Below are 72,089 nucleotides of genomic sequence, written 5' to 3' on the forward strand. Positions count from 1 at the left end.
ATGGATAAGTAGGAAGTTTTGGGCTCTTGCCCCTAGTATTCTACTAGATTCTCATTCTTCTGCTCACAACTAGTGAGCTTTCTTACAGAGGGGTTGTGATGCGACTGGATGTGCAGCAGATCTGCAACTGACATCGGTTGATGATGCCCTTGGCTAGTTTGGATATGATCAGACTTGTCCAGATAAGGGAGTGGAATACCCTGCTCCATTTCCAGTTCATGCTTCGTACTTGGCTTGATACCTCATTGCTTAGAAAATGAGAGGTTTTTGGCCTCCTTGCTGCTAACTTCAGTTATGCCTTTTCTGACGAGCACAGTGCCATTTCTAGTGAGTATGGTGCCCTTTCTGGCAAGTACATTGATAATAGGAAAAAGACAGAAACCCTGACTCAACTGTGCCCCTAGTTTAATATTTTGACCATTTTTTGTTTTTTGGCTTCTGCTAAAACAATTTTGACCAACATGAGAGTTAGATTAACATACTTGATCAATTTTCTGATTTGAAATCATGTAAGTTAGGTTGTAAGCACTGAAAATTTTCCTTGTTTGGGCTAAGAAATGGTCCAGTTTTGGGAAAAAATGAATAATTTCTGAGAAAATTAGTCAACCTCATTAAAAATCCTCAAAACTGTTTTTGTATATGGCCACTGCTCGACCAACGTGGAATTAACTCCTGAGACGCGCAACCTCAGATCTGAACTTGATTTGTCTTGCAGCTGAATCTTCTTAACGAAATAGAACAACCAAATTTGAATGAAGATAAGCCAATTTGGACATGGATAGGATAGCCGAGTTGAACAAAGATGAGCCAATCAACATGGATGAGACAAGCGGTTTGAGAATGGTTGGGGCCGAACTTCAAGATGAAGTTGCCTACGTATCCCAAAGATGGGTATCAGGCCTGACGTAGTTTCGGGTTGAGGTTCACTCGAATGTTGATACTCTCCTTTTGTGCTCTAACTTTCGCCAAGGCCGCTCTTCCGGGTTTTCAACCTTGTGAGCTATTTTTCTTTTCTCTTCATTTTTCTCTATTTTTCTCTTTTCTTTTTTCCATTTCTTTTTTCTTTGTTTCCATTTTTTCCATTTTTTCCATTTTTGTTCTTTTTCTCTTTTTCTTTCTCTAAGTTTTGCCTGGGTTGTCCTTTTGGGTTTTCGACCCAGCGAGCGTCTTAAGGATAGAAAAGTTTAACTTGTCCATATTGATTGATTTTGAGATCTCGAAACCATCTGAATCCAGTAGAATGGCTGCTGTTCGCTAATGATGTAGGAGCCCATCCAATCGGGTCTGAATTTACCCCTAGTGTTATAGATAGGAACTCGATTGTCCTTCAGTAATAATTTCTCTTTTCTCCATTCTGGGATTTGGCTTTCTTTCCAATCTTGGTTTATGGAATGACCCATCTTTTGAATCTTTGAGCACATCTTACATTTTTGCCCCTAGTTCAAAGGCTACTTCTGATCTAACTTTGGAAGCTTCCTTTGATGATATCTGACCTTCTTGCCCCTAGTTCAAGGGTTGCTTCCGATCCGGCCATACAAGCCTTATATTGTGATTGATCGTTTGAAAATTCTGAGTCAAGGTTCAAGGTTTGAAAACAAAAGGGTCGAGTCTTGAGGCTGATAATGATCCTATGCTGCACAATCTCAAGATCAATTCCACACATGTCTTCGCAGGACCACGCAAAACATTTTTTTGAAATCTTTTAAGAAAGCGACTAGTCGCTCGTGCTCTCCTGAAGACAATGTAGAACCAATCTGGACTAAGCCAAGATCCTTCTCAGTACTTACATTAACAAACATGATCTCATTCATTAAGGGCTTAGCATGCCTTTCTTTCTCTCAGTTGATCAAATTTTTACAAATCCCGAGGAATTCCTCCCTCTTTGTTTTCATCATAGTGTTAGAAAAGTTTTGAAAAACTTAGGTCAATGCAATGATTTAAAGGCACAGAAAAAGTAGGTGAAAATGTACTATCGTTTCATTCAGATCTTTTGACACAACTGGCTTAATGGCAAAAATAGACGCAAAAAAAAGAATGTAAAAGACAAACACAAAACAAGATAGTGATATCCAAGGTAACACCCCTGAAATCACCTGACTCTAACACAACAGAACTGACTCGATACAATAAGATAGACTCAATACAACACAAGAAAACTGACTCAATACCCAAGTCAGAAAGTACAATAACCAACATTTGTTCAGAACAGTGCGTGCCACCCGCCATATCTGGGATAAAATGAGCGCTATCAGTAGGTGGTTCATCTCCTGATCACATAGTCACATTATCCCCCCAGTTCATTGATCCGGTGTTGATAGACTTTGTAGGACCTAGTGCGGCGATGAACTCGTTGTCAATCAGATCTTGAACTTCATAGCGAAGACGATAACAACCGTCAGTGTCATGACCGGTTTATTGATGGAAGGCATAGTACTTGGCAGCATTATGCCTGGCTGAAAGGGGATCTGGGAGAGGCCGAAGGTCAAGGGGTTTGAGATGGCCTTGTCCTATAAGGATTTGGAGAGCTTTGGACAAAGTCATGTAGAGGGGATTGAAGGTGCGATTACTAGTTCTGACAGGCTTGACAGAGGGCTTGGCGGGTGTTGATTGGGTTTGATGATCTCTTATGGGTGTAGGATTGGAGCTGAAAGGAGCGTTTTTGGTACGACATCCCTTTTCCCGGCTTGCCCCTTGATTCAGAATGCTCTCATCCTGAATGGCAAAAGTGTCATCCATAGTCTTTGTAACAACTGCGAGCACATGCTGTTTGTTAAGTCCTTCAGCTTTCAAAGCCTCAACAACCCACTGAAGATGTTCATAGGGACGAATGCCTGCCCCTACCTTGTTCTTGTAATTTGCCCCCATTTTTCCAAGGGATTAGTCTTTTTCCAATACAGCTCGTCCCAAGATTGGAGAGCCCTTTGACATGAAATTCCTGGTATGTGATGTGGTCGATGACGGAGCCAATATCCCAAAGGCTAGATCTGCCACAGTTCTCTGAAAATCTTCAATCATGCTCATTAGCTCAGAAGTAGTAGGTTCATGGGTTTGAGATGATTGGGATTCAAGTGCATCCATCATACACAAGTCCATGCTTTCTCGAATGAACACCTCAAGCTTGGGTAAATGGGCCAAGGTGATGTATATGCTGGGGTTGTAAGTAGATGGTAGTATATGGATTAGATTGAGATGTGGAGGTAATAGGTTAGGGGTGGCCTGAGGTCCTTTTGGTGGAGCCATGATCTCTTCGTCAATAAGATCCTGAATCTTATAATGGAGGTAGATGCAATGGTTTGTATCATGACCGTGCTGCTGATGATAGGCACAGTATTTAGCTGGATCATATATTGGTAGAAGAGGATTCGAAAGGGGTCGGGGTTCTAGGAGTTCTAGGTACCCTTTTTCTCACAGCACTTTCAAAGCTTAAGACCAAGTTGAAGTGGTTGGTTTTTGGCCATTGAGGGGAGCGGTGACAGTGTTTACTTCTAAGCATTTCGTAATTATGCTACCATTAGTAGTAGCATTGGAACTGCAAACAACATTCTTCTTCGAACGCTCATTATCTTCCACAAAGACCCCTTGTCTGATGGCATCCTCGATTTGAACCCCTATTTCATGAAGCTCTGGGAAGGCAAACAGATGTAGAACGATCATCTTCTACAGCAACTTGCCATGTAGATTCCGAACAATCATCCTGATTTGATCTTTTTTGGAAGGCCTTGTAGTCATCATCGAGGCCTTCGCTTTCCATCTCATCACGAACTCTGAGAAACCCTCCTTTAGCTCTTGGCGGGTGGCTTCGAGATCACGAATTGTGACCTCGATCTGTGTGTTGTAGGAGTATTGAGCAATAAAGGCCTTAGCCATCTCTTCCCAATTCTGTTTCACAGAGTCCTCAAATTTCGCATACCAGATTGCGGCTATCCCAGACATGGATTGGCCGAAGAGAGATAACTTCTGGGTTGGGGTCAAACCCATTGGCCTCAAGATATCGAAAAATAGGCGGAGGTGCACCATTGGGTCTCCAGAGCCGTTGAAGCAATCGATATGCGGCATTTTAAACCACTCTGGTAAGGTAACTGCAGATTCAGTATACCCGTCCTCTAAATCCGGGATGGAGTTCACTCCTTGTGCTCATTTGAATAACTTCTCCAGTTTATTGACCTTAAGTGCAGTTGGGTCAACCTCAAATTCAAACGGAGCTTCGGTTTGATAGAGGCCTGTGTTGGGATTGGCTCTGTCGGATTGCCCTGAGTCTCTTGGACATTAGCAGTATGGGCAGTGGCTCCGGGTGTCGGGTTACCAGTGGAAGGTGCATGAGATGCAGAAGCCAAGGCCGGCTGTGGCTGTTGTTGTTGTAGCCAGGTTATCACTTCAGCCTGACGAGCCATGACTTCAGCCTGACGTACTACGTACTGCGTCCTGTTGCAGTGCCTCGACTGTTTGTTGCAGGTGTTGTATCAATTCTTCCACACCAGCTAGGGGATACTAAGCCATGGGAATGGATGATTAATCTCGTGCTGAGCTTAATGTAGACAACTGTTCCCAGACCAGACCAGACTAGACCCGGGTGAACTGATGGGTGACTACTGTAGAAACTGCACTAATGAATTCAGCCTAAACCTTCTTCGTCTTGTAACCGATGGAGTGAGGTAAACACAGGTTGCTTCTGAACAATTTCCGACCTGACAAAGTCTATCGACACAAGTCCAGAGTACCTGGGGGATATTTGAGTCTTTTGAAGCTATAGTTCCAGGACTACCTTGCAAAAGAGAAAACAGACAGCATCTCAGCCCAATTTCACTAGAACGGATATGATCACAACTGAGTGACTATGCTCTCTACAGAATTCTACCCCAAAACAGATGCCAACTTGGCAACTGATATGCACATCCTTGTATAGTTTCACTGTAAAGCACATACCAGTTAAGTGAGAGTCAAAACACCCCTATGATGGGGTAGGATTACCCTGTCCTAGTTTTGTCAGGAGCTAGGGTTTTCACTATGCACAATAAGTGGCTTCACACGATCCTGCATTCAGGTAAGCAACATGTCCTAATTTGAAACAGTCTCTTTGGTTTCCGATATGCAACTAGGTCAATTGGTCAAAAATTGTGCCTCAGCAAGACTACCTAATATACCTCTCACACCTAACACCGAGAAGTAAAAGGAGGATCAAATAGTACTGCGGTAGTCCAGATCCAAGGGTTGTGTTCCCATCGTGGTAGAGCCTGCAACCGGTCAGCCTTTTGGCAAGCTTTTCCAAGCTAGCCTCCAGCGAATTGTTCAGGAATAGAAGATGGCAAACACTGTAACTTAAGCGCACCGATGCAAATGCAAATACAAAGAAACATATAAGTGTAAATAAAAAGTCATATCATGAGTTCGAGTCAAGTTCTCTAAATCCCCAGCAGAGTCGCCAGAAACTATGGCTCGGCTTTTTCACACCCCCTTTCGGAAGGTTTGAAAGAAAGACCTCATAGTTCGGACTCCCGCGGTTCTGAATCTAATTTCATAAGTGCAATGTGAAACTGATAAACACCAAAGAGTCCAAATCCGGCAAATCTTTTTGAAAATCAATTTTAAATCAAATAATGCCAAAATTAGACTGCTTTGCCAGATACAGAATTGCCACCTAAATATTTTTTATTTTGGGGAAATTTAGGAAACCCTAACTCGTGCTGAAGGCCACATGTCCTTCATCACCAAAGTTGCTTTGTCTCGGAAACTTAGGTACGAGAGGGGAAGGTCATGAATTGAGCACCCCCGCTCGCCCAATCAAAGATCGGCCTCTACTAATCATGATATGATATTTTATAAACATTATGCGTTCTTATTCCGGTTATTGGACTAGCTTTACTATGTGATGTGCACAAGCAGATATAGACTAGTTTGCTCAATTTGAAACAGCTCAACTCATGTTTGTTGGCGAAAATTATTTGAATTTGCCACCTCAAGTGGGCTTAAAGTTTGCGGATTTGCCACCAAACATAGTGGGCTTAAAACATGATTTGCCACTGTAGGAGAGTGTTTCGAGAAATACTCTTTTGATCCAATGGGGCACTTGAGATCCTCAGCTGGTAACCTGAAAAAGAATGAACACTCCGGTCAGGGGTGCCAGAATTAGCACTCCGATGGACAAGTCAGTTTATACTCTCTCAATTGCTTATATCTTAAGATAAACGTACTAGTTCTCACATACCTCTCTCTGGATGATGTTCTTCTATTTATATCTTTTCTTTCTTGGGCTTCAGGGCTGGGCCCACCTTCAATTCATCATATAACTATTTACTCAGTTCCTTTTGTTGCTAACCGCTCTTCACTCGGTCCCTTACTCAACTGGTTATTTGGCCGAATAGGGTACCTCTGGATTTGTATGTATAAGACGGGGCCGAATGTGATATATGAATTTTGACTCTCTAGGTCCAACTATTCGGCCTCTTTACGTCTCCCGATATTCGGCTCTCATAATTGCCCCCCACACATTCCATTAACGACAATTAGCTGGTGTGTTTGGTTTCGAACTCGAAAAGTCAGAGCCGAAATTTGGTGGCTAGCCTCATTCCAACGCGGATGTTAGAGCACACGCCTTTCAGTCATCATTTCAACTTCCCACCCTTTCGTATGCTTCCATTTATTGTGATTTAAAATTTTGTCGTCTTTTCAAATACATACACATTTTTGGATACTTAACGTTTCTGGACTGCCTTCCGACTCACCTCTGCAACTTCCTTTTATCCTTCATTGTGCTCTTCGTCTCTTGTAAATTCTCTTCCTCTCTGCTTTGAATCCCTTTTCCTGGTTTGTTTTTAGTTTAACATACTCCTATAGGCTGACAAAAATGGCAAAGCATTTGAAAGACCTCCTCTCTACGGATCGAGTCTCTGGCTTTCGACGCTATTTTTCTATCCCTGATGACGTACGTCTATCACTTGTGACAGACGACACCCTTGATATGGAGAGGGCTGATGTAAGCACAATCGTCTTCCCTCTCTTATCAATTGCAGGGGCCGGAGTCCGTTTCCCGCTTCACCCACTCCTTGGGGCTGTCCTTCGCCATTGGGGTCTAATCCCTTCCTAACCCAATGTCAACTTTTTTAGAATCGTAATGGGGATTATAGAGTTATACCGTCGCCTTAGGATTAACCTCGGCATGCCTGCTATTCGGCATTGTTATGCCTTGGCCAAGTCTTCTGGTCGGCATGAACGCCACTTCCTTAGGGCCAAGGACACTGACCATCAATTAGTGACTATGCTTTCCAGCTCTGGCAAGCGAGTTGATGATGTCATGGTCGTTGCCCAAGGTAACTGGGAATTCGGCGAAGGCGAGGACCGCCTAGATCCTATTCCTAGACGGAGGGGCGAACCAGGTGGCCATATAGCTCCTTGCGTTTATTTTTCTTATATTTATAAGGCTTTACTTTTGCGGTCTCATGGTTTTGCTTGCGCAGGAAACGATTTGAAGAAAGTTTTGATTTCAACCGACGACGCCGTTCTTACGGAAATTAAAGTCGCGCTCAAATACTTTATCCGTTTCAGCCTTTAGAAACAAGGGAGGGCGGCCCACATTCTCCTTCGATACGAGCCGACGTATATGACGTTTTCGGCGGCAGAAAACATCCCAATTCTGACGGGTGAAGAGTTTCTTACGGCTCTTGTTTTAACCAACTTCAAAAACTTGCGGCAAGTTGGTTTCGACAGATCTGACTCGGAGAGGGCGGAAGTAGCTGAGGAGGTCGCTGAAAAGTCAGACCAGTCCGAAGTCGAAGTAGACGAGGCTTTGAAGTTGGCCTTTGAGGAAGCCGATGTCAATTCAGCCAACCCTCCGTCCACTTCGGGCTGAGGGGACTTTCCCTTCGATGACATTTTTACTGGTTTAGAAGACCTTCCCGGCACGTACCCCGAAGACATGGCCGGGTTGTCACTCACACAACTCGCCAAAAAGAAAAACGTGGAAAGAATGGTCGCGCAGCGGAGAGCAGAGGCCATTCGATCTGAAGTGCCACCTACTGTCGAAGCTGAGCCCTCCCTACCTGTTATCGAGGAGGAGACAGCTCAAACCCGAAATGCCGAGTACAAGACGGTTGTGCAGGCGAATCAGGAGGCTGAGCAAAGGGTGGAGAAACGTCCTACCGTGGTCGAGGACGGGTCTGAAGAAAACCCTGCTGACAAACGGCCGCGCTTAAAGGAGTCGGATGTGGTTGTGCCTTTTGTCGTTTAACCAAAGATAAAAAACATGCTGATCTCCTCTGATGCGTCAGCTATGAAAGACCCAGCCGTGGCGTTGAGCATGGCTTCATCAGTCTCATTATTGGCTGATAAGGCGACTTTCAGGACGGAACCAGATATGTTGGCAATAGCACTAGTCGCTCAATTAGCTCTTTCGGTATATACCTTGATCTTGTTTTTCCCTTTTATGCATATATTTTTTTGGTTTTAATTTCCTGTTTTGCAGACGGTCGGAAGGATAGCCGAGATAGGCCGTCGCCAGCATGACGCCATCGAACGAATTGGCCGTTTACAATCGGAAGTTGAGGGCCAGAGGAGCAGGACCGAGTTCGAAGCAGCGAGAGCGAAGATGGAAGATGCAAGGGCCGAGGCCGAGATGGAAAGGGCGAGAAATTCAGACCAGCTCAGATTGGCCGCCGAGGAGAGGGCAAACGCGAGCGAAGATGCGCTCAAGTTAGCCCAAGAGGCGATTGCCAAACTGGAGGCTGACTTGGAAGAATCAAAGAAGGCCAAGGAAGTAGCCGACTCCGAGGCTTCCAAGGCATACGAGGCTGGGCAAAATGCTGCCCTTGCAAATTATGTGGAAGAAGTCCCCAAATTTGAAAATCGGGGATTCAAACACGGCTGGCTCAAAGCCCTTGCTGCTGCTAATGTGACATTGGCTATGCCGATTCCATACGAGCAAGTGGACGTTGAGTCGCTGGAGTCTGACTCCGAGGATTGATTAGGGCGACACTTTAGTTGTTTTTGCTTAAGGATTTTGAATGTATTGTTGCACTTTTTCGCTTAGTAGTTTTTATGTGTAAAATGACTACAGTTTTTAAGTTTTTGCTAGGCATTTCCATGCAAACTTGTAGCTTTTTGTTTAGTAGTTTTCATATGTAAAATGGCTACAGTCTGTGCCCAATTTACTAATGAAAATTTCCTTTGTACTTTGCTATTATTTGTACTTAATTTTGCTATTGATGAATGGTATTGCTTTTTGCTACTTTGGATAAAACATTCGTGTACACTTGCCGATTAGATAACTAGGCAATTTAGTAATTTATCCTCGTCGAATAGCCGATCAGATTAATAAATCTGCCCTTGCCCCAGCCAATATATGAACTCCGAAAGCCGAATATCATTAGTTCATGGAGTGGTTGCGGCACAAATCGATCAGCATCGAGCTTAGATATTTGGCCGATCAGATTAATAAATCTGCCATTGCCATAGCCAATGTATGAACTCCTAAAGCTGAATATCATTAGTTCATGGAGTGACTGCGACACAGATCGATCGACATCAGGCTTAGATATTTGGCCAATCAGATTAATAAATATGCCCTTGCCCCAGCCAATGTATGAACTCCGAAAGCCGAATATCATTAGTTCATGGAGTGGCTGTGGCACAGATCGATCAGCATCGGGCTTAGATATTTGGCCGATCAAATTAATAAATCTGCCCTTGCCATAGCCGATGTATGAACTCCGAAAGCCGAATATCATTAGTTCGTAGCATGGCTGCGGCGCACGTCGATCGGCATCGGGCTTTTGGAGTTTAGCATTAATGAAATCGCTTCGGGGGCACTGCATGCATTAGGAATAAATGGGATGGGTTATTCGCGCCCGTAATTCCACTTATTGTGTTCAGACTCAATTTAAACCAGTTTGTTGCGGAAGGTTAGATAAGTGTGAATGTCAAATAGACTGTTCTTCAACAGTAGAGGAGAAGGGCGGACATTGGCTAAGCTTGACACTGAAATGAATCGCAACAGCGAGCCCACACGCACAGGAAGTAGGATGTCCAGGGAACGAGAAAAACGTCAGTCCCCAAGTCGTCGGAGTAGATCACCCCGAAGGGAAAAACAGCAACAGGGTAGCTCCCCTCGACCGCGATCGAGAAATGAGTCTGATACGACGCTGCGACCGTTGAGTTTTGCGGTTTTTGTGGGGAATAAATCGATGACGGAGGCGGATTCTATTGTTAACAACCCAGGTGTAGCAGTCGAGTTCGCTCGACAGATTTTTTCACCGGAAGTCCAACAGTCGATGGTTGGTTGACAGGATTTCGAAGTGTTTCGAGAGGGCATCCATGGAGCAGTGAGAGGGCTGTATACCGCTTATGAAGTCGGCATGCGTCTGCGTGCCGCACGGTGGGAGATAGCGAAGAAGAACGAACGAATTCGAAACTTGGAGGCTCGTGCGGAGAAGGTCGAGCGTAAGCTAAGGAAAGCCCAAACTGCCGAGCCGCGTGCGGCTGGACAATCTAACCCGGTCGTGGAGGAAAGAGTGACCCAACGGCTGATAAGTCATGCTATTGTCGATCGAGATACGGCAAGCATGTTTGCAGTAGAGATTGCAAGGTCCATGGGTTATGAAAAAGGCTTCCACGACGGCCGAAAAGTCGGGATAGACAAGACCAAGGAGAAACTCGCAGAGGAGGTATACCGATGCGAGAATCGGGGCTTTAGGCACGGGTGGATTAAGGCTCTCCAAGCCGCAGAGGCTCTCCAAGAAGCAGGAGTTGAATCGGCGTCGCCATTATACCAACTTCATCACTTTCCTTTTGGTGCTTTCGAAATTGAGAAGAGCGATGATGAGGGTGACGCCGAATAGAATTAAACATATTGTAAACGCTCCAACGCAGATTGGGTGTCAGCTATGTATTTATTGGTTAATTTAATAAAATACTCTGTTTTAAATGTTTACGTGCTTCAACTTGTTTATACGGTTTGTGCCGGCTCAACTTAATTAAGCATTTCATTTTGAATGTTTGCATGCTTTAATTTTCATTGTGAAGGGCGCTTTGAATCCGGAGTCTTATTCGGCCTAAACATGACCTGCACGGATGGGGCTCCGAATTCGGAGGCTTTTTGTCTTGGCCAATCGTGATATCCACGAAGGGGCTCCGAATCTGGAGTCTTAGTCGGCCTAAACGTGACCTGCACAGATGGGGCTCCGAATTCGGTGGCTTTTTGTCTTGGCCAATCATGATATCCACGAAGGGCACTCCGAATCCGGAGTCTTATTCGGCCCAAACGTGACTTGCACGTATGGGGCTCTGAATTCGGAGGCTTTTTTTTTTTTTTGGCCAATCGTGATACACGAACGGCGCTCCGAATCTGGAGGCTTAATCGGCCCAAGAGTATCATGCACTAATGGGGCTTTAAATCTGGAGACTTGGCCAATCGTGATGTACGAAGAGCGCTCCGAATTCGGAGGCTTAATCGGCCCAAAAGTGTCATGCACTAATGGGGCTCCGAATTCAGAGGTTTTTGTCTTGGCCAATCGTGATATCCACGAAGGGCGCTCCGAATCCGGAGTCTTATTCGGCCCAAACGTGACCTGTACGTATGGGGCTCCGAATTGATGCCTAACTTCAACTAGCCATATATCCCTCATCTGGACTCGGCTTTAGGAGATTCTTGAGTGTAAAATGAAGCCCCGGAAGTCTAATTTCCAATGGTGGTGGCCTCACAACTTAAGTCCAAGTGTACAAAAGATTAGACCTGATTTAGTGAGGCTGCCAAGTTTTCCCTTAACGGTTGACGCCCAACTTCACTCCCAACTAATTTTCTTCCCTCTCCTCCAATTTTCTTCAGCTCCAAACCTCTAAATAAGACATTTTAAAGGATTTTTTAAAAGAGTTCACCTCTCTTCCATTTATTTTCACTTTGTCCTTGCTCGATTTATCGAAAAGTGCAATTTTAACGAAATGCGAGCCTCGGAACATCGTAGAAATATTTTGGAAAAAATATGTTGAAAAAGAGGGTTTTAAGGTCTAAAAAAGTTTTGGTCAAAATAGTTTTGGTCCAAAATGGGGTGTAAGGTTGGGATTTAGAGCTCTTCTTGCTGAAGAAATCGAACATTTGTACAGCACAACTTTCATCATTGAGTGATCAATCAGTGGCGCCCAAGTCTTAAGGGCGGTCAAAAATGGGGTGTCTACACCATGACTGGCCTGTACTTAGGCCTCAAAACAAATATGTCAAAAGCATTTTATTCAATAATGGGGCCTAAAGCGGAAGCAATAAAAAAATCAGAACATCCATTGAGCAATGCTTATATGCCAGGATTTTTAAAATATCATGTCGTATTTAGAATGTCCACATACATAATCCATATATACATAAGTCCAATTCATGTAATTATGTACAAAGAGTTAACCATCCAAAATTACTATATTAACAATGTATTTACCCCAAAGCCACCAAAAGCTTAACAAAAAAAATGGCATTAAAGGAATTTCTCAAAAAGACAAAACAGCTCCAACATTGGAGGCTTAAAAAAGCAGGTCCATCAAATGGTTCCTAAAGCTGACCTAGGGCTGGCCTCCAGTCTGACCACCCACAAAACACATATGAATACAGAGTGAGCATGGCTCAGTGACTAATAATAATGTAAGGAGGCATGTAAATGAGCATGTGTCTTAAAGAATATTTATATAACATTCACATTCCAGAATGGCCTTGGGCCTAATATAATAACAGAATGGCATCAGGCCCAACATAATAGCAGAATGGCCTCAGGCCTATCATAATGACAGAACGGCCTCAGGCCCAACATAATAACAAAATGGCCTCGGGCCCATCATAATGACAGAATGGAACGACCTCGGGTCCATTTCATATTCAATAAAACATAACTTGCATAGAACATGTCAAAGTACATAAACATAACATATAAGCATAACATATTGTTACACTACTATTACTCACGGTGATCCGGTCGTACGATGGTCCCTTCCGGCGAGTGACCTACACATCACACATATAAAGTGATAAGCAATGTATTCTTTTCTTAACTTCCGGACTTTCATCATTTTTTCGTTTCGTTCACTTTCTATTTATCTTTAAGCATTTCAGAGGGATTAAATAAACATATTAACAGATTCAGAGAGTCGAAAAGATATACAAAAAGATGTAGTTTTTTTCCCTATTTTCCGTACGTGCGAAAAACCCCCACCACACGTGCGGAAAGGTGTGTCGCACGTACAGAAAAGTATGCCGCACGAGCTTTTATTTTAGAATGTCCGAGTTTTCTCCTCTATTTTCCACACGTGTGGCTATGAGCCCTGCACGTGCAGCTATGTATCTTGCACCTGCGGCCATAAGCCCCGCACGTGCAGTCCTGGCCCCTATTTGTTCAGTCCGAAAATCCATCAAAACAAGCTTTCCAAACTCATTTCTAAGGCTCCAATCAAGAAAATTTACTTCAAAAATATGATATAAGAACACATTAAACATGAAACACAAGCTCAATGGGATCAAACTTCTTTTAATTTGACATAACAAACTCTAATTTCCATGATTCTTTCATTTAGCATGCAAAGAGGTAAGATCAAGAACATTCCTCACAATCCAACCCAAATCAAACTAAAAATAAAGGAATCAACTCTTTAATCAAACAAATGTGAGGGATCCATGTTAATTTCATGAGAAATATTCACTCAAACTCATAAGCCATAAACCCTAACTTATATACATGTAAGCAACTTCATCTTAAGGCTTGATTTCAACCAATTGAAGAAGGATTTAGAGTATTCTAAGTGATTTACACATACCTTGAGCTGTTGTCATGATTTTCCCCAAATTCCAAGCTCCTTGTTGAACTCTCTTCTTCTTCTCCCTTTTCTCTTATTTCTTCTCTCTTTTCTCTTCCCACGAGATATTTTGGGTTTTGTCTAAGTCTCCTACCTAAGGCTTAAGTTTATATATCGTATATCTAAGACTTAAGCTTCTTGAGTCTAATAATTAAGAGTTGAGCCAAATAAATCCAATTAATTCATTACGAATCAAATTTTTACAAAATTTCATATTATGTCCTAAAAATCATGATAATCATAACTGTAAAGTCAAATTCAGGTTATCGTGCCTCTAAAGCTTTCAATTTTTAGTTCAAAGGTTGTAATTTCAATAGATTTTCTCATAACTGACAGATACAAGTATAGAAATATGGAATTCACACAATTAAACATGGAATTTCACATCACGCATATTATCACACGTATATTGAAGGAAGTAAAGCATATAAGAGGGTTGGGTTATTACAGTTGTAACGCCCCCAAAATAATACCATAGATATAACCAGGGGTAGAGCCACGTTGGGCGCAGGGGGGTCACGTGCCCCCCTGAGTTTTGGGATTTTTTTTTTTTAACATAAAGAAAATATATTAAATAAAAAAAATTATAAAAATATTATTTAAAGTGAAATGTCAATGACATTTTTAAAATTATGAGAACAAAAATGGTTATTTTGATTGAAAATAAAGAGGCTATAATAAGTCATATTATTATCTATAAAAATTTCAATATAATGGTGATGTCTATCATTATTGACATGCAAACATAATTAATTTCAATGAAGATATAGAATTTATTGGATTGTTAGTTACATTTGGCATGTGGAGTTTATCCATCATGTGTTTCTTTCCATTTATAACTAAAATGACCATTAAATTATAATCAAGCAACACATCTTCAATTATAAAAAAAATATAAAAAAAAATTACAATAGGTCATAACTAATATCAAAATGAGTCATAACTAACTATTACTTGATATATAGTCGTAACCAAAATAACAACCACAAGAAATTATAACAAAATTATATCTAACATTATAATGTGTTATAACTAAAGGCCACGAAGATCATAATTGCGACATATGATAGACATTTTTTTTTGCGGTATGTTTTATAGAATTTCTCTACTAAAATATATCATTTCTATCTTAACGTATCTTCTTTTTTTAATTTTCCAATCCATCTATAGAATAGTTACTCCCCAAAATTTGTATACAATTTAATCTCAAATCCTTTAATTTAAAATTCACATTTATCCAAATGAACTCTTAACATTTAAGTGTAGTAATATCTCATTGTTGTTTATTATGAAAAAAGAAAAAATTAATTAGTTTGTTTGGTTTGAGTTTTTTAGATTAAGTTTTTTGAAAATTGAGTTTTTTGATTTTGTATTTTTTGTTTTTAATGAATATTTTTAAAATTTTAAACATTTTTTTTTACTTTTTTAGATGCACCTTACTTAGATGTATCTAAAAAGTAAAAATTTTGTGAAAAAATATTTTAAAAAATTAATAAATACATAAAAATACAAAAAATGTAATTCTCTTCTTTTTTTTTGTATTTTTGGTATTTAGTGAATTTTTAAAAAGTTTTTTTCACAATTTTTTTACTTTTTAGGTATATTTATGTAGGTATGTCTAAAAAGTAAAAAAAAAAATTGCTTAAAATATTAAAAAAAATCAGTAAAAACAAAAAAAACGGAAAACAAGGAAGTAGAATTTTCTGAAAAGTGTTTTTAGAAAAATGGAACCAAATTATCATTAATTTGTGCCCTTTTTGCACTGAATTCCTGGATACGCCACTGGATATAACCCAAGCATAAACAACAATTACATAAATCAGCTTGTAAGTAATCCTTTCATTGCATGAAGTTAATAATACAAGAGGGTTTAACATAAACAAATGCCCTTCGGGCTTATCTTTCCAATATATTATTTGGTTACAACAAAAGAGAGTCATAAGCTCAATACATATAAAGCCCTTGGCTCGAATAATCATTTAAACATCTATACAACAAACAACAAAATAGAGCTTTCAGCTCCTAAATCATCCCAAGCTACATCCTTGGAAGGGGCACGTCACCGGTACCTGAAAATAGTTTCCCAAGTAGGGTGAGCCAAAGCCCAGTAGAGATATACTAACACAATATATGAAGTTTAACTAAGATATAAGTGTCAGACAAAGGTTCCACACTCATAACCAACTTGCATTCCTTCCATGATCATGTAATACTGATACCCATATCTCAATCCATTTCCATCTATTCAATTCATATTAATTCCGAGTCAATTCATGAGACAAGTTCATTGTTATCTAAACAATCCGAAAGAGACTACAACTCAGTGATTCACAATTCAATACAACTATTATTCAAATACTTCAATCTAGCCATTTTACGGAATTCTCATATGAGGGAATCGGCATCCATTTATACACAAGCACTTCAATTTTGCCATTTTACGAAAATTTCGTCTGCGGAATCGGCACCCATGTATAAACAAGATTTCGGGACTTTCACCCTGGACACTCCGGCCAACTTAATTTTAAATGGAGTCCATCCCCTATCTCCTTCCAAACAAAGATACATATACAATGTATTAAAAACATCGTCATACACAATGACTATCTACGGCACATATTTAATATCTCAATCATACCATCACATTCAATGAAGTAAATTAAACGATAGGTTTCAATTCACCTAATCCATATGCTGTTTCTACAACAATTATAGCTATCCTCCACCGATAGCCCAAAACAGATATTTCTAAACAGATATACGATCTTTTAAACAAATAATTTATCAAATTTCTATAAGTGAGTGATTTAACAAATCTAACTACACCATTCATTCATGTGCCCTCCCAATTTCATATTTTCCATATCAATTTCATCATTTATACAAAATAATTTATTTAACTCAAATTAGGGCAATTCTTCCAATTTTCTCAAATTCTATCAAATAGCTAGATTCCACCATTTTAACACCAAACAACCTCATAACCCAAACCCATGATCAAATATGCAACAACACATGAAAACCCCTCTTCATAAATTTGAATCTAAACCCTAGATTTCCTTCAAACATCCCAGATCTCACCATATATTCATAACAACAAATAACTAGGTTAAAATTCATAACAAAATGAAGAATATCCCTGCCTCAACGTTAAGAGACCAAAGGAGAAGATGGAGACACTTCAAACAAGCCGAAACCACGATCTATTCGGATCAACATGGAGCCCTCAAGGTGCTCTATTTTTTTAATAAAGGGACTATGGTTGAGAGACCCTCAAGTCAAGGTGTATTTATAGAGTGAAGGAGAGAGTTTTAGAGAGAGAGAGAGACGGGTTAGGGTTCTTAGAGAAAAAGAAGATGTGATACAAAATATCTCTACTGCGAACTGATATACGAGGTCTTCGCTCGAGCGAAGGAGTTGTCGCTCGAGCGACCAGACATAGCAAGTGAACTCACTTGAGCGCACAATGCAAAGCTTCAGGTTTGCCACAGACATACACGCTCACTCGAGTACAAGAAGCCTCGCTCGAGCGTAGAAACAATTAACACAAGGCTCGCTCAAGCGAAAGAACGCTTGCTCGAGCGAAAAACTTCATATTTTCCAGAAAAGTTGCGTTTGGAAGAAAACCTAAGAACTCCTAATTCTCGCTCGAGCACAAGAAACCTCGCTCGAGCAAATGAGAAAATTACAAAAAGCTCGCTTAAGCGCAAGAAATCTCGCTCGAGTGAAGGAGCAAATTACAAAAAGCTGGCTTGAGCGCAAAAAGGCTCGCTCAAGCGAAGAGGCCAAAATCTGAGCAACAACAATCTAACCCAACTGACAACCAACCTGCTCAAAACTCGCCCAACAAGTTCTAAAACTCAAATACAAAGGGTCAAAGGGGAAAAACAAGACATGGATACAATATTCAATCACGGAACCCAAGTCCGGAACACAATGAAGGTCAGGGCAAAACTGGGATCGCTAGTGTTAATATGATGTAATGGAATAATGAAACTAAATTTAAGAGTAGTATCATCCAAAAAAAAGTTAGTGTTCTTCAACTAACAAGCATATTTTAGTATCCTTAAACTAATACAAAATAATTTTTAAGAAGCTGAATAAAAAACCCTCATCATGAAAATTGTATTCCAATATAATAAAGTTTTTAATCTTACTAACAAATGCCCATAACCTAACGGAAAAAAATACAAATATATGTACATTTTATAACACTTACTAAATTCAATACACTTTTATGAAATTTAAAATACATTTTGATCATTTTACACTTTTTTTAAGACAATTTTTTTTATATCAAATTCGATCAAATAGTTATTGATATCCAATCAATTTGACTTTTTGTATACATATTTAAGTGGTGTTTGAGATGATATATTTTAGCTAAAATAACCAATAAAAATAAAGAAAGAAGAAACTAAAATTACCAATAAAACAAAATATCACACCCTACAGATAAACCAATCATTTTTTTTTCTCTCACAACTATCTATTATTCAACTAAAAAAAAAAATCACAAATTATTCCAAACATAATTTTTTTTCATCCCATAAAATAATCAAAAAGTCAACTGAAATAGGCAAGTTCCCAAACGAGGGCTTAGGGTTGCTTGCGAATCAGGTTGGGTCGGATAGCCTCCCATCCGTCATCCGTCCGCACTTAGGTGATTGGAAAAAATCAATTCACATCTGTCTACTTAGTTAGCGGATGCGGATTGGGTGGGCTATGCAGGTTGGCGGGTGAATGCGAATCTATTTGGTAATTTGGTCTTTACTTTTTAAACTTTTTTTTTGAACTATTTTAGAGTAATTTTTTTTATTATTTTTGGTCGATCTTGAGTTCAAAATTTTTATTGTTCATTTTTTATAATTAATATAAAGGCTAAACTTTATATTTCATAAGCATCTAATAACATTACTAAATAAAATTTCATATATTTTAACATACAAAACATAAAAACATAAAACATTATTTTACTAAGGGGGTTAGCGGATCAGGTTAGATTAGATGATCTTTTATTCTCCATTCGTCGGAACATATGCGGATTTGAAAATTTTTCATCCACATCCGTCTGCCCAAATTATCGAAACCGCTTAAAAGCAGGTGGATTGGATCGGGTCGATTGATTTTGGTAGATTGGTCAAGTCCATGAACACTTCATGATTTATTTGAAAGATCTTTTAAAATGAATAATTCAAATTGTTAAGATGTACAGCTGATAAGTCCAATTAAGCAAATTGAACGATTTATGTGGAGTTTAATAAAGTTGAAAACTGAATATTGAAAATTAAGTATTAAAAATTTAATGTTGAATTTTTTAAGCTGAAAAGTTATTTGATAAAAATTTAAGTGATGAACTAAAAATAAATTATTTGATATGTATAGATCAAATTTGAAATTTATTATTTTTAAATTATATATTTTAATTTTTATATTGTGTTGGTGGTGATGATATAATGGTGGTGGCATTGGTAGCTACAGCGATGGTAGTAGCAAAAAAATGATGCTAATACTTATGACAACAATAAAAATTGTGACAAAGATGGTGGTAGTAATGGTGGCGGTGGTGGCGGCGGCAGTGGTGATAACAGTACTGATAAATATTTATATTTAATATTTATAAATTCAATTATAATTAAATAAATTTTATATAATTTAATTTTTTTTTTCAAATTTTAATCAAGAAATATTTAAAATTTTAAATAATATTAATTATAATTATTAAACCAACCTAATTAATTACAATTTAATATATTCAATTTTAAGGGGGCTTTTCCCATATTAAGCCTCTTTTGCATCTTATTTCCCAAACTAGGCCTAGTTTGGACGGATTTCCTAAACTAGGCTAAAGCACTATTACAAATCGCGCTTTCACTGTTTGGAGCCCAAAATTTGATGAATATTGAAAGCGCTATTGTAAAACGCGCTTTTAATTAATAAATCACTGTTTCAAATCGCACTTTTAACATAAAATTTTTTTTCTAAAGAAAACGCTATTTGAAATAGCGCTTTCACTGTGCATATAAATTTTTTTTTTTTAGAAAACGTTATTTCAAATAGCATTTCTACTGTTGAAACACAAACCAAAACCAACCCACCCTCTGACATACGCACACACCCACACACACCCAACCCACACTCTGAAGCATTGAAATAATATAATTTTTATATATAATAATAATTTATAATTTTCGTAAATATAAATCATTTTTAGGTTATGGATGGTTTGATTTATAACACGTATGTAGGGGTAAAAATTTTTATAATCAAAAATAATTTATAAATTACCAAAAATAATTTATAATACGTATGTATTTACTTTAAATAAATTATAATACGTATGTATTATATATATAATTTTTATATATTTACTTTAAATTAATTATTTTTGATACGTATGTATTATATATATAATACATAATTTTTATATATTTATATATTTACTTTAAATAAATTATTAATAAATATATAATAATTATTTTATAAAATAAATTATTAATAAAAATTATTGATTGTAAAATAAATTGATTCTTTATCAAATAAATAGATTATAATTTTTATTAATAATTATTTATTATATATTTTTAAATAATTTATAAAGATTATAATCAATTTATAAATAATTTTTGCAATTTTTATAATCAATTTTTACATACGTATGGCAATAATTTTTATAAATTATTTAAACCATACGTATGTAAGGGTAAAAAATTTTAGGTTATGGATGGTTTGATTTGTCATTTATCAAAATTTTTACCCTTAAACCATACGTATGTAAATGTGAACTGTAAATGTAAATGTGAAGATATGTATTAAATTATTTACATACGTATTAATTATAAATTTTTATAAATTATTTTTGAATAATACATACGTATTATAAAATGTGAAGATGGGTTTACTGTAAAAAATTTTAAATAAAAAATGTAAAGATTTAAATAATACATACGTATTATAAATTGTTATAAAAATTTTTATAATACATACGTATTATAAATTTTTATTAATAATTTATTTTATAAAATAATTATTGTATATTTATTAATAATTTATTTAAAGTAAATATATAAATATGTAAAAATTATGTATTATATATATAATACATATGTATCAAAAATAATTTATTTAAAGTAAATATATAAAAATTATATATATAATACATACGTATTATATATAATTTATTTAAAATAAATACATACGTATTATAAATTATTATAAAAATTTTTATAATACATGCGTATTATAAATTTTTATTAATAATTTATTTTATAAAATAATTATTGTATATTTATTAATAATTTATTAATTTATTTAAAGTAAATATATAAAAATTATATATATAATACATACGTATTATATATAATTTATTTAAAGTAAATACATACGTATTATAAATTATTTTATAAAATTTTATAATACATACGTATTATAAATTATTTTTGGTAATTTATAAATTATTTTTGATTATAAAAATTTTTACCCTTACATACGTGTTATAAATGATTTATATTTACGAAAATGATTTATATTTACGAAAATTATAAAAATTATATAATTTATTATTATATATAAAAATTATATTATTTCAATGCTTCAGAGTGTGGGTTGGGTGTGTGTGGGTGTGTGCGTATGTGAGAGGGTGGGTTGGTTTTGGTTTGTGTTTCAACAGTAAAAATGCTATTTGAAATAACATTTTCTAAATAAAAAAAAAAAATTATATGTACAGTAAAAACGCTATTTCAAATAGCGTTTTCTTTAGAAAAAAAAATTTATGTTAAAAGCGCGATTTGAAACAGCGATTTATTAATTAAAATCGTGTTTTACAATAGCGCTTTCACTATTCATCAAATTTTGGGCTCTAAACTGAAAGCGCGGTTTGTAATAGTGCTTTAGTCTAGTTTGAAAAATCCGTCCAAATTAAGTCTAGTTTGAAAAATAAAATACAAAAGAGACTTAATATGGAAAAAAAAACCCAATTTTAAGTGGTACTGTACCAACCCAAACTATCTCACACTTCCAAAGAGCGGAAAAAAGAAAAAGAAAAAGAAAAACTGCCAATCATCCAAAATCATCGCAACAACAAAAAAAAATAAAATCAAAAATCCAAAGCTTAGATTTCCCAATTACAGCGAGTATTACGCAAACGGCATCGTTCTCGCTGGATCTCCGCAGGACCTCCTTACGCTTCCAACTTTTCAAAACCATCGCCCACTCTCCTCTTCGCGCGTGCCCTCACAACCCATCACCAAACTACATCTCACGCGCCAAAGAGCGCGTCATTCGAAGCTTTTCAGGCACTCATAAGATCGTTGAAACCCATAAGCATAAGAAAGTTCATCGATTAATTACACAGTAAAATTTGTATATATAGATTTTTTCTTTTTTTTTTTAAATGTGTTTTTGCTTGAAGAAGAAGAAGAAGAAGAAGAAGAGAAGCGATCGAATATTCTGTGCAATCTGTAGAATTGGGAGGCTTTTTGGAGGTGTTGTGGTCCGTCGATCAGACGAATTGCAGAGAAATGGACGGTTGGGAAAGGATTAGGTCATCTGGATCAGGGCTTGGCGGCCGCGGTGGTGGTGGTCGGAGTTCACGGATGCCGAACCGAGCTCCCTCTCGGTCCGTCACTCTCGGTCAAGTTCAGCCTCAGGCTCCTGGTCACCGCACCATCCACTGCAATGATCGAGAAGCCAATTTCATTGTTAAATTCAAGGTTCCCCCCTATGCTCTCTCTCTCTAAGTTTGGTTTGGAGTTGTTGTATTGATTTGCAAAATTGAACAATGAATTGTTTTTTTGAGGTGAAAATTAGGGTGGAGCATGAGATGATTGGTATTAATTGTGTAAATCAAATCTATATTAATTCAGAAGATTTATGATGGAATGGGTAGTTGTACTTCCAGCACTGAAACAAAGTTTTTTTGGGTGTAAGATGATGTGATTTGTGTTTGGATTTGTAAATAAACCTGAACTGAGTTTTACAAGAGCTTATGTCAATTATTTGGATTTTTCTGGATGAATTTTACTTGTGCTGGGGTTTTTAGTTGTGCAATGTATTGGATTGCTGTTGTTGATAGTAAGTGTTGTTTATTGGTATATATAGCATCTTAGTGTTAGTTTTGATGGTATAATTTATAAAACAGTGAAGCAATGTGTACTGGAATGACTTGCAACCAAAAAAAAAAAAAATTGTTGGACCAAAGATAATCAGCGAAATCTAGTAATAAAGGAAGGACCACGGGAAACAATAATGAATTCTGAATTGACAGGACCAAAATATTTTAAGAGTTTACTGCTTAAAACAGTTGTAAGGGCATCGATGCTTTATTGGAGAGAGTGTTGGGTTATTAAGAAACAAGATGTTTATAAAATGAGTAGTTGAGATGAAAAAAACAAAATTAATACCAATTGAAGATAAGTTGAGGGAGAACATACTTAGATAGTTTGGCCATGTATAACGAAGCCCCTGTAGATGCAAACATGATATGATCACTGTAAAAGGGAATGCTAGAAGGAGAGGAAGACCTAAATTGGCATGGGATGTGGTAGTAAAAAGGGTACGAATTTGTTTAATTTAATTGAACATATAGCCTTTGAGAGAGTGGAATGGCGAAAAAGCATTCATGTAGCTGACCCCACTTAATTGGGACATAAGACTTGGCTAGGTTTGGTTACAGCTTAAACTAAGCTGTTGTTTAATTCCCCTTTCTGAATTCACTGTAGGTATTGGTGTTTGTGTTGAAGTACTGTAAAATTCATTTGAAAATCCCTGTCATGGTTCCTTTCTAAGGCTTCTTCCCTAGTTAAGGCTTTAGCATGTGTTGGTTTTCCAGAAAGGATCAAACAGTGAAGTTAATCAAACTAGGAAGCCCAAGAAAGCTTTCTGACCAGATGCGTTCTCTTGTAACAGTAGTAATGAGGTTAGCTTTCTTTTTTGTCAATTGATCCAGCTTTATGCTTTAAGGAAAATGCTCTTTCCCTTCGCTGGGAATTATTTAGTTTCCCTTGGAATTTGTTCCATATACTTGGAGTGATTTAGACCAATTTAAGATGTCTTCACAAGGGAGACAAAGCTGATGTTGTATGAGATTTAACTTGTCAATTTTTTAGGGATCTTAGTTTATTTAGTTTGGATTTGGGTTTTGTATTTAAAGGGTAGATAATTTCTGGTGCAGAGAATTGTTTGATGTTTGCCAAGGATCTTTGAGTTTGAGTTTTTCTTGGACATTTTTTTGGTCTTCTTTATAGAAGAACTTAAAAGATTGCATTTGAGTTTGATTTTGATTGATTTTGTAATGAACTCACGAGAAGTTAATATGTGGCCAGAGGAGGCCTTGTAGGGGAAAATCAAATTTATGATGGTTCCCCCTTGGGAATACATAATAGTTTCAAATTGGGGGCATGCTGAGAGATTTTAGACAGGTTTAGAACCTGTTGCCATGTGCTATATAATTAAACTGGAAACTTGGCTCCTGTGAAAGTCATTGGGGAAGCTTCTCTATGGGGTTTTGTTGTAAGCTGTGATGATTTTTTTTTCAAGTAATGGTGTTGTATATATCTTTTGGGTGAGATCATGCTTTTATTGTTCTACATTCTGACAGATTGTAGTTTGATCCCTAGATTGGAAGATGAGGAGACTGTTAAAAAAATGGTTAGCAACTCTATGTGTTCTTTCTTAATGGATGTGTCTGTCCTTTAGTTTCTAGCTCCTGCGATGTTTTGTTGGACTTCGTTACATGTTTTGGAAAAAAATTCACAGTTCTTGCTTGTAGCTCATCTTTTTTGCCATCCATAGGTATGCCAACTTATCCAAGATAAAAAAGAAAGAAAAAACCCCTTTCTTCTGCTGGTTTTGTGTTGACACGATGTTTGAACTGACAGTCCTTGTTGAACCTAATTTCTCCCCTGAACCCTATTGCTGATCCTTAAGCATTTTTATTTATTTTATGGAAAAATTAAACCCTAATCTTTCATCAAACTGTTTTCAGTTGTCACGTGTTAGATTTTGTTTGCAGAGCTAGGGTGAGATTGGTTTGGTTGGGAGTCAAGTAGAATAGTTGGTTTTGGTGCCGGAAACACAACCAGCTATATAGTTGTTACTTTGTGTATCTGGTGAAGCCATAATTCTGCCACTGCCATTGAACCTTGTGAGTTGTAAGCGGAAAGAACTTTGGCGTGCTAATCTTTTGACTATGAAGTGCTTTCTGATAGAGAGGATGAAAATTAAGTACATTTTGGAAGTTTGTGGGACCCAAACATTATATTGACATGCTTATCAATTAAAACATCCTGATATGTTATTGGTTAGAAAATTTCAGACAAAATATGGCCCCGTAATGCTAATATAAGACTGGATGGTAGTTTTAATAATGTTATAACATTCTTCCCTTAGTATTATCTTAGTCTGACTACAACACATGTTTTTTGTTGATTCGTCATGGTCTTTAATGAACGCAGCAAAATCATACTATTTTTCTTTTCCTAAATTTGTTACCTTTTAGGTTTACTTATGTGATTCCTTTGGTATCCTCATTCTGCCTCACACCACTTCATTGTTACTGTAAAAAATATATTGATATAGAGAAAGGAGAGAATAGTATTATTGATTGATATAATGTTGATATCTATTACAATGATTCATGATTCCTATATATAGAAGAGGGTGAGTGTGTAGTAGGTAAGGAGTAGGTGAAGTGGAGGTGGTAGTGGTGTAGTGGGTTAGGTTTAGTGGAGTAGGTGAGGTGGTAGTGGTGTAGTGGGTTAGGTTTAGTGGAGTAGGTTTAAGTGGGTGAAGTAGGTGGAGAGTAGGTTTAGTGGAGTAGGTGAGGTGGTAGTGGTGTAGTGGGTTAGGTTTAGTGGAGTAGGTTTAAGTGGGTGAAGTAGGTGGATTTTAACAGCCCCCCGCAAACTCAAGGGGGATAGGAACTAACCAACTTGAGTTTGGAGAGAGTAACAAAACAAGAAAATACATAAAAATAAAAGAGGATAAGAGACACTGTATGGTCGTGTCAGACCATTGGTGAAGACACTGGATGGTGGTGTCATAACGTTATAGAGGACACTGTATGGGGGTGTCATAACCATGTAGAGGACACTGTATGGTGGTGTCATAACGGTGTAGAGGACACTGGATGGCAGTGTCAGACCGATGTAGAAGACAGTTTATGGGGTCATGTCGGACCGTTGTAGCAGACAATGTTGTGACAGTTGTGGTGACAGTTTACGGAGTCTTGCTGGACCCTTGTAGAAACTAACCGGAATCAATGTCGGGACAGTTTACAGAGTCTTGTCGGACCCATGAAGGAGCTAACCGGAATCAATGTCGGGACAGTTTACAGAGTCTTGTCGGACCCTTGTAGAAATTAACCGGAAACAATGTCGGGACAGTTTACAGAGTCTTGTCGGACCCTTGTAGAAACTAACCGGAATCTATGTCGGGACAGTTTACAGAGCCTTGTCGGACCCTTGTAGAAACTAACCGGAATCTATGTCGGGACAGTTTACAGAGTCTTGTCGGACCCTTAAAAAGTCGCACCCTCAAAAGGTGTGCCCAATCTGTCAAAAGGCGTGCCATCAAAAGGCGTGCCCAATCCATAAAAAGGCGTGCCCGACAGAAAGCGTCGAGCCATCAAAAGGTGAGCCGGAGACGCGGCGAGGCACGTGAGCGACAGAGCGGCGTGTCGGCCGCGTCGTCAGTGTCAATATAAACCAATGCGGAGGCGGTGGAAACCAAACCAGACTGAAACCTCTGAACTTGTCATTCTGAAACAATCTGTAAATACTCTGTATCTAACCCTCTCGGAAACACTCAGCAACCCAAAAAACATGGCCTCTTCTTCCCGTTCAGCTACCCAGAACATGGCCTCATCTTCCCGTGGTCTGCTCACTCTCTTTCCCGACCTCAACGAGTCAACAAGAGAGATAACTGGTGCGGTGGCACTGGAACCTCAACCAAGCGCCCCGGAGTTTGCTCCGTTGAACTTTCCTATGCGGTCTGTGGAGCAAAGAATGGCAGTGCAGTCGGATGTGGAGGCCAATCAGTATACATTGAAGTCATGTGTGGAAACCATGACTGCGGTTACAAATTTGTCGAACCGGCTGCAGAGTAGGACAAATGAGGTGCAGCATTTAAACGCCCAACTGGCTCTGCTCCAACGCATGTATAAGGATGCGCGAGCAGAGATAAGTGTGCTGAAAGCAGAAAATAAGGAGCTGAAGCGGAAGGCCAACGTGATGTTCCGATTCGGAGGTCCGCCATATGCTGCAGTGGAGGAGCAGGGAATAGTGATCGTGCCCAGTGGAGTGGGAAACACGGAGGCAACACCGTCAAGGGCCGCCCAGGACGGAGGCAAGAAGAAAAGACCGGCGGAATAGGCGAAGAAGTGAGGTCGGTGGGTGGCCGTCTTGGTGTTGTGTTTTGGTTTGTTGTTGTTGTTGTTGGTTTTTTTTTTTTTTTTTTTTTTTTTTTTTTTTTTTTTTTTGGTGTAAAATTGTGATCGGGGTTGATCCCTAATATAAATAAAACAAAGTTGTTGTGCAAATCTGTATTGTTGGTTTTTTTTTGTTTTTTGTTTTTTTTTTTTGTTTTTTTTTTTTTTTGTTAATATATATATAGGAAAAAACGAAAATGATAAATACGGGGATAAGAAGAAAAAGAAAAATAACTTGTCAAAAGGTTGAGGGACATGCCATGTGGGTGGATGTTTTTTTTTTTTTTTTTTTTTGATTACGAAAAAAGGAAGATAAAATAAAATAAATAAAAGGAAAGTGGGGTGCAAAAGGTGATTAAAAGAAATAAATAAAGAAAGAGGGTGATGATGGATATGGGTATAGATGTAATAAAGGAATGAAAAGAAATAAATAAATAAAGAAAGAAAAGAAGAAAAGAAAATGGGTTTGGACTATGTGCTGCTGTGTGTGTCCCCTCCATGTGCTGTCTCCTCCTGTCATCATACGAAATGGTGGGAAAGTTGACAAATTGGTGGGTGTCATTTATAATAATGGAAATAAAGGTGAGGTAGTGGATGTGTTTGGGAACTGCGTGGAAAGAGAGTGCAGAAATTTAGTGGTCGCCTATTCAGATATTAGAATACGAACCACTAGTTCTCACAACATCAAAAGACCAACAGTGGCCTCTCATTCATTTGCAGCTACATCCTCTGATGGAGTGTTCTCTCCTTCACCATCTGACGGACCACAAGGCGATTTCCGGTATCGGGTTTGCTGTTGTGTTGGCTGCAGTTTAGGTTGAAGTGCCTTGAGTGGTCCTTTGGGCTTCTCTCCACCTTGCTTCCCCAGAGCCCAATCAGCAGAGTCAAAGTAAGCACGTTCATGGTCCTTACAAATAAGTGGTGGTTTCTTGGGCCCATACTTGCTCTTAACAGCTTCCTCCTCCTGTTGGGGTGATGGCATGGCCTTTTCAGAGTCCTCTGGGACATCTTCATCCACACCTTCATGCTCTTTGACATCTTCCTCCTTGCCTGACATAGTGTTCTTGCATCAATCCAATGTACAGCAGCGGTAAAAACAAGCTCTCGAGAGAAAGGAGAGAGAGCTTAGAGATCTCTTCTTGCAGAGTTACGGCTGTGGAGAGTGGAAGGTATGTGTAGAAAATAAGCGGAATAGATTGAGGTCCGGCGGACGGCTAAGGTGAGGTTGCCGCCCGCCGGTGAAGCGAAAAATACTAGGTTCTAAACCTGCTCTGATACCATGTAAAAAATATATTGATATAGAGAAAGGAGAGAATAGTATTATTGATTGATATAATGTTGATATCTATTACAATGATTCATGATTCCTATATATAGAAGAGGGTGAGTGTGTAGTAGGTAAGGAGTAGGTGAAGTGGAGGTGGTAGTGGTGTAGTGGGTTAGGTTTAGTGGAGTAGGTGAGGTGGTAGTGGTGTAGTGGGTTAGGTTTAGTGGAGTAGGTTTAAGTGGGTGAAGTAGGTGGAGAGTAGGTTTAGTGGAGTAGGTGAGGTGGTAGTGGTGTAGTGGGTTAGGTTTAGTGGAGTAGGTTTAAGTGGGTGAAGTAGGTGGATTTTAACAGTTACCTTTTAGGTTTACCTGTGATTCATTTCAACATTGCGTCTCTTGGAAATAAGATAAGCATATGGTAGGCGTTCAGGTTGCATAGCTTGTATGCTACCCTTTTGGACATATGGAAGTTATAGTTTTTGTCAATGGTAATCCATTGTTTTGTGAACTAGTTATGGAATTTCTAGTACGGTTTCTATTTATACAGCAATTTTTTATTTTTTATTTTTTTGTTCCTGGTGTTTTTTACCTAAAGAGTTGTCATCCACAATATAGAGGAATCGGTAATTTCTTCTGAGTGGTTAGAGTGATGGAGTGGAAGGCAATGCAATTTATTACTAGAAGAAGTAATGAGATAAACATTCTTTTAAGGAGTGTTTGCACTCATTTAGGGCATGAAGGATAAATAAGGCTAGTGTTAGAATATTCTTTTAGACGGGTAAAAAATGTTGATATAATGCAGAATGTTTGAAATACCTTATATAAAAGTTTTAGGGCATGCAGTTCATGTGTTCTCTAGGGATCTTTGTAACGGGACATTGACATGGATTTTTGGTGTTTGACTGAATAGACATTAGAAAAACCAGATTATAATATGGGTGTTGGTGTTCAAATGGTCTTTGACAAGTTATATTGTTGAAATGTGAGGAAGGGTAAGTGTTCTTAAAAGTAGTCATATTTCTGTGTGAGACATGCATATTTTCCATGTGGCTCACTCTCTCATTAACCAACCATAATGTTCAGTGTTTGTCTAGCTGGGCTACCTTTGCTCGATGATTCACCAAGCTGGAAACATTGTACTTCATGTTTTCTCTAGTTTCTTGATTTTGACTAACCAAAAGTCTAATATTGGCGAACTGCCAGCTGTGCCATACTAGTTTCATTTTGCTGGAGGTAGTTTCTAGTGGGAACTGAGATTATGATACAGACGCAAAGCATAAAGAATTTATGTATATAATGACCTGAAGAAATTTAGTGCTATATGCAATCATAGAACACATATGAAACTTTTAATTACAATAGATCCCCTAATAATAAGTACTCTTGGGAGAATAAAAAAAATTACTTAGAATTATGAAATATTAAGTTTCTCTATGATTTTCAATGGCGGAAATATTTTCTTATATTCTTAAGGTAATGGACTTTGTTGGCAAAAACTATGTATTATATTAATCTTGATTATATAAAAGCTCCTAATCCCCCTCTTTGTTACTAGTAAATTTATAAACCAAACCAAACCAAACCAAGCCTTAAATCCCATCAAATGGAGTCGACTACATGAATCCTTCTTCTTCATTCGACTCTATCCAAGGCCATATTGTTAGTCAAATTAACAAGATTCATATTTCTATTTACTACACTAGCCCACGTCAATACATATGTTTGTTCATGTGTATTTTTCTATTCTAATATTATTATTAATTATACACATGTAAAAAAGTTGATTTCTAAAAAGTTTATTAAGTCATTGAATAGTAATTATAGGAGGTCAACTGCAGACTATTATTCCCTTTGTATGAAGAAGTTTTTTGAGTATTACCCATTTACTTTTTTCTTCAAGTTGTTTTGACTTGTAAATTCTAATTGGATTGAATTGGTTTTTACTGGTATGCAATTAATTGTTTCAGGGAAATTCTATATCAACTACGAAGTACAACATTCTTACTTTTCTACCAAAAGGGTTGTTTGAACAGGTAACCTAGTTCTCTGGCTCCCAGCAATGCAAGTGATAAAGTATTTGTCTTGCCATCACTCCCTATATTATCATGGGACTGTTAAGACAATTTTTTGATCTTTCTGTGACCCAACCTAAACTGCTTTATTTGTTCAGTGCTTACTTACTAATCTGTTTTTTTTTGGGTTGGGTCAGAGTTGAGGAAATGCCCATCCATCCATTTATTAGAAGAACACAAACCATGAATTTTCAGGGTGAATTAATGTTTCAAACATTAGACCTGATAGGTTGTAGTATAGGCATAGTTGGCATGATAACTCTTTCTTTCTCCCTCCCACTTTTTAGTTTAAAATTCATTATTTTGCCTAGATTCTTGGTTTGGAAACTGGGATGAAACTTTTGAGAAGGTCAAGGGGGTGGAAGCCTTTTGAAACTATTTTTTTCCTCAAAGAACCAAAACCTTTCTAGCAAAATTATGTTTGCTTCTGGTGAATCATAGAAGTTTGTTAAAAGGTTTTGCTGTTTTTTTTTTTTTTTTTTTTTTTTGATTGGAAAAGTTTTGTAATTAAAATGTCAAGAAAAATTATGCATTTGATTTCTGTGGACTTTTCTAGTGTTCATTTTTGTTTTGTTGCACCTTTTTATTCCCATTTGGGAACTGTGGTTTGAGTGGGAAATCTCGACTTATTTTTAGAATGAACTTTTGCGATATTGATTTCTAATTTTACTTTTGGCTTTGCACTTTTCTAACACGGGTTGTGCTTGTCATTACAGTAGGTATTATATAACTTTATTTGGTAAGAATCTATTGTGTAAAAACTATGTAATCTTCTATTCTACCATCAATAGATTGTGTGTGTGACAGTATCAATTATTGCTTTTCATGTTCATTTCACTTGTCATTTTTTAAATATATATTTTTAGATTGTTAATGTGTAGAGATTATTTTAAAAATAAAAGAATATGGGTTCACCCAAAAGAGCCTTGTTTGCGTAGGGTTTAGATTCTCCATTCATTCAATAATGGGAATGGTTGTGATTGAGGTTGTTTATGGTTCTCCATAGTGTTGGTCTATCTCAAACTGAGCTCAACCCTATATATTTTTTCCTATATATATTATTTCTGAAAAAAGTTTTTGTTTTTCCACTGACAGTTCAGACGGGTGGCTAACCTCTACTTTCTTATGATCTCAATTTTATCAGCCACGCCACTCAGGTATGTCAAGTAAAATTAGAGTCGGTGAATGTTTTGATCTTTATTTTTAAAGCGTTCTGCAGAGCATTCTAGAATGACATATACAAAACAGCATACTTCAGCAGTCTGGCATATTGTGCTTTATTGATGATAGTGAGAGTTTTAGCAATGACCAGAGCTGCCTGGGTCAAATGAGTAGGTTGGAATGCAAAGATTGATCAATTTACCTCCAACTAACTTTTAATGAATTGTTGTTGCATAAGGGGCTTTGTTGGGAGATTTTTTTTCTACTTATTTATTTTTAATTGTTTCCTTTTTCTGGGGGGAGGGTTGGTGGGAGGTGTGAGGGAATGTTTCCCAGCCGTAGTTTTATCTATTTCCCACTGTATATGGTATTCTTACATAATAGACACAATGCTAAGGGGAGGAAAACACTGGGAGATGAGATGTGTTCTATTTTATTTCCTAGAAATCAAAATCAAAGGAACCTCCTTGAAAGGGGATAACATTGAAGCCCCAAAACAAGACAAAATACATATCTTATCCCATTGTCTTCTTAAATCTTCAAATTTTATCTTAAATATTTATTGCATCTCTTTTTCAACCAAATAACCTAATGCACAACAAAAATTGCACAACCCCAAAGAACTAGGGACCTCTTGTTAGAACCAAAACCATAACACTACGCAATCATCCTTTGTCAACTGAAATAATCTATACCATAATGCCACATGTGATATGCCATGGTCACAGATAAAATTACATGATCAATGCTTTTCTCATTCTTCTTAAACATAATACAGCACTGTGGAATTAAATAACAATTAGGATGACTTCCAAAACATGTCATTGATATAAGTTTCAAATGAGCCATTGACCTTGCCAAAAATTAAGAGGCACTTGCGTTCCAAATCATCATGAGTGGCAAAAACTTGAACATTTGGATTTATCAGTGAACTCCTCAAAGAAAGATTTGCATGAGAATAAACAGGACGAATGAATATTCCATTATCGCTTATCAATGGCCCCAATACTAAAAGAAACATCATCAAAGGTAGATAACAATGAAGCACAAGCTGTCACACCCCGGATTTACACGGTCTGACTCACGTGAATAAACCACCCAACGATGAATAGTAAATAACAACTCATGCAAATAAATATAATATAGTCACATAATACATGTGTTTATCCAATTTTATACATTCCTAGATACAACATGTAAGTCGAGTGAATGTTCTGTAACTAAAACATGCACAAATGTTATGAAATCAAATTAAACACCCTAAGATTTATATCATACATAAGGGTGTAATCCTTATAAGAATGGCACACGGCCAATAAATAACATAAATGGCTCTTGGCCTACAAATAACAAAACCACATTACATGGTTCCGAACACAGCTTCACGTCTCAGTCTACATCCATACATGTACACCTGAAAAACATTTTCAGCCACGTAGGATGAACATAAAGCCCAGTAGAGAATATTTCAAAAACTAAATGCTCCACTAGCATAAATGATCCTGATGCAATACATATATATATATATATACAATATGCTCAAATGCACTTTCAAATCCATTAGATTTCTCAACAAAATCTTTTCTTTCCAATTACCAAAACCTTACATCTAATCAAGATGTTTTCCAAGTCCAAAACATCAGTTTGATATAAAATTCCTTTCCAAAAAAACCAATCCCAGTACCTCAATACCAACCAGCAAATACATTGCTAAATTCAATTTGAATACATCACTAAACAATAGCAAATATATTGCTAAATTTTTTTTCCAAAACATCCTTTCAAGCCAAAACGATAATAATTAAAATGGGTAAATCTCCAGGGCTAGTGTTCATATGAGTAATTATACAAGTCACAATGTCATTTTTACCGGTGCTAATTAGAAGGCTCGATACCTACCGCGCGAGTTTAGATCTTTCACCATGGACATACAGACCAATTTAATTCTGCTTTAACACCCCCTCATGGCTTTACTACTTTGTTTACCTTTTTCAGTAGTACAATACATGTAACTCAAAATATTATTTTTCCAAAACAATGCAAATGCTCCAAAACATAATGTGAGAATTTCTAAAACCTCTTTCCAAGACATACAATTTATATTTCCAAAATTCATTACATGCTCCATGATATGAATGATTTCAAATTGCCTAATCCACATGCAATTTCTAACAAACGGCAATGCTATCCTCCACCGATAGTGAAAATAGTTATCTCTAATGCAATAATTAAAAGATATCAATATAGATATATTTTCGAAAAGAGTAACAACACCCATTTTCAAAATCCCACAATCATTTCCTTCTCATCTCTTTCCAACGAAACCATTTATCAAAATTAATCCAACTCCCAAAACAATATCATTTGGGTTTTTTCTACGAGTTGGGGCTTTTCCACTTTTAGAAATCCATATTCATTTTTGATTACCGAAAATAACTATAATAGCAAAATTATAGCCCAACAATTCCCTAATTTCACAAAACCCTTAAGCCCAGAATAATATTTCAAAATCAACCAAATGACTACCAAATATAAATAACAAAATACGCCACAAATATGCTACTGAACTCGTATTTAAGTTTAGGAAATAGACCCTACCTCTTGAAGTGAAGGGGAGAATTCTGAAAAACTCAAAGTCGATTAAACCACGAAACTCTTGGATCAAAAGAAAGCTCTTATTGCGATCTACAACCTTTCTCAAAGGACCAAGGTGAAAAGATGTCTCTAACCAAGTAAATTTAGAGATTTATGTAAGAAAAGTTGAGTTTTTAAAAGAGAGAGAGAGAGGGATTCACAGTTTAAAGAGGAAAAGAGAGAGAGAAAAAGAAAAAGTGTATGAGAAAAGTGTGTTTGTGGTCTATCTATAGTGGTTTAATAATAGCCCTAAAGTCAATGAAAAGAATAAGTCAAACCCCCAAAAAATAAGGCCTAAGGCCAAACCAAAATTTCTGAAAATAACTAACAGGGGTCGACCCTCAAGACAGTGGTGTCGACCCTTAAGAAGAAAAGCTGAGACACTAATGTGTGTAGCAGACAAAGGTCGATCTTAGGAACTAGTGGTGTCGACCCTATATTTCAATAGCAACATCCAGAACACAGTGACAGACAAGGGTTGACCTTGGGACTTGTGGTGTCGACCCTATAAACCAGTAGAGACACTAAGAGCAAGGTAGCAAGGTGGTGTCGACCCCCAAGAAGATTAATGTCGGCACCAGACAAATTTTCCAAGTTTCCAAAGAACTTTTCAACAAAAATAAGTGCGGACGAACAATCCCATTAAGTCTAAATCGAATTGTACTCCTCCAAAACTAAAATATAACTCCAAAGACTACCAAAGTGAAAATAAAGGAATTAAATACACTCTCCAATAGTTTAAAGGACAAAGTGCTACATAGGCCCTATTTGGGATGTTGTTTTTTAGTTTTTTTGGCTAAAATAGCTAATAAAGACAAAAAAAGGCTAAAATAGCCAATAAAATAAAATGTCACATCCTACCCATCAATCAATCAATCACTTTTTCTCTCACAACCGCCTATTCAACTACAACTAAAATAGCCAAATTATCCCAAACACAACTTTTTTCCATCCACATTTCTAAACATGACGGGTTTCAATTAAGTGGAAGTAATAAAATTGAAAAATTCAATTTATTAACGAATTGTCTACTCATTGACCAGACCATGGTCCAAGTGCATATGTAGAAGAGGGTCTAATAACCCTGGCTGTGGTCAAGGAATACTTGTCCTGGTTTTACTCCCGAAGTTTGCTATTTTATTCTGGTTTCCAATTCCATTCAAATGGTTAAGTTGGTAAACGCGTATGTCATCATTCCAACTTCAAAAGACCATCAGGTTGAGTTTAATTAGATTAGAAAATAATACAACATAATTTGGGACAGATTTGAACAAAAATCTACCTGGTTTTACTTTTTTTAAAAAAGGGCCCGCAAAGGTGGCGGATGGATTTCCGAGCAACTCAATAAGCCCTTTAGGGGATTTTGGTACAACTTGAGTCTTATAAAAAGTTGGTTTTTGGACAACCAAATAGCTCAATAAGCCCAAAACAGTGCTGGTTTATAAATAGGGCAGCAAACAGTTCACTGTTTTAGTAAAAGCAATGAAATTTCTCAAAATGGGGCAATATTTGCTTCAAGTTCACAATTTGTCAAACTTCGAGCCTTAAAGGTTGCTTTCTCAAGTCCCAAAACATGGTTGTGCCTGCCAAAATATAGAGGTGGGTTTGTTTCATGAAAACTTCTATTCCTTATTATAATCAGGCCTATTTGCATGCATTACTCTCAAACTAACAACACAGGACAATGGCATTTACATTTCCATACAATTTTATATTTACGAGCATGCATCCTAATCATCATAGGCATCCATACATAACCAAATTTAAAGCTAAAGTTAAGTTATTACATGCCATGAATTAAATGGTTACATGTAATACCTAGAAAACATTTAACCCCAATCCCAAGTTTGGTGCTTGAAGATGAGATCCTTCATCAAGTAGAACTTTTTACTATCTTTACTAGGCCAACCACCCTTTCTCCCATACTTGGTTGCTTCTTGCTCACCAAAGCGTACTCCGTTTTGTGGGATGAGTAGCTCCTTCTTTCATCCTTCTAATTGGTAAGAATGTGGGTTTTCCCTCAAGTAAAAGTTATGCACATTTCACAAAAGGGGTAAAGCATCACAAGTGTGTCTAGTAGTCATCGGGTTCATGGGTGGACCTAAAATGTAGGCGTGAGCACGATGGCTTCATATGAATAACAACTAACAACCTAAATATATAGGTAACATGTTTGGGGTTGCAGCGCATTTCTTAACCATTTTTAAATTACTTTCTTTGTATACTAAAGTGAACCAACCATTTTTGTTTTTCTTTAATAAACCTTAACTCACCTGAACTTTTATAAGTATACCATAGTCCAAATTTCAGTATCTAAGACTCACCAATATACACAGTAAAATTTAGCAATCAAATTTCAAGAATATCACAATTCCCAACGTTAATGGTACAAATCTGACTTTGCCAAGTCTCAAAATATCATGCTTTGCGCCAATACTTGGCAACTTTCAAGAGTCACTATTCAAACCAAATTTATGGGTTTCTCACCCAAAGGACTATGGGTGCAAACCTGTGCTGGTTTATGGGCTTACGCCAACGGACTAACTCCTTATCCATGCACTTCTGGTCGCACAACTCACCCAACTGGCCACACAAGCCCACAAATCATGGCTCTCATGCCCAAGTAACTAATACCAACTCAAAAATTAACACAAAACGTCCAACCTTAAACCTTAATTTTAAGAAAATTTCAAATTCAAAATCAAAGTTCCTCACTTAGTGAAATTTCTCATTTTCACTTTTACTTCATTTTTCAAGAGAATTTAGTAAAATTTTTACGTTTTCATTCTGAACTCAACTAAACACTTGATTACTTACTGTCTTTAGTAAGCCAACCGCCCCTTCTCCCATGCTTAGTTGCTTCTCCCTCACCAAAGCATACTTCATTTCGTAGGACGAATGGCTCTTTCTTCCTTCCTTTTAATTGGTAATAAAGCAGGTTTTCTCTCAGGTGAAAATTATGCTGTCTTCACATTTTATAAAAAAGAGGTGGGTAAACCACCTCAAGGCTTCAAGTCATTGGGTTCATGGGTAAACTTGAAAAATAGGGGTGAGCATGATGTCTCCATATGAATAACAACTAATAACCTAAATATTCAAGTAACATGTTTAGTGATGCAATGGATTTCTTAACCATTTTTAGATTTCTCTCTTAGTGTAATAAAGTGAACCAACCATTTAAAAAAAATATATATATATATATATATATTTTAAAGAAACTTTAACTCACCTGAACTTTAATGGTACAAATCCGACTTTGGCAAGTCTCCAAATATCACATTGTGCACCAATACTTGGCGACTCACAAGCGTCCCTAATCAAACCAATTTATGGGTTACTAACCCAAATGACTATTGGCACAAACCCTGCGGCGGTTTATGGGCTTGCACAAATGGACAAACTCATTATTCATGTGCTTTTGGTCACACAACTCACCCAAATGGCCACACCGGCCCACAAATCATGGCATTTCATACCCAAGTAACTAATACCAACTCAAAATTAACACAACACACCCAACCTTAAACCTTAATTTTAAGAAAATATCAAATTCAAAATCAAAGTTCCTCACGTAGTGAAATTACTCATTTTCACTTTTAGTTTAGTTTTCATGTAACTTAACTTTAGTAAAATTTCACATTTTCATTCTTAACTCAACGCTTTGACTGCTTTCTACTTTGATCATATTGCCTTTTTTTTCCCCACAAAATTCCACTTTCAAGTTTCACAAAAAGGTCAACCTTCACCAAATTACTGGAAATATTTGTTACTTTCAAAGTCCTCTTTTTTTTTTTTTTTTTTTTTTATTATTATTATTATTATAGTCCAACTTAATTAGGAATATTGGCTTGTTTTTTCCAACAATTTTACGTAGTATATAATAGTTGAATTAACAAGAAAACTCATTATCCCAAAATCACAAACAACTAAAAAGTAACAACAACATCAAATATTTGTCTTCTTAAACTCACCCAAATATTAGCAAGTGTACAAAATCACATTAACCAACATATTTAGTGAACTTCCTGTTAATCACATTTTTCATATACATTTAAGACATTGCCTCCTCTGGGCTTTTCACCATTTCACATACACTACTTCAACAACAATTATGTACTAAGCATGCTATTCAAGTCCCAAATTTCTAATAGGCAATATTAGGACCTTAAAGCCCCAAATCTTCATACTCACAAAGTTACTTGATTTAGGGAAAAATGAAATATGCTTAGTAAACATCATGAATCCAAAATCAAGAGAGATACACATGCTTTTCAAAACATAAAGACTACACTGACCATGCATTTCAGATGGGCAAAATCCTTGAATCATACTTTGGAGGGACTAGAGAAACCCTAATAATGCTTTTCCATTTTTGAAATGCTTTTCAAACTTATTATCCGAACCTAACCATAGTGACAATTATATTTCAAAGAGGTTAGTTGAAATCCTACATGTTGAATCTTTAAGATGAGAGAGAGGAGATGAGAGATAATGGGAGATGGTGAGAGGTTGATGAGCTCTTTCTCTTGGGAAGACTCCACTAAGCTTATGTCCTTTGCCTTTCTTCAATGCATTTCTATGTTTCCTTATCTATTTATTATGTGCGTCTCATATACTGCTTTGTACTTTGCTTGCTAATTTCCTTTTCCACATGTGAGCTCTGCCATCCCTCCCCCCCGGAAGGGCTTGATTTTCCATACGGCTCTTGTGCTTGTGTCGCGACCCTCTTCGTGTATTTTTCTGCATTTAAACTATGAAATCGAAAAATATAAAAGCTATGGAGTTATGCTGTCATGCTCTCATATATTGCTTCCTGCACTTGCTTTGACAAAATATGATGTTGAATAAGTCCAAGTAAGTTTTTTGCTTTCTTTTGCATCCGCACCTAAGGAGTTTTGGTTTATGCAGTCCCGTATCTCCAATAACAAATGTGCTCCCACTGAGTATGGTGCTTTTTGTATCCCTTGTTAAGGAGGCTTGGGAGGACTGGGTGAGTACTATTAGCTCATTGGCTTCTAGTTTTGTGCAGTGGTCTTATTCTTCATGGAATGGTTTAAAAAAAATTTCATTGCATATAATTCTTGCTCCACTAAAACTCATTTTCTTTACTTTTTAGTGCATTTGCACCGGAGTATGAATGTATGGAACATTGTTTATGCCCCTTACTTCTTATTCTTTCTTTTCTCCCACATTATGCCCCTTACTTTTTATTTTTTCTTTTCTCCCACATTATGTGAAACAGAAGCGTTTTCAAAATGACAAGGCAATAAATAATTCATCTATAGAAGTATTGCAAGATCAGAAGTGGGAAAGTGCCCCTTGGAAGAATCTTCAGGTTGGAGATATTGTCAGAGTAAGTATCCTATGATTTTGTATTTCTTCTTTTGAGCAGTCCGTTATATGATGAGATTGTTTCTCATTTGAATTTAAGAAGACCTCTATTATCTATTGCCCACTCAGATACCATTGTAATAATAGGTTAATCCTTCTGTGCCTGCTAAATTCTCAACTCATCCAAGTGCCTTGTTCAAAGTGACACCTGACAATATCCATGTATGAAGTTGGCTAATATTTGTCCTAAAAGAGTAAACAGAAGCAATAATGCAACAAACCAAAGGTTTGAGAGGGTGCAAGAGTCGAGAGATAAAGGCTTCAAGATCTCATTTTGCTTGTACTTCCTTTTGCTGGTGTTTAAGCATTTAAGAGGGTGCACGAGTGGAGAGAAAACATCATTTATGCTGGGCAATATAATATCTCTTAAGTCCATTCTCATACCACATACCATTAACGAGATTTCTTCCTTGACAGTAGTTAAGTATTCATACATAGATTTTCCCACTCAATGGATTATGCATTTTCATCTTCTTTTAGACGTAGTTATAGATTACTATCTGTGCAACAGAGCATATTTTAATTCAAAAAAAATTCATATTGTTCATGCTTACCAACAATTTTATTATATAAAAGACGCGTCTCATGTTTGTTTAGAATAGTCTAGTTAAATACGAACAGACTGTCAAATGAAAATGACACCAGGCTGTTACACTATCTTGAGTAGAACTCACCCCAAAAGCTAGCTATTAAGGTCAGGGTGCCCTCACGCTTATATGGTTAATATTACTTTAGTACTCAGGCTATGTGGGACTTTGCTTCACAAATGCAACCCAAGTTTGGTCGTAGTTTTGGATGGAAAAGAAGGTATTGTGGCTTAGGTATGTCAATAGAAATGATGCTTGCCTTGTTGTGCATAGTTTAATGATTATCCCATGATGACCTCATAAGAATTTATGAGCTGCTCGTAAGTTGTAATCTGTACTATTGGACAAAACATTGGGACCAACATTGTTGATCCTGGAAGAATTTTGCAGATAAAATTGGTCATTATATAACCACCTGATCCTGGGGATCATTGATCATGTGTGTATTGCCTATCAATTATATATAGATCAAGTTTGTATAACCACATAGTATTAGATAGAATGATCATATATGTATGAATGCTTCATTAGAGACGTATAAAAATTTAACGAAACTGTTATGGCTTTAAATTTTTAGTTCTTGCTTGTTTTTTCAATTTAATAAATTTTACCTTTGCACCCGGCATCTGAACCTGCAAACCTAAACTTCTACTAGTTGTTAAAATTGCTTAGCAGTAATTCATAAATGATATAATCTTTTGGTTCCTTCTTTCCATTGTAGTTGGAAATTGGAATTATTAAAAATTTACTTTATTGTTCATCTAGATTGTTCTGCTATGAACTTAAATGTTGCTGCGGTTGCAGGTTAAGCAAGACGGATTCTTTCCTGCGGACCTGCTATTTCTTGCTAGTACAAATGCAGATGGTGTCTGTTATGTTGAGGTTTCTATTCATTTCTGCACCATGTTACCTTTTGAAGAATCTTTACTTTTTCTTTTTTCTTTTTCTTTTTCTTTTTCTTTTCTGAACTGAACACAATGCCTTTGCAAAGGATAATAAAACATTTTGTTGATGTTTTATATATTTTTCTTATTATTTTTTCTTTGTTCCAATCCTTTTATAATATCCTTTAGTCTATTTCTTGGGTGTCAGACTGCAAATCTTGATGGTGAAACGAATTTAAAGATCAGAAAAGCATTGGAAAAGACTTGGGATTACATGACTCCTGAGAAAGCCTCTGAATTCAAAGGTTTTTTCTTTTTGATAACCCACTCATCAGTGTCGTGTTTTAGGACCATGGTTCACTGTAATTGATTCTTAGGAATAGTCATGGAGCAATGGACAAGCCTTAGCCTATGTTTGGGAAGTTAGGTTTGAGGATTTTTTAGCTAAAATAGCCACAAGAAACAAAATGGGCTTTTTAGCCCAATAAGACAATACATCACATCCAACCCATAATCATTACATTCTTTCTCTCACAAAAAAGCTAAAAAAGCCAAAAGCCCTTCCCAAACCAGACTTTTTAGTCTCAGGCTAAAATAGTTAAAAAAGCCAAAAAGCCAAAAGGCCAACCCACTTCCCAAACAAAAACTTAGGGCCCTGCAACTAATTTCTCTTCTCTTTCTCTGTTCTTCCTTCTAAAGCATATAAGTTTATAACCATTTGCTTTCTTTGTAGATATAAGATTTTCTATTAGGATGCTCTCTCTCTCTCTCTCCCTCTCCTGTAATTCAATTGTTTTATTTGGGAATGATGGTCCAAATTTTTTTTTTTTTATTTCTTTGGGGAATGAAGGTTTTTTTTGCAAACTAATGCCCTTTAAGAAAAATTTTCATTTTCACCCCGGTTGAAATGATTTAGTTCATTTAAAACCTTAGTGATTCAGTTCAAAACAGTAAAATTATAGTGCCTTAAAATAGTAAAGTATAGTAGTGCATGGTTTAACTGAAGTTGTGACCCTAGAAACACAAGAATGGAGGAACAGGATACAAGTACCTAACTCCGAATAGTTGGGTTGAAGCTTTTTTGTGTAGAGTTGAACAGAAAATCTTAGATATGGGTTTAAAATCATGATGTATGCAAATCTACGATTCCTTTCACATTTTCTTTTCTTACATTTTTTTAAAAAAAATTTCTGTTAATTGCAGGTGAAGTACAGTGTGAACAACCAAATAATTCGTTGTACACATTCACTGGCAATCTGATAATTGACAAGCAAACTTTACCCCTCAATCCAAATCAACTTCTACTGCGAGTATGATTTTTTCCCTTTCTTTTCTTTTTCATATATTAGCTTGCTGTTGTATTCAAGTTTCATTTCTATTTGGAGTTCAAGTCTGAATATGACTTTGGTATGCTTAAATTGTAGACTTGTCCACGTAAGTGCTTGGGCTGAACTCTGTGTATTTAGATGAAATATTATTCCTCTTTTCTAGGATTTATTCTGATTCCTTTGAAATATTGGTCTGCCATTTCCGTATGATTCCTTTGAATTTTCTGTTCACTCACCATAGTTGAAAGTTATCTCACGCGTACTTATCTACTCTGGATCTACATGTTTTCAGGGATGCTGTCTCAGGAACACTGAGTACATCATTGGAGCTGTTATTTTTACTGGGCAAGAAACAAAGGTGATTTGTTGTGTTAAATAGTTCAGTTTGTATTGCCCATTTTCTTTTGTTGTTGGGTTTTTCATTTTTGAGCCGTCTGTTATGTACGGAATATTAATGGTAGTATCAATGCTTTCATTAGAAATGCTACCTTTGATTACATTTCTAGCACACCTAGAGAGATATTGAGGATTGTAATGCCATCTGCTGCATCAGTCGTGCAGGTTTCTTTTATCCTAGTGGATTGAGTTAGTTCCTAGATTATCTCTATAGGTTGTTTTATATGTTAACTCAAGTTATTTACTTGCTCTTTTGTCCTTTGTTTATGTTTCTTGCTAGCTTTATTTATACATTTACATTTGTAACATGGCAACCTTTATTAAATAGAATGGTTGGTTGTCATGATTTTTTTATTTAATTGCAGGTGATGATGAATTCCATGGATGTTCCTTCCAAAAGAAGTACTCTAGAGAGGAAACTTGACAAACTTATAATCATTCTTTTTGGTGTTCTCTTCTCTATGTGTCTAATTGGGGCCATTGGCAGGTGCGGCAATAGCTATTCTGTTCTCCATGTTGATGTAACTGCTATGGGGATTCTACATTTCTCTCCAAATATTCACTTTCAATGACATTCTTTATGCTTCATGTAATTTTGCAGTGGAGTTTTTATAAACAACAAATATTACTTCTTGGGTCTTCGTGGTCAACATCTATCACCAGCTATGAACCCCAACAACAGATTTGTGGTATTATTTGCTTGCTGCAATAATAGAAATTCTCTGGAATTACTAATTTGTTGTTATTTTTTTTATCTAATTTCCATATTGACGTTGTTTATTGTTTCTTCAGGTTGCTATTTTAAGTATGTTTACCCTAATTACTCTTTATTCACCAATTATCCCCATTTCTCTTTATGTTTCAGTTGAGGTAGGTCTTATACTGTTATAGTATTTGTTTTCCCAAACCACGTGTTGTTTTTTTGGTTCAAGGATTCATTTTCTTTTTCTATTTTCAGATGGTCAAATTTATACAATCCACTCAATACATTAACAATGATTTGCATATGTACCATGTTGAAACCAACACCCCTGCATTGGCACGGACATCCAATCTGAATGAGGAACTTGGACAGGTAAACTGGTTTCTTTCTTGTTGACTTCTTCTAGAGTGGATTGCAAATAGTTCTTTTTTCTTGCCTTCATTATTTTTAGAAAATTATCATCTCTGTTATATTCCTTAGGAAAATGGTGCGAAATTTGTTTATTTTTTATAAAACTCTTTGAAGTTTGTTATTGATTTTTTTACCCCCAAAGTGCTTGTCAAATTTAACTTATGGTTGGTATTTTGTTCTTTTGATCAGGTAGAATATATCTTTTCTGACAAAACTGGAACTCTAACAAGAAATTTGATGGAGTTCTTTAAGTGTTCTATTGGAGGAGAGGTCTATGGAACTGGCCTTACGGAGATTGAGAGAGGAGGAGCACAGCGGAATGGCGTGAAAGTTGACGAGGTATATTTAGCTAGCATCACTTGGAAAATGACATAACTTAATGTGTGTCTATGTATAATTTTGTTGTCATTCAGTTCACACAGGTTCGGAAATCATCAAACATAGTACGTGAGAAGGGCTTCAATTTTGATGATGCGAGGCTTATGCAAGGTTCCTGGAGGAATGAACCTAATCCTGATATGTGCAAGGTAAGATTATTTTAGTTGACAAAAATAGAATGCTTATTTATATTCTGATAAGATATGTGGATTAACTTTCGGTAATTCAGAAGCATAGAGCATGGTTATGTTAGTGGTTACTTGTCAAATGTAAAATGTTTGTGCATTTAGTATTCTCCATGTGTAGATGGTAGGCGGCCCATTTTCCATCTTTTAATATGGTTACATTTACTTATAAAATGACTGTATGTGCATGTAACTACGCATTATATGAATACAACAATTGTGGATATTCTAATAAGCTATGTGGAGTGATTTATACAATGAAGAAGACACAGAGACATGCCTTTACAGCATGGTTTATGGTAGTAGTTGTCAGATGTAAGCTGTTCATGCATGTGACAAAGCATTATATGTATTTTCTTTTATTTCTTATTGTATAATTGCTTTGGGAAGATTCTGGATGAGTTGTGAAACCAGAAGAGAGTAACTGCTTTTGTATTGCATAGAGAATGTCAAAATGTGAGTATATTATGAAATACTGATCAACGAATAAAATATCAATAGAAAGGATGTATAACGACCCTGAAAATGTGGGTATATTACGAAATAACAATATCATTTTGGATAAAATGGAGAAACTAAGGCAATATTATAAAAAAAAAAAATGGGTGGCTAATCTCTATGTACTGAGTTCTTGAAAAGAGGAAGATATTGCAAATATCATGGAATTTTTTTTTTCTGTGCTTCTAATTTATATTTTCATGTGGGGTCATTGACCAATTTTCTGGTTTTCTGCAGGATAAGTCATGACACCAACTAGTATTTATTATTATTTTTAATTTATATTTGTGTATCTGTCTCTTGAAATAAGCTCATCTATGGTGGTGATATTAATATATTGTATAAGATTGATAATGTCCTCAATACTTGAAAAATAGTTTAATATAGCTCTAGGGTTGTTAAGGTCAGTTGAAAATAGCTGTTGTATGTTGCTTGGTCCTCAGCATATGCTCATGTTACAACACATAATGAAAATAGTGTCTCGATTAGTCAACAATTACTTTCTTGGTGAATGCTTTCGTTGTTTTTATAGGAATTCTTCAGATGCCTTGCTATATGTCATACTGTGCTGCCTGAAGGTGAGGAGTCCCCAGAAAAGATTCGATATCAAGCTGCATCTCCTGATGAGGCTGCTTTGGTTACAGCTACAAAGAGATTTGGTTTCTTCTTTTACAGGTCTGTAATTCTTTATAGTACATAATTTGCATGCCTTGGTAGGCAGGAACACTATTATTGTACTTTCCCTTCAATATCATGTTACTTTATCCGTGTTATGTTTTGATACTCATTTTTTTTTTTTTAATTTTATTTCTTATGACAAGTAGAGTTACACATTTAGAGTATTTAGTACTTTTGAAAGAATATGCCTTGTTCTTTTGGATATGAGGACAGAAGCGCTCAAATTTGTAATGACATAACGTTGTATCGAAGTGTCGTTGCCCTATTTTATGAGGGATATTTCTAGCACTCCATATTCTTCGGTTGTTTGAGGCTAATTATATTTTTTCTCAGGCGTACACCTACTTTGATTTATGTTCGTGAATCACATGTTGAGAAGATGGGCAAGGTTCAAGATGTTCCTTATGAAATCTTGAGTGTCCTTGAGTTCAATAGGTGCGTATGTTCTTCTGTCTCATTTTATTACTTGCTACTCAATTCCTGATGATACTAACATTGAGTGTAAATTTTGTTGAGAGTTCAGTACAAGGAAGCGACAGTCTGTCGTTTGTCGTTATCAGGATGGCAGGCTTGTATTGTACTGTAAGGTAATAGTTTTATGTGCCTATTTATGTGAATGGAAAATTGTTAGTAGCGTGTTAAGTGACACTTGGACAGAACCTGTCTTTTGTAGGGTGCTGATACTGTGATCTATGAAAGATTGGCTGATGGAAGCAATGATATCAAGAAAACAACCAGGGAGCACTTGGAACAATTTGGATCTGCTGGATTGCGTACCCTTTGCCTGGCCTATAGAGATTTAAGTCCCGATGCTTATGAAAATTGGAATGAGAAATTTATTCAAGCAAAATCTTCTCTTCGGGACCGTGAGAGGAAATTGGATGAGGTATTTGTCAGTTTTGAACATATATATATATTTTATTTCTTAACTCTACTTATTTTCTGCCCACTTCTTCCCCCCCCCCCCCCCCCCCCCCCCCCCCCGGTAGAATTTTAGCACTGACTTATTATGTAAACATAATGTTGTCTTTTTATTTTTTGTGAAAAGTAAACTGTTATTAACAAGGCACCAAGGGGGTGGTGCACAATCCATATACAAAAGAAGATCTATACTGACTATACCTCAAAAACCTAACCAAAGGCCTCTACAAAATCTAAAAAATGATTTGAGGGATTAACCCCTGAAAACCAACTGTAAGCCATGTCACCGCCAGAAGGACCAAACGCCAAACCTTTCTTCTCTTGTTTCCCACACATGCTTCTCTCCAAGAGGCAAGAAGCTCTCTCGCCCTACTCGGGTAGACCCAAGCAACTCCAAACAAAGGAGGATCAAAGCCTGCAGCTACCACACCACCTCACAATAGATAAGTAAATGGTTCACAGTTTTCTCGTCATGCTTACCAATGCATCATATATTAACATTCACTTGTCTCCTTCTGATCAAATTATTAATGGTGAGAATCTTGCCATGAGCCACACCAAACAAAAATAATTGGATTTGAGGGATGCACAGATCAGCATAGTGCTCTTTGAGTTTGAGATCTGGTTTTGATATTAAACAGTAACAAACTTAGATCAACTAATAAACTGTCTAGTTTGAGGGCTTTGCAGGATGCAGTTAGGCTTCTTGGGATTGGATAAAGTTGATGTTTCATTCGTTTATTGATTTATCTTAGGATCAACCAAACGAAGATTTATCTGGTTAGATGGGTATTGACCTCATAGTTATTGGTTTTCACAAAACGTATTGTTAGTCTAACTTCTGTGCTTCTGTCCCAATAGGATTTTGAAATTAATTGAACAGGCTAATAATTCACCATAGTTGTCAAATTGAGAATTGTATCATGAATTGAAACCCTTATTTTGTGAAACATGAATCGAATCGAATCAAGAATCGTTAAGATTTAATACAAGTTATAAAAAATAATGTTAAACAATTGTGTATGTGAAAAAAATGGAATAAATTGATTCTGTCACATTTTATAAAATAGTCTTATATAAGGACATAGTTATACCCGTCTAATTGAGAAGACATTGCCTTCTTAGGAAGAGATGTGGATTCAAATCCCACTAGCTATAAAATTATTCAAAAATCATAGAATAATCTTGCTTGACATTCAAAAAATGAAATTAGAAATCCTATATAGAGTACAATAGTTAAAAAGAATTAATTGGAATCCTTTATTCCAAAGCCTAAAACAGTTTAAAGGGTAATTATGTTCATTGTTCAAAAACAGTTAAAAAAAGTTGTGGAATCATTAGGTTTAACTGACATGAACCATGTCAGTGTTTTAAAAAGCTCTATGTGCATTAAGGTGCTAATGTCTCCTAGAGCCTAAGCGTGAGGCGCTAAGTGAGGTGCGATTTCACCAAAGCGAGGTGCACGTTATAGAAGCTAAACAAAATTTTAATATAGGCAAAGTTTTCAACATAAGCAAATATTTCTAGAATTTCAAAAAACATAGAACATTCAATATTCCAAGACCCATAAAAATAACATTCAACATTCCAAAAACTTCTCAAAAATAGCATTCAACCTATTTTACTTAATACTATTTGTCTTCCTTCATCAATTTATTGACGTGATTCATTTTTTTTTAGATAAGGAACTCGCATCGTATAGTACCTTAGTGGTTTTGATTTTAAATCAGGACCAAATTGCCTAATAGCTTCAATCATTGGCTTGAAACTATCATAATTCACTATATTGAAAGGAATTATAAAGCCACATATCCATCTTGCAATCCCAAAGTGTTAAAATTGATGTCTAAAAAGAAATAGAGAATTGTATTATTGATTGATATTGTGTTGTTGTGTATATTACAAATGGTGAGTGGCTCATTATATAGGAGAGGGTGAGTGTAGTAGGTGAGGAGTAGGTGAGGAGTAGGTGGTGGTAGGTGATGGTAAATTGGTGGTAGGTGATGGTAAATTTTAACAGCCCCCCGCAAACTCAAGGAGGATAGAAACTAACCAACTTGAGTTTGGAGAGAGTAACAAAACAAGAAAATACATAAAAATAAAAGAGGATAAGAGACACTGTATGGTCGTGTCAGACCATTGGTGAAGACACTGGATGGTGGTGTCATAATGTTGTAGAGGACACTGTATGGGGGTGTCATAACCATGTAGAGGACACTGTATGGTGGTGTCATAACGGTGTAGAGGACACTGGATGGCAGTGTCAGACCGATGTAGTAGACAGTTTATGGGGTCATGTCGGACCGTTGTAGCAGACAATGTTCTGACAGTTGTTGAGACAGTTTACGGAGTCTTGCTGGACCCTTGTAGAAACTAACCGAAATCAATGTCGGGACAGTTTACAGAGTCTTGTCGGACCCATGAAGGAGCTAACCGGAATCAATGTCGGGACAGTTTACAGAGTCTTGTCGGACCCTTGTAGAAACTAACCGGAATCAATGTCGGGACAGTTTACAGAGTCTTGTCGGACCCATGAAGGAGCTAACCGGAATCAATGTCGGAACAGTTTATAGGGTCATGTCGGACCGTTGTAAAAGGCTAACCGGAATCAAATGTCGGGACAGTTTATAGGGTCATGTCGGACCGTTGTAAAAGTTGCACCCTCAAAAGGTGTGCCCAATCTTTCAAAAGGCGTGCCATCAAAAGGCGTGCCCAATTCATCAAAAAGGCGTGCCATCAAAAGGCGTGCCATCAAAAGACGTGCCATCAAAAGGCGCGCCCATATTGTCGGCGAGCGTCGAGCGGCGCATGATGCGCGTGTCTGCCGCTTCGTCATGTTCTATATAAATCAATGCGGAGGCTGAGGCAGAAAACCTGCTAAAATCTTCTGAAAAACTCTTCCTTGCCTGAGAGAGAAACTCTGTAATACGCTGTAACCAACCTGTCTCTGAAACACTCAGCAACATGGCCTCTTCTTCCCATCCAGCTACCCAAAACATGGCCTCCTCTTCCCGTGGTCTGCTCACGCTCTTTCCAGAACTGAACGAGCCCACAAGAGAAATAACTGGTGCGGTGGCCAGTGAACCTCAACCAAACACCTCTGGTTTTGCTCCGTTGAACTTTCCGATGCGGTCGGTGGAGCAAAAAATGGCGGTGCAAACTGATATTGAGGCCAATCAGTATACTCTGAAGTCATGTGTGGAAACCATGACTGCGGTCACAAACTTGTCGCACCGGCTGCAGAGCAGGACAAATGAGGTGCAACAGTTAAACTTCCAGCTGGCTCTGCTCCAACGCATGTATAAGGATGCGCGAGCAGAGATAAGTGTGCTAAAGGCAGAAAACAAGGAGCTGAAGCGGAAGGCCACCGTGATGTTCCGATTCGGAGGTCCGCCATATACTGCAGTGGAGGAGCAGGGAATAGTGATCGTGCCCAGTGGAGTGGGAAACACGGAGGCAACACCGGCAAGGGCCGCCCAGGACAGAGGCAAGAAGAAAAGACCGGCGGCAGAGTAGAGAAGAAAAATCCCACTGTGGGTGGGTGCTTGTTTGTTTGTTTTTTGTTTTTTTGTTTTGTTTTGTTTTGTTTTGTTTTGTTTTTTTTTTTTTTTTATGTAAAATGGTGAACGGGGGGAGCCCCGACATGAATAAAAGGAGTGTGGTGTGCAAGTTCGTCTTCTGCCTGGTTGGTTTTTTTTTTTTTTTTTTGGTGGTTGTGCAAAAAATAAAAAAAGAAACAAAAAAAATAAAAATAATAATAATAATAAGAATACAATAAAATAGAGAAAGAAAACAGAGAATATTTGTGGGGGGAGGATGTGCAGGCGGTGGAATATATTAAAGAGGTTTGGATGAGTAGGTGCAGAGAGGAAGATTAGTTTAAAAATAAAAAAGAAAAAAAAGAAAAAAGGGGTACATGATGATGATAATAAAATGAATTATATATATATATATAGATAAAAGAGAAAGAAGGTTTGGTCGGTTGATTAAAAAAAACAAAAAGAAAGATGGGTTTGAATATTATGCTTGTTAAAAAAGACTAAAAAAGACACCACTATCGTGAGCCTCCACAGATGAGGCAGAAGGGGCCCCACGGTCAAGAACATCTTCCCAAGTAGGAAAAACAAATGTGAGAGAAGCAAAAGCCCTGTGAGAGTTAACGGCTGTGGTGTGCTGCGAGAGAACAGTACTTACTAAACCATCCAGAACACTTTCATTGGAACCAGAGGAGGACTGATCGTCTTCCTCCTTCAGGCACACCCAAGCTTCAATCCCACCACCATCAAAGCGATCCAAGAAATATGTACAATGCTATGGCTGTGGGAATCCTGAAACTGAGATAATCATCACTAAGGAGGAGGGCTGAAAAAGAGAGGCTCAAGGAAGGGGCAGTGGCAGATTGACACATCTGCAGAGGCTGCTCGCCTGCGGATTCAGGAACAACTGAGTGCTGTTACAGCTGGTATGGTGATGCTTTCAACCAATGAAGAGAAGCTGAATTCGGCTAAAAACTCTCCCGAGCGTGAAGAGCAATCCAAGGTTAGCACATTTGCGAACGGAGGCAGATCGGAACATGTCTTGCCATGGTGGAGAAGCTGAGGTTGATTTGGGGTCTGAATATGGCGCAAGTGGCGAAGCCGGACTTGGCGAAGAGGGCGGAGGTGAGCTGAATAAGCCAGCTTGACTCGCCGGTGACGCCGTGGACGACGGCGATTATTCCGATGATTCAGTTATGGGATTTGTGGCAGCGAATGGAAGGTATGTGTAGAGGTCCGGCGGGCGGCCAAAGCGAGACTGCCGCCCGCCGGTGAAGCAGAATGACTAAGTTGTTAACCTTGCTCTGATACCATGTTAAAATTGATGTCTAAAAAGAAATAGAGAATTGTATTATTGATTGATATTGTGTTGTTGTGTATATTACAAATGGTGAGTGGCTCATTATATAGGAGAGGGTGAGTGTAGTAGGTGAGGAGTAGGTGAGGAGTAGGTGGTGGTAGGTGATGGTAAATTGGTGGTAGGTGATGGTAAATTTTAACACAAAGCTTTTGTTCAATGCATAGGATTTTTTTTATTTTTGAAAATTTGGCTCAAAGCATGTATTTACGTCTTATATTGAAAGGGTTGTGATTCCTTGTGGCTACACACAAAGAACAAGGATGGAGCAAAAATTTAAATGAAGCACTTGAGGCGTGCGCCTCAAGCATCTTAGATGCACCTTTCTTACAATGCCTCACCTCAAGTTGTCCAAGGCACCTTGGGTGCGACTTGGAGCACCTCACGTCTAAGCATGTCTTTTAAAACATTGAACCATGTAATATTGAACTATATTTAAAATAGCAATAGATATTTTCTTTAACCTTAAACATCTATTTCAAGGGAAAAAATGAGGACAAAAGGTTGAACACATATTGGGTCTGATTGGATCTTATTAAAAATCCTCTGATCACTAAAATAATAACAAAACATGCATAGGTATTGGTTATTTTTGTACTAAACACTTTTAAAAGTTGTATTATGCTGTTTTTACTAAAAAAGGGTAAAAGAAGAAGAAGAGGAGGAAATGGTTGGAATATGTCGGACGCGATAATTTTAAGAATTGCATAAATCATAGAAAGTGAATTGAATCGTAAATTGATTGTGAATCGTGCGATTCATCATAGTTTCACGCATGAATTCGTGTCAATTTTGTATAGATTGCGAGTCAAATCATGAATCGTAAGATTTTGATAACAAAGTAATTCACACTAAATCCAACCTCCTAGTAGTTGTTTACAAAAGATATTTATATAGTAGCATCTGTCCCAGTAGGATTTTGAGGCGAGGTGAACTTTCTAACAATATATGCTAAAGTTGATCTTGTTCTAGGAATGTCGGCTTATATTAGTGCAAATTCATGCAGGTTGCAGAACTCATAGAGAAGGATCTTGTTTTAATTGGTTGCACTGCTATAGAAGACAAGCTTCAAGAAGGAGTACCATCCTGTATAGAGACTCTTTCTAGAGCTGGAATCAAGATCTGGGTTCTAACAGGGGACAAGATGGAAACAGCAATTAATATAGCTTATGGTTGATATTTTAAAAGAGTTTGTTTTTCAGTTTTTCTATGTTTCTTACTGCATTTGTTACATATCTTCTCTCTGTTTTTCTTTGCCTCAGCGTGCAAGTTGATTGATAATGACATGAAACAGTTTATTATCAGTTCAGAAACTGACGCTATTAGAGAAGTTGAAAGCACTGTAAGGAATTTGCTTTTCTGGTTTCATTTTACATGTAAATAAAATAATTTAATTTTCGAAGTGGTCATTAGTTTGAAGGTTCTGCTTTAAATCTGATGGCCAGGGTGATCAAGTGAAGATTGCAGAATTTATGAGAAAAGCAGTGAAAGATCAGCTAAAAAAGTGCCAAGAGGAAGCACAAACCTATCTTCACTCTTTAACTGGACCAAAACTGGCACTTGTGATAGATGGGAAGTGTTTGATGTATGCATTAGACCCAAATTTACGAGTAATGCTTCTGAATTTGAGCTTGAATTGTAGTTCAGTTGTTTGCTGTCGAGTTTCTCCTTTACAAAAAGCACAGGTAAGGTTCCTCGTTATTGTTCTCTTGAGATGTAATTTTTTCTTCTTGATATTGAAAGTAGCATTTGACTTTATGATCTCTTATTTTTAGGGTAAATTACACTTTGCCCCCTTATGTTTTGCATTTTCTTACTTTGGTCCATAAAGTTATTTCCACTAAGGTCTTTAACGTTTGTGATTTTTCCCAATTCTCTCCTCAAGCAAACTTCTGTCCAAATTTGGTCGGAAAATGCCACGTTGACAGCCAAGTGGTATTAAAAACCAATGTTATTAAAGGCTAAGTTACACGGACGCGGGTACGAGGATCGGGTGCGGGTATGTATCTAGGGGTCGGACACTTCAAAATTAAAAATTAAGGATACGTGGATATGTATCCAAATTTGGATACGGGTACGGGGATACGTTAAATATATATATATATATATTTTAAATATAGTTATTAAGATGAGTTATATTATATAAATAACAAATAATTATTTTACATATATGTGTTTATTTATTTTTATTAATACATATAAGTATATAATATCTTATAAATATCTTATATGTTATACAATAATTATTATATAATATCTATATAATTTATATAATATCTATTGTATTATATAATTTTTTTTAGATGAATAATATTACATATTATTATATTAATGTAATTTATACTATATATTATATATTAATGTAAATGTAATATGAATAATAATTTATAAAAATTATTATTATATATGATAAATTATATAAATTATATTATATATATTATATATGATCAATATATATGATCATTAAAACAGAGGCGAAGAGAGACAGAACAGATTGAGAGACGAAGAGAGAGAGAGAAGCAGAGACGAGACGAAGAGAGAGAGAGAAGCAGAAACGAAGAGAGAGACGAAGACGATCGAGCTTGAGGTCGAGATCGACAATGATCGAAGCCCTAGACGAAGACGATCGTGATCAATAGTGAGAGCCCTAATCGTGATCGATGATCGAAGCCAACAGTGACCAGGTTCTCTTCCTTTCTCCTTTTTCATTTCTTTGCTGTCTGTAAAGTGCCGTGTCCGAGAGAGACGAGGCGAATCCGACACAGATCTCACACCCGCACCCGTGTCGTGTCGTGTCGACACGGGTACTTCACCCCAAAGTGACGAGTCCATGTAACATAGATTAAAGGCGATAGGCGCATCAAGGCTCCAAGGTCTCCTGGGCCCTAGGCTCAAGGCACAAGGTGAAGCACAGGCTTCACCGAAGTGAGGCGCACCTTGTATAGAAAAAAATAAATAATTTAATATAAGTAAATAAGTTAGGGTTCAACATGAACAAAATGAAATGTTAAACATTTAGTGTTTTTTAGAGATTAGGAGTTAGGACTAATTTTTCTTCTATCATTGATTTGGGGTTGAATGTCCAATGTATTGGCATCTGTAATAAGAGTAGGGATGTTCTGTAGCTGCACTATATTAAATCAATGGTTAGATTTTAAACAAAACCAATTAAGGCAACAATAAAAAAAGCCCTCAAGACTCAAGCCTTTGGCCAATCAGGCGCCTTATCACAGTTGTCTAGTCTGGAACACTACAAGGCACAAACCTTGGACCAGAACAGGACTTGGGCCTAGACGCACGCCTAGGCGCGCCTTATCGAAGTCGCCTGGCGTAGAACACTACAAGGCGCAAACCTTGGGCCTGGATGGGACTTGGGCCTAGGCGCGCCTTTAATAGCACTGTTAAAAACCCATTATTATACACCCAAAACCCAAACCCCAAACCCAAAATAAAAAACCCCACCCAAACCCCATCTCTCTCTCCCTTTCTCTCTGATCTGAAGCCAAAACTCTAATCCTAACCGCTCTCTCTCTGATCTGCAGCTTTTTTTTCTTCCACCGTGTTTTCTTTCGTCCATTACCTCCACTACCTCCTTCTGCCACCCCCAGTGCCTAAATCCCCGTCACTGTCTCCCCCTACCTCGCTATCTCCACCATCAATTGAAGTCCCTCTCCCTTCCCTCACATTGCAAACTCGACCAACCACAGTCCCTCGCTGCCCTCCCCCATCTTTGCAACCTCCACTAGCCACTGTCACCCTGTACCTCCTTCTCGCCCCGCGATGTCTTGTCTCTCTCTTGTGGAAGTCTCTTTCATCTACCTTCGGCGTCACTGTCTCACAACATATCTCGTTGTCGTGGATCTGGTGGAACTAGTGGTCATCGATCTAGTGGTCATCATCTCGCCGATATTCTTGTCTTTGACTTTGTTTTTTGATTTTGACTATGAACTTGTTGCGAGGGGTGGAGTGGCGTGGTGGTTGGTGGTGATGAAGATGGAGATTGGGGTGATGGAGGTTGGGGCAGTAGACAGGAGATATAGATTTGGGCCAGTCGAGTTTGGTTTCAAATTTGTGTGAGAGAGAGAGGTTTGGGTGTGTAATAATGGGTTTTTAATGCCACGTGGCTTCCAACGTGCCATATTCCATCCATTTTTGGATTGAATTTTGCTTTTGGAGTGAATAGGGAAAAATCACAAATGTGACGGGCCAAAGTGGGAGAATGGTAAAATCATAAGGGGGCAAAGTGCAATTTACCCTTATTTTTATGATAGAAGCATACACTTACGTTTGGGCTTATCAATACAGAAACTTTGCTTTGCTTTGTTCAAAACCTCATCAAGTGGTTTATTATCACAACGCTGTGTTATGTCTTTGATTTGACACTACTTATTGGGAAATGCTAACCACCGTCCAATGGGCAGTGTTTAATGTTGGTATATGTGTAAAAAATGTATTGAAATATGTGAAGAGTGTATAAAAATATGTAAGTGTATATATGTGAAATGTGTATTGAAGTTTTAACTTTTTTGGGCATTATTTGATTCTAAATCAGCGCCCAGTGGGCAGTTGGTAGCAGGAACCATATTCATTTGTTAAAGTGGTGTACTGAAACCAAGGTTCAGAATTTGGTTTAGTGGCGGATTATATTCTCAAATCCTCGAAAATGCTATATTTTAAATTTTTTTCAATTTCTGATATTTTTTATTTAAAAAATAAATAAAAAAATCCATTACAGCTTAAGTTGTTAACAGTTTTTGGAAGGTCTTGGCTGTATTGATCAGAAAGTTTTGTAAAGTGTAAGGATCTTCAAAAATTGGATTGGATTGGATTGGGCCCACACTATTTGCTAACTTTCAATTGTCTGTTTTTGGCCTAACTTCTAGTATGATTTTGAGCTGTCAACTTATTTTCTCTTCTTTGCCAAAAAAGCTAGCTCTAGCCTGGTCATTGGAATTGTCGTCTCACCAGGTGTTTTTGGGTTTTCCTATGAAGAGCCTAACTTTACTTCTTGCCAACTATCAATTTATTGGTTGGTTGACTATCTTTAGATTTACATATGTTAGGGTGAAACCTGAAACATAAGATACTTTTTGCAGGTGACAAGCCTTGTCAAGAAAGGTGCACGGAAAATAACACTTAGTATTGGTGATGGTGCCAACGACGTTAGTATGATTCAAGCCGCTCATGTTGGTGTCGGAATAAGTGGTTTGGAAGGAATGCAAGCAGTAATGGCCAGTGATTTTGCAATTGCCCAGTTCCGTTTTCTAACAGATTTACTTCTTGTGCATGGACGATGGTCATATCTCAGAATTTGCAAGGTTCTGCTCACCTTTTTCTGACCTGCAAATGACCATTTTGTTTGCTTTTAATTTCTCCCTCCTGAAGTTATCCATGCTTGAAAATTCTATTCTGCAGGTTGTGACTTACTTCTTTTACAAGAACCTTACATTCACTTTGACTCAATTTTGGTACACCTTCCATACTGGGTTTTCTGGTCAGAGATTCTATGATGATTGGTTTCAGTCTTTATACAATGTAATTTTCACAGCCCTGCCTGTGATTATGATTGGACTTTTTGAGAAGGTGTGTGATTCTTTCTATTTCATATGTTGGTTTACAATGAGGATTTGCCACTATTGATACTAGTGCCATTGATTTGGATCAGTGCTCTTATTCAAGAAAGCCTATAGTATTATTTGTGAACCAAAAGTCAGTATTTATGCTTTTTTTGGCCATCTATTTTTGCTACCAATCTAAATGCAAATCTACGCTGAATGTTCAATTTTGTTATTTGGCAGGATGTCAACGCACATCTTTCCAAAAAGTACCCTCAGTTATACATGGAGGGAATAAGAAATACCTTCTTCAAGTGGAGAGTTGTGGTGACCTTGGCTTTGTTTTCATTTTACCAATCACTAGTTGTGTACGAATTTGTGGTCAATTCCAGTTCTAACAGTGTCGATTCATCTGGCAAGATGTTTGGTCTTTGGGACATCAGCACGGTGGCCTTCAATTGTATTGTAGTAACTGTGAATTTGCGTCTTCTTTTGATGTGTAACACAATTACGAGGTGGCATCACATAAGTGTTGGTGTCAGCATTTTGGCATGGCTTATGTTTATCCTCATATATTCGGGTGTTTACACCCCTAAGGTGAGTCTTCCCCTTTTTGTTTCCATCACTTGTTCAATTAGTCTACAAACCTAACTTGTTCATTCTTCACATTCACTGCAGGGTATCTACGCAGTCTTTTATGTTTTGATCAGAACGGTTTATTTCTATGTCATACTTTTTCTTGTTCCTGTTGTTGCACTGCTTGGCGATTTCTTATATCTAGGGTAAGATATGGGGAGTAATTTTCTAATTTATAGTTGCCATATATGGGCACGACCTCATGTTATGCATAGCTCAATTATACTCATTTGGACAAAAGATCACTTGAATGTCACCTGCATCTTTTTCCTTTGTATTCTACTTTGCTTTTGTGGTGCTTAAGGATCCGTTTGGATGGATGTGGATTTGAAATGCATGGATTTGGCATTAATCATGTTGAAGATAAGATTATATTGTTAAAGATATCGGAATATATGAAGATCTCATAATTTGTGTTTATTTTCAACAAATTGTTCAAGGAAAACTACTCAAATTTAGATTTGATAATTTACCTATGAATATCAAGATTGAATTAAATAGCTTTATTATGATAGATTTGAAATAACTACATAAAAGTAGTTATTTGAAATCATACTAAGGATTCTCTTCTAGCTTCAAGGATTCCTACTAAAATACATCTCTTTAATCTCAACTTATCATCTTCTATAATATTTCTACCCACCTATACTAACTCTCCAATATTTTTAACTTGAAGTCCCTTGATTTGAAATACGCATCTATCCAAACAATACTTTTAAGTTGATAATTTGGCGAAATACCCCTATAATTTTTTGTTGTTTGGCTTCAGGATTCAGAGATGGTTCTTCCCCTACGATTATCAAATTGTTCAGGAAATGCACAGGCATGAGCCTGACAGTAGCAGCGCAGGGCTGCTGGAGATTGGGAACCAGCTTACACCAGATGAGGAAAGGAGATTTGCTGTCGCATTGCTCCCACGAGAGGGTTCCAAACACACTGGTTTTGCATTTGATTCACCCGGGTATGAATCCTTTTTTGCTTTACAGGCAGGTGTCATTGCCGCTCAAAAGCCATGGGATGTGGCACGGAGAGCTAGTATGAAGTCACGGGCAAAGACTCATCGGAAGGATTAACCTAGAGGAATTTTTGTTGTACATACATTTTTCTGTCTTTCTTTTTCAAAAATTTTACATCAGTAGAATCTGTAAAACTAGTTGTGCCATATAGTTGTTGATTCTTGTATACATATTTTCTTGTATTTTTTTGTGGAATTATAGTCATTAGGATTTTGAGAAATATATGAAATCATTGGCCTAACACGAGCATTTTCTTTTATTATAAATGTTGTTTTCCTAGATTGTGAAACTTGGCTAGCCTGAGATTTTGTGTTTTTTGGTTATATTTTGGCATGAATCTGTGTACTTTGGAAACTGGTCTCGCACAACTGATGAGGTCTCCTGTTCTTTCACTGTCTTCTTGCTTTCTGCAAACTTTCTTCTATGAAAATTTTGATTCTTCTCTTCACTTGTCAATAGTTCTCTGTTTTTTAGGTACGAACAATTTTGTCGTGTTCACATAGCAATGCCCAATGGCCCTATTAGCTACAATGAAAACAAAAATATAACAAAAGTAATGATCACATAATATATGAGATTATTTTGTACCAAAACATTAATTATATAATATTTGAATGTGGCGGGACTTAAAAATAGGGTTTATTGATGAAAAATCTATGTCTATGGAGGTAAATGTCATTAGGTCTTAAGGATAAATTTTTATTTGGTGACAAAGACACGTGTGGGAAAGTTGATGGCAGCCTACAGTAATAAGGTGTATGAATAGGTGACATTAGGTAAATAAATATATGACATGTATAGAGAGGTAATATTTAGATAGATAAGTGATATATGTATAGCCAAGTAAGTTTGAACAGATAGGGGCCTTTTTGGACAAATAAATATCTTTTTAGCCCTAAAAGATTAAGGTCAAGTTTGGCATATTACAAAAAAGTCAAAAAGTTACTCAAAAAGTTAAAAAGTTAACACTATTCACCAAAAGTCAACAATTACGGCTACACAACTCCTAATTTTAATTTTTCCCTACAAATCAATTTTTACAATTTTTTATTACATATTTTTTCATAAAAAGTCAAAAAATTAACCCAAACATCCATATTTTCTTCCTCAATTTTTTAGTCCAAAAAGACAAAAAGTATACTTATTTAGGATATCCCAAACAACCTCTAAAGCTTAAGCTTGGTCCAAAAATTTGCAAAATAGACTAGTATCTTTCATGTGATTATTCAAAAAGAGTAATGTTAGGTATTATGAAAAAAATATCATGAAAAGTTTCATGAAGATTCTTCACCCTTAGATTACACACGCAATAAAACACTACACTAATCAAAAGATAAAAAATTTTCATGAAACATTTCATGATATTTCTTTCATGATGCTTAACAATATTCCTTTAAAAAATAGAGTAATGCTAGGGATCATAAAGAAAATATCATGAAGATGATCATGAAAGATTCTTTACCTTTGGATTACACATACAATAAAATACCACACTAATCAAATGATGAAAAATCTTTATGATGCATTTCATGATATTTTTTTTATAATCCCTAATATTATTCTAAAAAATAAGATAAATTTCACTTTATCTACTTGTTCTTTTACCCATGTACAGATTACCCCTCTAATTTAGAAATAACCACAACCACCTTAAGATTTGTAAATTAAAATGCACCGTTAAACATTTTTAATTTAACAAGTATGAAACACATATAAAACACAAAGAGGTTATTTTCAAATTTCAAAAGAACAAATCACACAAGATAAAACACAAGGGATCAAAATACATTTTGCCTTCCAAACAAACGACGAAAATATATGTAATTCACACTTAGATTACTTATATACAGAGATATTTTAATCTTTTTAATTAAATAATTAGTGGGCCTAACGGTGCATTTTAATCCATAAACAATTATGTAATTATTTCCAAATGAAAAGGGTAATCCACACAAGGGCCAAATAATAAGGTAAACTAAATTTGCCCTTAAAAATAAGGTAAAAATAAATAATTATTTTTAATTTTTGGATGAACAAAAAGAAATGAATAATGCTAAAGCCTCTAAAGGTTCTACTAAGATTTCTATCAAATGTCTCACATGAATGTGGAACATAACTTACACCATGTGAATTTCATGTGAATCCCACACCATGTGAAACCTTTGATTAAAATTTTGATAAAACTTTTGTGATTCACATTTTTTAAAAGAAATATCCAAGGGCTTGATTCAAACAATCAATGGGTTAGTGGTATATTTATTCCCCATTTAATTCCCTGTACATATTTTAAAATTTAAACACTGAATAACAATCCAACAAATAATGTCAATCCAGCCCTTATTCCTCTCATAATCCCCACAACCAAATAGGGCTTGGAACACAAAACAAAGCAATGCAAATGAAAATGAAAGTTACACCCCTTCACAGAGAGCTGAAAAACTTGGATAGCCTCTCTGTTACCGACTCCTGTGATTCAACATCATCATCCTCAATATCATCATCATTTTCATAAACCAAATAAATTCCATACTTTTTCAGTACAATCCCATTATAGTATGGTCTGGGGCTGCGAATTCCCACCTGTATCTTGTCACCTTCTTTTAACATTCGAACAAACGAATGGTCCTGAAATCGGCACAAGTAGAGTTGATCCTCATCGGTATCAGGAATTCCCCTCAAGTCGAGTACTGAAGTGAATTTTTGCTCATTGAGTCTGATGATCTTCACTTGAATATCCATTATTCTTGGAAGTTCATGTATGAAATTATCCTGATTCTGCTGGTCAAGAGAGACAACAACAGCTACAATCACGTCCTTTAGTTCACGGTTTTTCGGAGTTGAGAAACTGGGTATTTCCGGAACAAACCAATTTGGAATTTGGCTCCCTGGAATGCCCAAATAGTGTATATGCTTTAACAAAACCTGCATTTGAAGAAATAATCCATAAGAAATAAATAAATAAACTGGCTTTTTTTGGGGGTCTGTTTCATTTTGTAGGTTTCATTTTTCGTGTTTCCAATAACCAAAACTTCAAAAGTTCAAAACACGCATCATTTTCATTATTTTGGTGCGAAGCCATTTTTCAAAATTATAGGGAAAAAAGTAAAAAATGAATTGCTATCGTAATTTTTTTTTTTCAAATAAAGTTTTCAAAAACAGTTTGCCTATGTTTTTCTGTTTTTGATAATGGCAAAATAGAAAACAGAAACAATACCAAACGTGCAAACAGTGTGTGTGTGTGTGTGTGAGATAGAGAGAGAGAGAGAGAGACCTTAGTAAGCCTTCTATTTACTGCTGCAAAGCTTGCAGTGCAACCAGTTGTATACAACCATCTCAATGACTTCAGGCATTCAAGGCCAGGAATATCCATCAATTTCTTGCAATTTGTCAGCTGCAGGTCCTGCAAACTCTTCAAATTTGACAAGTCAGGTACACTTTCCAATGCAGTACAGTTTGCAACATTCAAATGAACCAAACGTGAGGGAAGTGGAGAGAGAAACTTGAGCTGTTTACAATGGTTCAAAAACAAACTTTTGAGAATGGAAAGACCCCTCAGGCTAGACGGGAGGCCGCAAAAATTATTGTGACCAAGATTCAACGTCTCCAGTGATGTCAACCTCTCAAAATTATCAGGAATTTTGCCAGATAACTTCCACCCAGACACATCCATTTCTTCCAACATGGAGAGATTAGAAAATGATGCTGGAAGAACAGGACTGTGATTATCTTGTGCAGCCAAGTCTTCGGCCTCAGGCTGTCCGGGATGTGACCGTTTTGCCATATTCAATGTTCCTAAGCTTGAAAGCATCCCGAGTTCTTCAGGTAATTCTGTCACAGCGGTTCCTGTCATCAGGCAGTAACGCAGACTTGTCAATCTTCCAATGGAAGATGGTATTCTCTGAAGAAACTTGCAATTATTCAATCTCAGCCTTTCAAGTCTTTCCAACATGCCTATGGATTGTGGCAGCTCTGTTATGACAGCATCATCTAGATACAAGGTAGTGAGATTCAACAAGTTCCCAATTGTGTTTGGTAAGGATCTAAGATTCTTGCAGTACCCCATCTCAAGCTTTTCAAGAGCATTCAGGGCACCTATCTGATCTGGTACTTCTGTGATTAGTGTCCCTACCAACCGCAGCAATTTTAAAGATGCTAATCCTCCAATAGAATCTGGCAATTCACTCAAAAATCGACAACGTTCAATTGCAAGCATCTTTAGATTGGATAATGAACCTATAGTAGTTGGCAGTTCCCTAATTGAACTAAAGTTGAGAAACAACTCAATTAAAGATTTGAGATTGCCAATAGAATCTGGTATTGAAGTCAATGAACCACATCTGCTCAAACTTAGTTTCTCAAGATTTGTCAAATTTCCTATAGAATCAGGCACTTTCTCCAAAGTAGAGCAACCATCAAGGTCAAGCTCTCTTAGTGAACTCAATTTCCCCATAGTAGGAGGAAGTTGTTTCAATGACAAGCAATTTTTTAAGCTGAACCTTTCAAGTTTCTTCAGGTGGAATATAGAATCAGGTAGATTCACTATTGCAGTGCGATCAACGTCAAGCTCTCTTAAGGATTTTAATTCACTTAGTTTTTCTGGCAATGCTTTCAGTTTCAAGCAACCAGAGAGGATGAAGGTCTCAAGATTTTTCAGTCCAGAGACATTCCTTGGGAATTTCTCAAGGCTCCGACAATCTTTCATGTTCAAGTGAGTTAATGTACTCATGTCACCAATTGATTTATGGATCTTAACCAGTCCTACGCATCCCTCAAGAATAAGTTTTTCCAAGGGAAGCCCGGATAAATCGGGGATATGTGTAAGATAGTAGCATTCACTGAGATTCATAACAAGCAGCTTCTTGGCCACCTGGTTCAACAAGAAAGTGTTTCTAAATATTATACAACATACGTGAAAGTGCCACAGAGAATAGAGTACTAAATTAAGCTTATTATATTCAAGCACATTAGGATGGGAAGTAGTAATCATTGCAGCATACTTTAAAGAGATTAATTTTTTGAATGAATTAAGGTTTGAGAATGCTTCAGCAAGGACATCATTAAATGTAATCTAAAGAACAAACAACGTGTAAAAAAGTTTCAGTTCTCAGATCGTCTTCCGACTTCAGCCAATTTAAAAAGATTTGATGGTGAATCGTGATGCATACCAATTACACATTAAAATTCATGAAAAAAATATAAACACATAGTTGCAGACTATATAGGAATAATGTCTAACAAGAATATAAAATTTAAAATGCACTCTAGCAGTTGATAGTAATTAAGAAATTAGTGGAATTGCATCAGACTGCACCTAAAACAAAAGAATTCAGATTTTTTAGATATATTATTTTAGTAATTTCTTAAAGCATGAGTTGGAGCATAAATGCCACCAAAAATCATTTGGACATGCAAACTATGAACTCGATTTTTGCTGATATTCAGAGGAAAGTTTCCTGAGAAGTTTTGGACCTGATATATCCTGTAACTGTAAGAATCAAATCAATTCTCAATTTGGCTACTCATAACACTCACCCTGTTTCTGTACCAATGCCATCGCTTGTGATCCCAAATTTGCACCATGTTGCTTTCTGAGAGATCAAGGACAGCAAGACCCGGACTACAAAACTCAGCAGGAAGGGTTTTTAAAGGGCATCCTTTCCATTGAAGCCACTTTAATTCAGCACATAAGAGATTGAAACTTCCATCCAAATTCACATAATTAATTTGAAGAAGCCTTAAGTTGACCATAGGTTCAAATGCTTTAGTGCTATGTATCATATCATTCTCCTTTTCCACACAATCACCAAAATATTTCTTGTATAATTCCTTCAAGTATGCAATTGCAGAAGCCAAACCAGGCCTTCTTTGAAAGTTCATCCAATAGATTTTTTCAGAGCTTAAAAAATCATGATTCTTCTCAAAGTTGAGGGTGATGCCTTCAATGCTTCCTGATCCCTAACATTAATCAAATGAGATTATCGATTCATAAGTAAAAATGTTAACAAATAGACCAGAATAATGGATTGCTAACATAACAAAAAGATGTTCACAAATGTAACTACAGGAAAAAATAAATAAAAATATTAATGCATAGGACAGCAACTGGCAACTTCTTTTCACCTAAAGTTTAAATGCACTAGGATCAACAATACATAATATTTTGCAGATGACACTTAAAGCAAATATATTGCATATCTCTATGTTTTTTTGGCAGTTCACAAAGTAGCATCCACCACCTCATTGTGTCAAATAGCAAAATACTCTCAAATTATGTTACAAAGTGTTTATAATATGTAATCCATTTTTCTTAATTGCTTTCTCCCTTCTAGAATAAACTTCAATAATTTATAAAAGTAAATTTATCAAAGAAAGGGGTTGATGCATATCTGTTAACTATATCATCAAAACAACAGAATAAAACAGGATATCATGCTAGAACCTATACCTTCTTATTCTTCAATACTGTCATTATTTCATCATGATCCCAAAGTCTAGTACGTTTACCAGGATCTCCATGGCTTTCACTTAGAACAATTTCTCTTCCCATGTCTCTAAGTTGATCATGCATCCACAAAATATTGTCATCAATGATCTTAATGAGAGATTTAGCCACAAGGTCAGTCATTGCTATTTCAGCCTTAAAACCACAGCCTTTGAAAATGTCAATTGCATCTTCTCTCTTCATTTTCATATTAACGAAGAAACAAGCAATGTCAAGAAATATGCACTTCACTTCTACATCTAGCTCACTAAAACTGATCTGTAACACATCTTGAAGTTCACCGGGACGAATTTGTTTCAACTTTTTCAATGCATCTTCCCGTTCTCTTATACTCCTCTTATAAAAGAAAAAAGAACCGAATACTTCCAGAGCCAAAGGTAGTCTTCCTGTAAGTGACACAACTTCCTCAGAGAAACTCATGAGATCTTTGCTAGGTTTCTCTCTCCCAAACGCATGATAACTAAATAGTTCAAGTGACTCCGGAAAAGTCAGCTCATTTACCTCGTAGAATTCTGTCACAAAGTCCTCACGTAGAACTCCCTTATCTCTTGTGGTGATAATGATTCGACTTCCTTCATAAAACCAATCTCTCCCACCAGCCAGCGCATTTAACTGGTTTACATCATCAACATCATCTAGAACAACAACCACTGGCTCTTTGTGAACGACCTGCTTGATGGACATGATACCACTACTTACCTCATTTACTTTTGGGGGAGGACTTGAGAAAAGGTCACCAAGAAACTTGCTTTGGAGAGATGTTAAACCATTATGCAATCGTGAATTTTCTCTAACATTCGGAATAAAGCTACGTCGTTTGAAGTGAATGACAAGTTTATTGTAAAGAGCCTTGGCAAGGGTGGTCTTGCCTACCCCACCCATTCCATATAATCCCAATACTCGAACACCATTAGCTTTAACATCTACCATGATCATCAACTTTTCAAGACGAACATTAAGTCCAACTGGATGTTTAGCCACTCCCAAGGGAGTATTACTCAATTTAGTCAAAATTTTCTTGAGTAAAGACTGGATTAACAGTGGCTCTTCCCTGCAAATAAACACAAATTATCAAATTAGCTAGGAGGATATACAAATATGAGAAGGAAAGATTGTCAATAAGGCAAAAACTAGAAATTTTGAATCTCTAGTAATAGAAGTTGGTATTAAGATGAGATGTATCCTATCATCCTATTCAACTTGAAAGCAATGGTGTCATTAGCATAAATGTAAAGCTAGAACTTTTTATTGCTTGGAGCGGTTGGGAATGGCCAGACAATATCAAGTCCCCACTGTGTGAAAGGCCACAAGCTAGTGAGTGGGGTTAGATCCCTGGCCTGCTGTTGGATTTGGGGAGCAAAAGTTTGACACTTTTCATTTTGCACATATTTTCAGCCGTCACTTTGCATGAATGGCCACCCATACCTTTGAAAATTTGCTGAATGAGCAAGGGACTCATCTGACTACCAAAGATACCTCATGGATCTCAGAAAGGAAGACTTCGACCACACTTGAATGCACACAATTTAAGTACTAGAAAAGGATTTCTTATAGAGTTGTCGAGTTGGTGAGAACCAAAACCTTGGAACTTTGTTACTTTGTTTATGTGCCGCCCTTTTATCATCACTTGGCAACTCATCACTTTAAAGAAATGCTACAATTGGGTAAATCCAGCTAGGTCGTAGATTCGCGCACAAGATTTCAAATTGTATCACTTCATTGCCGATGCTTGGCCTGGGCAAGTACTCAATTAGGATAGGTCTTTGCTTGCCAGAGCCCATAGTTGAGGCTAGTCCAATGAAAGCATCAACGAGACTATTGCTATCCGGGCTACCTATTGCACCTTAATGGATTTGTGAGTTCTCCTCGGGCTCTTTACAGGTACTTGATCATTCTTTTATCTCTTGCTTTATATTCCTCGGACAACTAATTCACAACTAGTTGTGAGTCACTATTGACCAAGAATTTTTGTGCACTTATAAATATGGCCAGAAGTGCCTTGGATTCTGCCTCATTAATTGGGTTGGGAAACCAAATTAATTGCTTGCTCAGTAACTAGCCCCACTATAGATACAAACACAATTTGTGCGCTAGAACCCCAATGTTTGATGCTCCATCAACAAATAACTCTCACATGTCACCAATAAAAAGCTTCCAAGCTTCTGATGCAATTGGCCTCCTAGCTTGGTTGTCAAAGAATTGACAGCTAAGCTATTGTTTCAATTCCTCTCATCGTTCTAGGCATGAACTTCGCAACGAAATCAACGACATGTGCTTTGATTGTTGTGCGTAGTTGGAAAATTATGTCAAATTGATTGAGCTCCACCACCCATTTTGAAAACTTTATGGAGAAAATTTTCTTTCAGACCAATGCTTTTAGCAGAAACTCAGTACTATGACCATGTTGGCTAGAAAGCAATGTACTAGCTTTCTAGATGTCATTACCAATGTGAGGGCCAACTTCTCTAGAGAAAGGTACCTTGTCTCGTCATCCAGGAGGGACTTACCAATGTAGTAGATCAGTTGGTGGTGTCTCCTTATCAAACAAAAATTGCTAACGGCATGCTAAGTCACTACGAGATATAACTCTTTGTTTGCTTCAGGTGTGGCCTAGAGAGGTGGGCTTGCCAGATAACACTCTAAATACTCCAATGCTCAATTGCATGCCTTTCCCCATTCGAACTCGGATTGCACTTATCAGATGAGCAATTGATGAATCTATTAAGTGCAATTATAATACCGGCCAACTTTTGTACCTTGCTGGCCTTCCTATGTGCTTTCAACTCCTTGACAGTTGAGATTTGTGCTGGATCTACTTCTATACCTTGATAGGTTAGCATATATCCCAAGACCTTCCCTGGTCATACTCTGAAAATACACTTTGAAGCATTTATGTAAAGTTTATGGGACTTCAGAAGAATGAACATCAGGTCCAGGTCGGCAAGCTAATTCTTTGCTCTCTTACTTTTTACCACCATATCATCTATATAGGCCTCCATTCCATTCCCTAGGATATCCTTGAACAGTCTAGTGACCATCCTTTGAAAGGTTGCCTGCATTTTTTAAGCAGAAGGGTATCACTTTGTAGCAATAGAGGTCTCGGAACATGATAAAGGAAGTTTTTTCCTCATCTAGGTTGTGCATTACTTTTTAATGATAACCATGATAGGCGTCTAGAAAACTCATTCACATGTGCTCGGCCATCACATCCACTAGTTGTTCTATCCTTTGAAAGGGGAAGTTGTCCTTTAGGCAACCTTTTTTCAAGTTTGAAAAGTCAACACATAGTTGCCGCTTTCCATTCTTCTTGATGATGATCATGTTCGATAGCCACTTAGGGCAATGTACGCCCCTGATTGAACCACCCTCTTGAAGTTTTTCAACTAGAAAGCACGGATACGGATATGAGGCACGGATACGATACGATACGGATACGGCGATACAACAAAACTTAAAAAAGCAAGATACGGGTACGGCTAGGATACATTTGTAAAAAATAAAAAATAAATAAATTATTAGCAGTAAGTTACACATAAGCTCAAGAATGTTGAGAAACCATAGTAACTTTATAATGCAAAATACTAATCTTTAAGAATTAGGTATTAATTTAAGCCAGTAACTAATTTAGTTTCAAAATTTTCAATAGGCCTTGCAAATATTTTATTTCAATATCAAGTCTAATATGTTGATATTATAATATCAAAACAATCCACAATTTGACCCTATGCTTTTTCCTTTTGCACTAGTCAAAAATATTCTATGCAAGTTTATTTGCTTATTTATTTATTGATATTTAATTTTACTATTGTTATATTATCTTATTAATGCTTACTTCTATATAGTTATAGGGAACATGCATGATACAATGAAGATATGTCAATTTGATGAATTCTATTACTTTAGCTTACTATGTTATTTTTATAAAAAAGCTAACCAAAGTATTATAAAAATATTCTATTTAACCTTGCAATTATATTATATTATGATGCTATGCAAGAAATGATACAATTCTAATTTCGTAAAAAGAGTAATACGGGACTTGGAGCATTTGATACTTCAAAATTAATTAAGAAGTATCCGATAATATGTGACTTGGAGCATCCGATACTTCAAAACTAAGTATCCAATACTTCAAAATTAATGAAAAATTAATTAAGAAGTATCCAATACTTTTAATAAGTATCTGACACGTATCCATAAGTATCTAAGGAGTATCGGTATCCGATACGGATACGATATGGATATGTCTTCCTATTTGAAGTATCAGTGCTTCATAGTTTTTCAACTTCTTCGATTGTCGCGATGTGTTGTAGAGCTGATTTTCTACTCTTTTGAAAGATTGTCTAAGCAGATGAGTTAACATTCAACTTATGACAAATGAACCATGGGTCCACGCTAGGTGTTTCATATTTTGTCCAAGCAAAAAGTTTGATGTTTTCCTTCACAAACTCGATCATTCTGTGTTTCTCTTGCCCAATTAGTGATGAATCAAGAAAAAAAGAACTTTTGTAGATAATCTTGAATAATTCATACTTCCTCGAAATCGTCTCCTACTTTCTCTATTTCCTTGGATCCCATATCCTCTAAGACTAGCCAGTCCAGTACCTTAATCATTTGCACTTTCTCAGTAGTTGCCTTTGACTTGTGTGCAACGATGAAGCATTGTTTGGTAGCTAACTGGTCTCCAAAAAATAGATCACTTGATAGTATTGCCTTTGCCCTCACGTCCTGCAACCACCCTCGTCCAAGAATAGCATTGTAGGGCAGAAAACAATTTCACCACCAATAACTCTACCTCCTTTGTAACTATTCTTGCTGGGACGAGGAGCGTCACTCATGTCAATGGCCATTCCGGCTACAAATGGAAACTAACCAAAGGCATTGGGTCAGGGACACATTTTTTTGGGTCAGGTCGAGCTTTTTGAACAAGTCAATGTACATAATCTCCACCGAGCTTCCTCGGTCCACCAAGATTCTTTTGATATCAAATACTCCAATTCTAAACATAATGACTAATGCACCATTATGTGGGTGTTGCGCTCTCTCTAAGTCTTTCTTGAAAAATTTGATCCCGTACACAGTCCCACTCCTTGGTTTCTTTGCCATAGACTGATACCTCGTTTGGCAAATGACTTTTTTAGTCAAAAAGCCAAAAAATTACTAAAAAAGTCAAAAAGTCAAAAAGCAAACAACCTATACCAAAAAGTCAAAGATTCCTTTTTCTCTCTATTTTTTGCACATCTTTTCGTAAAAAGTCAAAAAATCATCCTAAACATACTAGTTTTTTTTACATCATATTTTAGCCAAAAAGCCAAAAAGTTACTAAAAAAGCCTGTTCCAAACGAGGCCTTCTGCATTACTTCCAAGAGATAAGAAACCCATTGGATCTACCCCTCAAGCTCGTTCACCTGATTGGGCTCAATTATCCCATTGAATGGCATCGATCACCACCTGGGAGAGAGGTCATCTTCTCTATTAGGTTGTCGAGGTACCTCCCCTGGCCTTGTCTTTCCAACATCAAGTACTCTTTAGGTCTCGTCATGGACTAAATCCTCGAGATGGTGCTTAAGTGTAGGGATGACAATTTTATCACGCCCCGCTCCGTATCTACCTGTCCTCCTCTGCGCGAGTCTTCCCCACCCAATAAGGAAGCATGCGAAGTTGGGTTTTCCTCCTCCTGCCCGATTATATTTATTAAATATATTTATCTATAATATATAATTATTTTTAAAAAAATATAATAATAATAATAATAAACCTTGCCTCGTTGCCATCCCTACTTGAGTGCCTTGCAGCTCTCTATGTCATTGTACATTTCCCAGTATGTAGTCCATCAAAGGCTTTAGACGGCACTTTCTCATTCTGAGCAGTGCATCCATCTCGTTGGTAGTCTTAGTATTGGTCATAAATCAAGTAACAAATGTCTCTGAAAGTTGCTTCCAATTACCTATGCTCCCCTAGAGTAGTCTATCAAACCAACTCAAGTCACCCTCTCCCAAACTTGAAGGGAAGATTGCGCACATTAAGCATCATTCTTTCTATGCACTGCCATCACCTGATAGTAATGCTTAATGTGAGTATAGGGATCAGTCTTACCATCTTACATGGTAAACTTCAGTTGAGAGAACCTGTTTGGTGGGTTTGCCTCCTCTATCTCTGTCGTGAATGGAGTGCTCAGAAGACAGGCCAAACTCATGTTTGTCCTTTTTCAACAATATTTGATCTTAGTTGTCTGAAACCTTGCCTCTGCTCGTTGATCAATCAACTCCCTCAGGTCAACGCACTGGATTTGCTAGCACCAGTTCACTGCCCTAAGGATGGAGCTCATCTTAATGCATTGGTGGATGGCCGATAGTTGCTTACGTCCTTTGTTGGTGGATTCCAAGTTTGTGATCATTCTTTGTTTGAACGGGGCCTCCTCTCCCCCTGAAAAGATATGGTGGTGCTCCGCCATTGAGACTTAGAATCCCATGCATTGTGAGAGCATTTGTGGTGCTTCTTGGGTGCTCTGCCATCCTTGTGCTTCCAAGTCTGCTCTTAGACACTATATCTCCAATTCTGAAGAATAGAGAATAACATTCCTCTGTTGCAGACAATCCCCTATATGGCGGGCAAACATCCCAACATGGTGGCTCTGCCTTCTCCGACCATCTCTCTTTGATCTTCATGGCGATGACCTCTCCTTGGAGCATCGCATAGGCTCCACCTTGACTAGGGCCAATGGAAGCTTATGTATGACCTTTACAGGTTTCCCGT

The 72,089-nt window shown here is 36.9% G+C and overlaps 2 protein-coding genes and 1 long non-coding RNA gene across 6 annotated transcripts in view; 2 read left to right on the plus strand and 1 right to left on the minus strand.

Moving 5' to 3' along the window:
• The first annotated feature begins 21,882 nt into the window (after positions 1–21,882).
• LOC114272879 (phospholipid-transporting ATPase 3) lies at positions 21,883–59,074 on the plus strand. Of its 3 annotated transcripts, XM_082894495.1 has the most exons (28): positions 21,883–22,164; positions 22,276–22,523; positions 30,472–30,537; positions 31,672–31,733; positions 39,280–39,361; positions 39,614–39,724; positions 41,154–41,231; positions 41,442–41,538; positions 42,437–42,543; positions 42,854–42,919; positions 43,323–43,444; positions 43,559–43,646; positions 43,750–43,827; positions 43,916–44,032; positions 44,261–44,410; positions 44,485–44,598; positions 45,665–45,807; positions 46,144–46,245; positions 46,334–46,397; positions 46,484–46,696; positions 52,631–52,796; positions 52,887–52,966; positions 53,070–53,309; positions 56,721–56,942; positions 57,040–57,207; positions 57,423–57,776; positions 57,858–57,961; positions 58,585–59,074. In XM_082894495.1, the coding sequence occupies exons 2-28, from the start codon at positions 22,332–22,334 to the stop codon at positions 58,886–58,888; spliced, it is 3,690 nt and encodes a 1,229-aa protein (XP_082750621.1). In that variant the 5' UTR covers positions 21,883–22,164; positions 22,276–22,331; the 3' UTR covers positions 58,889–59,074. The 3 variants fall into 3 exon arrangements, with proteins under 3 accessions (XP_082750621.1, XP_028070384.2, XP_082750622.1); XM_028214583.2 differs by having other exon boundaries at positions 22,164–22,523; XM_082894496.1 differs by having other exon boundaries at positions 22,164–22,523; positions 31,677–31,733.
• Positions 25,484–25,789, plus strand: LOC145802075 (uncharacterized). The gene is made up of 2 exons (XR_014344319.1): positions 25,484–25,616; positions 25,692–25,789. It is a non-coding gene; the product is annotated as an uncharacterized LOC145802075 (long non-coding RNA).
• A 1,980-nt stretch (positions 59,075–61,054) lies between the features above and the next one.
• LOC114272877 (uncharacterized) overlaps positions 61,055–72,089 on the minus strand; it is a 16,451-nt gene continuing 5,416 nt past the window's right edge. The window contains exons 2-6 of one of the 2 annotated variants that reach the window (XR_014344320.1): positions 65,277–66,384; positions 64,364–64,786; positions 62,363–63,698; positions 62,103–62,231; positions 61,055–61,753 (exon numbers count right to left, since the gene is read on the minus strand). Coding sequence is in view for 1 of the 2 variants with exons in the window: in XM_028214582.2 (XP_028070383.2) it covers positions 61,253–61,753; positions 62,103–63,698; positions 64,364–64,786; positions 65,277–66,384 (3,628 nt within the window). In the remaining variant the exon portion in view is untranslated. Of the gene's footprint in view, positions 61,754–62,102; positions 63,699–64,363; positions 64,787–65,276; positions 66,385–72,089 lie in introns of both variants that reach the window. The other variant, XM_028214582.2, reaches the window with a different exon arrangement.

The sequence above is a fragment of the Camellia sinensis genome, chromosome 11 (assembly GCF_055761805.1).
Source record: "Camellia sinensis isolate YWXY chromosome 11, ASM5576180v1, whole genome shotgun sequence".
Lineage (NCBI taxonomy): Eukaryota > Viridiplantae > Streptophyta > Magnoliopsida > Ericales > Theaceae > Camellia > Camellia sinensis.

What these genes read in the sequence shown, in the direction of transcription:
- LOC114272879 (XM_082894495.1), top strand. Translation starts at nt 22,332, where the DNA reads ATGGACGGTTGGGAAAGGATTAGGTCATCTGGATCAGGGCTTGGCGGC. An exon ending in GAAAGCCTCTGAATTCAAAG is followed by an intron (nt 41,539 to 42,436) that starts GTTTTTTCTTTT and finishes TGTTAATTGCAG; the next exon opens with GTGAAGTACAGTGTGAACAA. An exon ending in GTGAGAGGAAATTGGATGAG is followed by an intron (nt 46,697 to 52,630) that starts GTATTTGTCAGT and finishes AAATTCATGCAG; the next exon opens with GTTGCAGAACTCATAGAGAA.